General features: G+C 35.3%; 3 protein-coding genes, 3 non-coding genes and 2 pseudogenes across 14 annotated transcripts; 6 read left to right on the forward strand and 2 right to left on the reverse strand.

The window, feature by feature from the left end:
* Positions 1-22,950: 22,950 nt before the first annotated feature.
* Positions 22,951-24,275, reverse strand: LOC121217914 (uncharacterized). The gene is made up of 3 exons (XM_041094532.1): positions 24,095-24,275; positions 23,639-23,928; positions 22,951-23,169 (listed from the first exon to the last, which is right to left on the reverse strand). Exons 1-3 carry the CDS (start codon positions 24,273-24,275, stop codon positions 22,951-22,953), a joined length of 690 nt encoding a protein of 229 aa, XP_040950466.1.
* A 5,866-nt stretch (positions 24,276-30,141) lies between these two features.
* Positions 30,142-32,874, forward strand: LOC121219827 (DPH4 homolog). Of its 9 annotated transcripts, none has more exons than XM_041098313.1 (3): positions 30,142-30,312; positions 30,994-31,255; positions 31,755-32,874. In XM_041098313.1, the coding sequence occupies exon 3, from the start codon at positions 31,788-31,790 to the stop codon at positions 32,313-32,315; it is 528 nt and encodes a 175-aa protein (XP_040954247.1). In that variant the 5' UTR covers positions 30,142-30,312; positions 30,994-31,255; positions 31,755-31,787; the 3' UTR covers positions 32,316-32,874. The 9 variants fall into 9 exon arrangements, with proteins under 9 accessions (XP_040954247.1, XP_040954245.1, XP_040954257.1 ...); XM_041098311.1 differs by having other exon boundaries at positions 31,003-31,255; XM_041098323.1 differs by having other exon boundaries at positions 31,003-31,212.
* LOC121225448 (small nucleolar RNA Z199) lies at positions 30,370-30,448 on the forward strand. The gene has a single exon (XR_005923331.1). It is a non-coding gene; the product is annotated as a small nucleolar RNA Z199 (small nucleolar RNA).
* LOC121225623 (small nucleolar RNA SNORD18) lies at positions 30,514-30,593 on the forward strand. Its single transcript, XR_005923477.1, has one exon. It is a non-coding gene; the product is annotated as a small nucleolar RNA SNORD18 (small nucleolar RNA).
* LOC121225453 (small nucleolar RNA R64/Z200 family) lies at positions 30,737-30,839 on the forward strand. The gene has a single exon (XR_005923334.1). It is a non-coding gene; the product is annotated as a small nucleolar RNA R64/Z200 family (small nucleolar RNA).
* Positions 32,875-35,088: 2,214 nt separating the features above from the next.
* Positions 35,089-36,788, reverse strand: LOC107960812 (60S ribosomal protein L14-2-like; annotated as a pseudogene).
* A 290-nt stretch (positions 36,789-37,078) lies between these two features.
* Positions 37,079-38,673, forward strand: LOC107960813 (uncharacterized). The gene is made up of 4 exons (XM_041094546.1): positions 37,079-37,158; positions 37,583-37,661; positions 37,854-37,998; positions 38,155-38,673. Exons 1-4 carry the CDS (start codon positions 37,079-37,081, stop codon positions 38,589-38,591), a joined length of 741 nt encoding a protein of 246 aa, XP_040950480.1. The 3' UTR covers positions 38,592-38,673.
* A 2,594-nt stretch (positions 38,674-41,267) lies between these two features.
* Positions 41,268-46,971, forward strand: LOC107960814 (probable carboxylesterase 2; annotated as a pseudogene).
* The last annotated feature ends 25,118 nt before the right edge of the window (positions 46,972-72,089 follow it).

Below are 72,089 nucleotides of genomic sequence, written 5' to 3' on the forward strand. Positions count from 1 at the left end.
CGGTTCTGGTGAAAAAAGCTAAGATCGCTGAGGAGGTAAAGCGTACTGAGAGGCAGAACCGTGAGAAAGATCGGAACCATTTCCGGAGGGATTTTGGACCTTCGGGTGGAGCAAACAAGAATGTCAAAAGGGCGAGAGTGGAGGAGCCAGTTCGAGCCGTTCTGATGAATGTGGTTAGACCGCCAATCTGTGGGGACTGTGGTAAGGTACACCTGGGTGAGTGTAGGAAACGTTCTGGTACTTGTTTCCGATGCGGATCTGTGGAGCACAGAGTTAAGGACTGTCCACAGAGAGCTGATCAGGCTCAGGTTGCTGTACAGAGGGTTGTTCAACCCATGAGAGGTGGACCACAACCACCGAAAGGACGTGGACAAGGTAGGGACGGAAATGGGAATGGAAATGGTCGAGGTCGAGGAGCGCCTGACAGGGGAGCCAGAAATGCTGAGGCTCGACAGCCAGCGTTGGTGTATGCAGCTCATCGTCGAGAGGAGGGCGACGCACCTGATGTCATAACTGGTACGTTCTTAGTTTCTAATATGCCGTATATTGCCTTGGTGGATATTGGATCTACTCATTCTTATGTTGCGTGTGCCATATCTGGGTCTTTGGGAGTGTATTCTGAGAAGATAGTGAGTGGGGTATCTGTGCTAAGTCCCTTGGGTCAATCGGTTAGGGTAGACAAGCTGTATAAGGATGTACCCTTAGAAACTCAAGGTAGGATCTTTCCTGGCGATCTAATGGAGTTGTTGTTTGGAAAGTTTGATCTCATTCTGGGAATGGACTGGCTTGTTAAGCATAAGGCGACTCTGGATTGTGCTGATAAGTGAATGGTGCTAAGGACCACGGAAGGGGATGAGGTTATGGTGATAGGTGGCGAAGGGACTATTTGTCTAATGTAATATCGGCATTGAGGGCGGAAAAGTGGATTCGAAAAGGGTGTGAGGCCTATTTGGCATTTGTAAGTCAAATAGATGTAGAGGGGCTGACAGTGGATAAGGTTAGAACTGTAAAAGAGTTCCAAGATGTCTTTCCGGAGGAGCTTCCGGGATTGCCTCCAAATCGGGAAGTCGAATTTGGAATCGACCTGTTGCCTGGGACAGCACCAGTGTCTATTGCACCATATAGGATGGCACCGAAGGAGTTAGTGGAGTTAAAGGCGCAAATTCAGGAATTGTTGGATAGGGGCTTTATTAGGCCAAGTGTGTCTCCATGGAGAGCACCGGTGCTATTCGTGAAGAAGAAGGATGGGACGATGTGCATGTGTATTGACTATTGCCAGTTGAACAAACTGACGATTAAGAATAAGTACCCTCTGCCAAGGATTGACGACCTGTTCGACCAACTTAAAGGAGCTTCTGTATTTTCCAAGATCGATCTTCGATCTGGATATCATTAGTTAAGGGTCAAGGAGCCAGATATTCATAAGACAGCATTCAGGACTCGTTATGGTCATTATGAGTTTCTGGTTATGCAATTTGGACTAACAAACGCTCCTGCAGCGTTTATGGATCTGATGAATCGTGTGTTCCAACCATTTCTGGATCAGTTCGTGGTCGTCTTTATTGACGATATTTTGGTATATTCTGAGACCGAAGCAAAACATGATGAGCATCTCCGCACTGTGTTACAAGTGTTAAGGGAGAAAGAACTTTATGCAAAGTTTAGCAAGTGTGAGTTCTGGTTGAGGGAGGTAACCTTTTTGGGGCATGTGGTCTCTGCAGAGGGGATTAGAGTGGATCCTCGAAAGATTGAAGTGATTTTGGAATGGAAGCCACCTAGGTCGGTTTCAGAAATTCAAAGTTTCCTAGGATTGGCAGGTTACTACAGAAGGTTTATGGAAGGTTTTTCTGTGATGGCAGCACCTCTTACAAAACTCATAAGGAAAGGAGTACCGTTTGTATGGACGGAGAAGCAGCAAGAAGCTTTTGAGAGGTTGAAGAAAGTTCTGACTGAAGCACCTGTGTTAATTCAACCCGAGTCTGGGAAAGATTTTACTGTGTACAGTGATGCATCACACGTAGGTTTGGGTTGTGTGTTGATGCAAGAGGGTAAGGTGGTTGCTTATGCGTCTCGACAACTTAAGCCTCACGAAGGGAACTATCCCACTTATGATTTGGAGTTAGCAGCAGTGATCTTTGCAATTAAAATCTGGAAACATTACTTGTATGGAGAAAGGTGTATTATATACACAGATCATAAGAGTCTCAAGTATTTGCTGACTCAGAAGGAACTGAACCTTAGGCAAAGGAGATGGATCGAGTTGCTCAAGGATTATGATTATTCAATCGAATATCACCCAGGCAAGGCTAATGTGGTAGCCGATGCTCTAAGCCGTAGAGCTGTATCTGATTTGAGAGCAATGTTTGCTCGTCTAAGTCTGTTTGACGATGGAAGTCTGTTGGCTGAATTGCAAGTAAGGCCAACCTGGGTGGATTAGATTAAGGAAAAGCAGTTGAAAGATGAGTCTTTGGTCCCTCGTTTTCAACAAGTTAAGGAAGGGGAAACTTCTGAGTTTGGGATAAATGATGAAGGGGTTCTGTGTTTTCGAGATAGAATTTGTGTTCCGAAGGACTCTACTTGAGACAGTCAATTTTGAAGGAAGCTCATGGGGGACTTTGTGCCATGCATCCTGGAGGGAATAAGTTGTATCATGACTTGCGAGAACTGTATTGGTGGCCTGGACTTAAGCGAGAGGTAACGGAATTTGTGGGGAAATGTCTGACATGCCAGCAAGTGAAAGCTGAGCATCAGTTACCTTCTGGATTATTGCAGCCAGTAAAAATACCACTTTGGAAGTGGGAGAGGGTAACCATGGACTTTGTAAGTGGGCTACCCTTGACACCATCGAAGAAAGACTCGATATGGGTGATTGGGGATAGGTTGACCAAGTCGGCTCATTTTATACCTGTTCGCACAGACTTTTCTCTTCAGAAGTTAGCCGAGTTGTATGTGGCGGATATTGTGCGATTGCATGGAGTTCCGGTTTCAATTATCTCTAATCGGGATCCTAGATTCACATCTCAGTTTTGGCAAAAGCTGCATGAGGCGTTGGGAACGCGATTGAACTTTAGTACGGCTTTCCATCCCCAAATTGATGGTCAGTCGGAAAGAGTTATTCAGATTCTGGAAGACATGTTGAGGGGATGTGTTATTGATTTCCGAGGTAGTTGGGAGGATTACTTCCCTTTGGCAGAGTTTGCATACAACAATAGTTATCAGTCGAGTATTCGAATGGCACCTTATGAAGCACTGTATGGGCGAAGGTGTCGAACACCTAGTTGTTGGACTGAACTGGGGGAGCAACAAGTTCTTGGACCTGAGTTGGTGGCAGATACTGAGGAAAAGGTCAAGTTAATTAGAGATCAGCTAAAGGAAGCGTCTGATAGGCAAAAGTCGTATACAGATCTGAAGCGTAAGGAGATTGAATACTCAGTGGGTGATATGCAACAACAATACCCTCATCTGTTCGGATCAGCTAAATTTCGAGGACGAAATTTCTTTAAGGAGGGTAGAGTTGTAACGCCCCAATTTTTGGGAATTCTGAAAAAGTTGTAAAATTTAAAATTCTGTGTTCTGTTTGTTATGTGTAGGATTAATCATGTTGGTGGGCCTCTAGAAGGCCCAAGCTTAGGATAAAACTCGGCAGTTTTAATTAAATTTAATTTTATAAGAGAAAGGGGTTCTGATAAATTGGGCTTTTAGGAATTATTTGTGAAAAATGGATCACAAGGAAGCATGTGGTAAAGTGGCTAAGTGATGCCACTGGGAATGTTATAAGTGGCATGTGGAAGCTTGGGGAGGACCCAGGTTCAAGTCACAATGACAGCAAAGTAAGTGATTAATTTTTATGTACAGGAAAGGGAAGTAGTGGAACTGAAATAAAAGTCTGTCAGGAAGAGTTTACGAGGGTAAGGGGATTGAATAAGGATAGAGATAAGGGAGGAAATCTAGGAGCTGATTGGGGTGAGCTGTGTTGGCTGAATTTTGGACTCTTGAGGAGCAAGAGGTGGCCGGCCAAGGGATTCTTTAAGGGGGTAAATTTCGGCTAGGTCAAAAGCTAGGTATAAATTCGGCATTTGGGAGTGTTGTGCCGTTTTTTTTCTGACCATTCTTTTCCTTTCCTTTCTTTTCTTTTTCTCTCCATCTATCTTCCTTCTTCTTTCCCCATAGCCGAATCCTTCCATTATTCTATTCATCTCCACGTTCTTATCATTGTTCTTAAGCCTTATATACAAAAGCCGAAATCCCAAAAGCTTGATTCTTTTTGTGCCGATTTCTTATAACCAAAACCACATCTCTTCTCTTCATTATTTGTGGCCGATTCACCAGCCCTCTAAAACCTCAAGTTTTGATGACAAGACCATACAAAAACCCTCTCGTTTTACCTTTCTAAACACAAGTTGCAAAAAGCCGAAAACCCCACATTAAAAGGGACTTGGCCGAATACTGAAGTCACTAAAAGATCGACTTTTGTTATCATCTGAGGGCTTAGATCTACATCGGGATCGAGTAGGAAACTCATTGGAATCATTCACTAAGGAATCGGTGGTAAGTCTTCTCCAAAACTTAGTCTTCTTACATATTTTAGGAAAAGCCGAAATCCCTAAAAGATAGGGAGGTTGTCGATTTGGACTTGTAACCCTGAGGGGTCGTAATAACTATTTTGTTTTGGTAATAACGTGATTTAGAGGTGGTTGATCAAGGGCTTGGATAGGTGGAACGATCGGATCTTTGGAGTTAACCATAGTTCGGCAGTAAGGTAAGAGCAATAAGGGTTTTAGGCATGTTTGGCCGAATGCGGTAGGGGACTATATACTCAATCTTATATCGATATTTGGAGTAATATTAAGTGATTCAATTGTAGGCAGTTCGTGCGTGGATCTTGTCAGCAAGTCGTCACAAATCAGGTGTGTAACTGACACCCTCTCATAGGCTAGATCGGCAAAAGCCGAAAAGCCGAAATGCCGAAAAACCGGTATTTTGGGCACTTGCGAGTGTGCGAATGCTCGTAAGACATATGGGTAACTATTACTGGTAATCAAAAGTGATAAAACTACAGTACGCGCGATTTCGTGCGTTTTGATATTTTGGGCTTAATGGGCCAAAACTGGGTTAATGGGCCAACGGGCCCAATTCAGTAAGAACGCTCGGTAAGTGTTTCTGGCTAAACGTAATGGCTACGATATGCATGAAAACCTTAGAAATAGTCAGATTTACTAGAATACCCCTATGTATGCAAAATTACCATTATACCCCTATGTATGCAAAATGACCTCTATACCCCTAGGGTTAATTTTGTCTGAAAAGCATGATGAATTAAATCTATGTGATGTATGCCATGAATGTATATCTGTTGCATGGGGACATGGGTTATATTATGGAGGAAGCGTCCTGGTGGCTATGCCACAAATTATCTATTCTAGTGGCCCTGCCACATATATCTGTTCTGGTGGCACTGCCACAACATATCTGTATCTGGTGACTCTGTCACATTTTCTGTATCTGGCAGCCATGCTGCATATTTCTGTGGCGTGTAGCGGTTGGGTGGGTCGAGTAGTCTCCCCACATGGTGAAAGGATGGTATGGGGGTGCACATGGTTGGATATGGTTGGGTTTCTGCATAAGCATGATATATCTGTTCTGGTCTGTTCTGGGCCTATGGGCTTTATTCTGATATCTGTTCTGGGCTGAGGCCAACTTATTCTGTCTCTGTGGTTTGAACTGATTTAGGCTATGGTTGGGTTGAATTACACACTGAGTTTTCCAAAACTCACCCCTTATTTTCATCCTCGCAGGTAATCCTCAACCATAGTGGGCTTGGAGCTGTGAGGGATTTGGACTGGCCACAGGTTTCTATGAACCTGGTTTCTTTCTGGTGAACTGGACGTCCTTTTAATTTCATTTATGGTTTTGGGTTTTAAGTGTAATAAGGCCGCTTAATTATTTTTACGGTTTTGTTTTACTTTTATTATTTTATTTTATTATGATGAAAGAAAACTATAATAACTAAGGTAAATGGGTTAGCTTTAGGACGCGTTTTCAAAAACATTAAGGGATTCCAAAATAACACGATTACAAATAAGACTTCCGCTAAGCAAACGTTTTCAAACTTGATCATTTTCTTAAGATAGACATAACCAGACGGTTTTCTCAAAATTATTCGAGTCGTTAAGGTGTGGCAATGGTAGTGTGCATGTCTAGGATTGGATCCGAAGGGAGCTTGGTACTTAAGTAGTCCGACAGACTCACCTCCTCTTTTTCTGGTTTCCTACCTGGTGCACAGCTCCCATTCACTTTAACCTATATTAAAAATATCTTTTACATCACCAATAAGGTTTTCCAAACTAAGTAATACATAATGTTTTGTACTCATCAATGTGGCGCGCTGGATCCGGTCATAACGTCTAGGCCGGGTTTGGGGTGTTACACCAAAACTAAGTAATACCTGGAGTCTTGATCTTTTCCCTTCTTCCTCGCTCAACCCCTTTAACCTCTTCAAAAATCTTTACTTTCTCAACTAAGGTCTCAAAGATTCTCTCCTGTAGCATAGCAACTTGGACTTTTAGATCATACTATAACCCATTCTCAAAGCTCACACACTTGTCTTGCTCCTAAGCTACCTTCTTTCATGCATATTAGCTCAACCTCAAGAACTCATCCTCATACTCAGATACAATTTTGTCTCATTGCTTTAGTTTGATAAACTCTAGTCTTCGGGCCTCAACATATATCTAGCTCACATACTTATTTCGGAAGGCAATTTAAAAATAATCCTAAGTTATCCTATCAGCTTGAGTACCCTCCATAATGGATTGCCACCAGTAATAGGCCTTATCTCTTAGAAGAGACATTGCACCCTTAAGTTTCTATTATGGGGTACAGTCCAGATCATCCAAGATTCTCTCGGTAGATGCCATCCAGAATTCAACTATCGTTAGGGTCATCCCAGCAACTCCTTTAAACACCTCAGCTCTATTAGATCGAAGCCTCTTAGCAATAGACTTTAGGCCTCTAGCAACTCACTGTAAAACCCTCAATAGTGCGTAAGATATTACACCATCAACAGGTTCAGGATTTGCCTCCTCCTCAATAAATTGCTCGGGCTCATGACTTCTATTATCTATAACAGGATCATTCTTGTTAACACCAAGGTCTTGTATAGGTACCCGACCAGTAGATGAATCTTCTTGAGTTGTATGGAAACGTGTACCATGTAACACCCTCACCCGTATCCAACATTGGGACAGAGTTCGAGGCGTTAACGAACTTAAACATTCACAACAGCACATAACATATTACCAACCATGCATGGCAAACAAGCATATGCACATCACCAATATCAAACATAACATAAATAGCTAGATTTATAAGTCAGAATCATTAGCTCACTAAAGGCCAATATATTTGGCCAAATTATAATAACACATGTTATAAAACTAGGTCCCTATACATGCCACTCACTTGATAATTCTAGCATATGTGTTTATACTATCAAGGTGTTGGCTTGATAGTGTAATGTTGCCTCCAACGATCTCCAACCCTGAGCTAACCTGACAACACTAAAAGAAATGGAAAGGAGGGGATAAGCTTTACGCTTAGTAAGCTCGCATGAAATAATAAAAAGCAATTTACTAACATGCTTTCCATAGTAAAACTAACCCAATTGTACATTTACACATGTTCTGGTTAAGCTGCTTTCTTGAGTCATAGTCATTAAATCATTTATATATGGAGTTACGGAACTCCAAATTAAGATCTATAAATTTTCCCAGAAACTAGACTCATATATCTTTCCATCATAAAATTTTCAGAATTTTTGGTCTAGTCAATGAGTATTGTTTATTATTCAAAGTCTCCCCTATTTCGCTATTTGACAGCTTTGACCTTTCTTCACTAAAATTTATTTATCTCATAGTATGAGACTCAGATAATGTTTCCATTTGTTTATATTAAAACTAGACTCATAAAATATTCTAAGCATATAAATTATATCCTATAATTATTTTTCAACAAAATTTTAACAAATTTTCCAAGTCAGAATAGGGGATCTCGAATTCATTCTGACACTGTCTCACAAAAATTAGAATATCACATAATATACAACTCTTTTGCTCCCCATGTTTCTTTTACATGAAAATAGACTCATTAATATTTAATTCCATAATATATTTGAAATTTAATTCAACTTACACAATTTTTGGTCTATTTTCAAAGTCACACAACTGCTGCTGTCCAACACTATTTTACTACTAAAATTCACTCTTACATAATTTCACTTAATCCATTTTGTCTTATCGAAGTTCACTCAAATATCGAGCATATTGCTCAAAATTTTCTTGAACATATACCTGCACTTATTCATCATATAATCATGTTCACATGTATTTTTACTTAATTGATTTTCCCGTTGAACTCTTCGGAATAATAACCAATACTCAGTTGCCTGCACATATTTTCACACTTGTAGCCAAAGTTATCTAGTACGCATAGTAGCCTGCACTTAGTACCACACATGAGACCAATTATCCAGTACACGTAGTAGATTGCACTTAGTACTACACACGTGACCTAACCGTCTGATACACGTAGTAGCCTGCACTTAGTACTACACACGTGATCGAAGTTATCGGGTACGCATAGAAGCCTGCACTTAGTACTACACATGCGACCAATTATCTGGTACACGTAGTAGCCTGCACTTAGTACTACACACGTGACCTCACAATAGATCATTTGTATCGTTTCTATTCCGAAGGCTCAACCGGGAAATTCCTCGCTTTCCAACATGTTACAATTTATTCATAGTCCTTTTTCAATTTGCAATTTACAACAAATAATCATTCTATAGGCAGTCATATGATAACAAAATATAATAAAATAAAAAGAATCGATAAATTATTTACGTACAAACTTACCTCGGATCCAGAAATGGCAATTTACCATTCTAGTCCATAACCTTGTATTTTCCCGATTTAAGCTCAAATCTCGATTTCCTTGATTATTAAGCTTAGAAGCTTTGCCAAACCCTAACCATGGCTGCTCTTGGTACATTTTGCTGTAGCAAGAAGAAAGGGACACATTTGGAGTTTAAAATTTGTCTTTTAATTCATTTTACCCCTAAATGACCAAAATGCCATTTTTACTATTCTTTCAAATTTTACCAAATCAAGGCCATTTTGTCCAACAAGTTATACAATGGTTTAATTATCATTTAAGGACCTCCCATTTAAAATTTCATAACAATTTGATACCTTTAACATGTAGAACTCAACTTTTGTACTTTTTACAATTTAGTCCTTTTTACTAAATTGAGTGCCCAAACGTCGAAATTTTTGAACAAAATTTTCAAAAAGTTATTTTGTGAAATCGTAGACCATAAAAATATAATAAAAATAAAATTTTTCTCATCAGATTTGTGGTCCCAAAACCACTGTTCCGACTAAGCCTAAAATTAGGATGTTACACACCACGAGTTCGAACTCCTTGATTCTTCATAGTGATTAAGTCTTATGAAATTTTCTGATAATTATAGAGTAAGTTTTATGTCACCACTTGAATATTATCAATAAAAGTCTCACTATTTAAAAGTATATCATCTTCAATCTAAATTCCTAATCTAAAGTTTCAAGCATAAAGAGTACTTATCTTGGATCAGTATTAGGAGTCTCTGATTTTTAGAATTTTTTAATATTTTTTTAAAATTCAATAACAAAAGGCCTTTCTAAAACTTTTTTAAAAAATGCATGCAGACCTATTTAAAATACACAGCCTGAGTTTTGAATCGGGCTCTGATACCACTAAATGTAATACCCTAAATTTGGCCTAGACATTATGGCCGAATCTTGAAAGTTACATATAATGTTTACTCGATTTTTTTTGTTTCTGTAGTTGACATTTTACAGAATATGTCGATCGAATCAACTTGGAGCACACACTATCCAACCTCTGTTTAGGTAGTTTCTTAATTGATCCAGACTTGGTTATGTGGCGTGTATATAGTGTTGTATTTGTGTTTAAGTTATTTTGATTGTTCATTATATTAGTTTGGTGATGTTGAATGATTTGGTATATTTATGTGATAAATGTTGTGGCAAGTGAATAACCAACTTGAAATGTGATTTACTTGAGCCAATGGATGTATAATGGTCAAGTTCGTTTATGGTTTGTATTATGGTTTGTATGTATATAAATGGTTGTTTGGTATGGCCTAATGGTTGAATTGAATGTCATGTTAGTATGTGAATTGTATAAGGTTTCTAGGTTTGATATAATGATGATGATGATGATGATTTTGGTTGTTTGATAAGATGTTTAAAGATGTATATTATGACACTTTAGTAAGTTATGCTTGGAGCATATGTATAGCCAATTTATAATATTAAAGGATTATGTTAATATGGTAGAATTGGTATGGTTATTTAACTATGAAAATGAGATGGCAAGTGATAGGTTGAACTTGTATATTACAAGTAGTTAAATGGCATGAAATGATTCATGTTAACTAGGTTTTGTTTTGGTATCAAATGTAAGTGCAATGAATGAAATGTTTTGATGTTGAAATGGTGCCAATGAGGCACATTAGTTAGAAGTTTAAACATTGTTTTGAAGTGTGTTTTGACATCTTTGGATAGGTACATCATTGAGTATAAGCATTGATATGTGTTTGGAACATTTGAGTTAGGTAACTTGCATGTAAATTTGCTTTACACTATACACGATCTGGTATACGGCCATGTGTCTCCACACGGGTTGGTGACACGGCCATGTGACCACTGAAGAAGGTAAATTTTCATTGCACACGGTTTCAGTTAGTTACACTGCTTGATGACACGGTCGTATAACTTAGGCACACATATTCACAATTTGTCACACTGCTTGGATACACGGTAGTGTGACCCTTATTTATTGAAATTTCCATACTTTTTGTTAAGTTTACAATTAAGTCCTTACATGTTCTTGGGTTGATTTAAGGGCTTTCATAAGTCCGCTTGAGACTCAGTTTGACTATGAATGCTATGAAATTTTTGCATGTAATCTTTTAAGTTTAAATGTATTTATGAATGTTTTATGTTCCATTATCTATTGTGGCATTCTGTAGCTCGGGTCCATTGATTGGAATGGGTTTGGAGGTGTTACAATTAGATTGATTAACTCAAAAGTCAATATGGACTAGTTGATTGAGCGATTGAACTATTTGAAACAATTTCTTTTAATTTTGGGTTAAATATAAAATTGGTACTCGAACTTGTCCACTACTCCCAAATTGGTACTTATGGTTTTTTTATCCCAGATTGGTACTTGAATTTTTTTCCCATCCACTATATTGGTACCAAATCCTAACGCCGTTACTCTTTTTGTTGGCGTGGCAGCGTTAGCCATTCGTGCGCCGCCACATGGATTGCTATTTGCAGCTTTTTTTTCTTTTTCCTTTTCCTTCATTTTCTTCTTCCTTTTTTTTTCTTTTTCCTACCCTAGTCGCCCTGCTTCTACTCCACTGCTAGGTCACCATCTAGCCTCCTCTGATAAGCTCTCGTACCAACAATGACAAATTGTTTATGTGATTACTAGATTTTTATTATCTTTTAACTATTATGAAGTATAAGCCATAAAAAATCCAACCAAAATAAAATAAGAAGATAAAAATCCAATGGAGTTGCCTGCATCTACAATTTTTTTATTCTTTAGCATATTTTCATGGGAAACAAACAGAAAAAAACCCAACTACATAAAAACTAAAAAAAGAGAAAAAAAATTTGAATGCGAAAATCCAAAGAGGATGAACCCAAGCATCGGAATATAAAACAAAGATAAAATCTGAACCTAAAAGCTAAAAAGAAAGCAAAGAAAACAAAAAAAGACCCATTTTTTTCTTTCTCATATTTTCTCAGGAAACAAACAGAAAAAATCCAACTACCCAAAAACTTTATTAACTGTCATGTTTCAATAACGTGTTCTTCATTTCGGGTCTATTGGGTAATCCAGATCTTTGTAGCCAGAATTTGAACCCATTTCCTCCATGCCCGAGAATCAAACTCAATACCTTCTATGTCGAACAAAGAAGTAGCAGCAGTGGTAGCAGAAGGTGAATGAGAGGTGTCGAAACCATTTTTAAATTGAGTTGGAAATAAAACGGGGTTCGACTTTGAAAAACGAAAACAGGAGTTGCCACCAATCTTTTTAGGTGTGATTGGATCACCTTTTAAAACATTTTGTTTAAAAATCATTAGTTTCGGTCTACAGAATCAGAAAACGGGTTCGGGAGCGGTTACGTACGAGGAAGGATTAGCACCCTCGTAACGCCCAAAAATTGGTACCTAATTGATTATCAAAATGTCTTTAATGTCGGAAATTTTAAAGTTTTAAGATGCAATCCACTTTAGAATATTTTTATTAGAGTTCACTTGTATCAAATGAATCAAAATATCACATCCAGTAAGTTAGGATGCAATATTTTTAAGACATTCGAAGCTAACCTAGCCTTTTTTAAAAATTCCTATCTCGAAACAATAAAACGCCATATCCAGTAAGTTAGGACACAATGCTTTGAAATTCCAAGACAGTTGCTCGTATTTTTGAAAACCTTAAAAACTTAGAAGGGTGCTTGACTATTCGAACTCAACGAGAAAAGTTGCAACCCAGTAAGTTAGGGCACTACCTTTCTCGAAGCTTCCAAATACCAAGCATTGCCTTTTTTATTTGAAAACTTTTGAAACTCATTTTTAATTAATGCATGAAGAGCCATATATACACATTATAACATGTAAGATAGCATATTACAATAATAGATAGCTAAGGCATGCATTTAAATAGTATAATAGTAATAATATAAAGGTCCTATACTAGATATATACATAAATATAGCAAATCTTAGTTACATAACAACATACATATTGAGATATACATAGCACATATTGAAGATAAATAAGCAAAATATACGGACATACAAAGTAACAATTAATTTAAAAAAGCAATACATGATATACAATTAAACATATAAATATATATACTAAAACAAATGTGACAATATATAAATAAAATAATAATGTAGTAATATATATATATATCAAACAAAGAACACTTAATAATATTATGAACTAGCACTTAATATATAGATTACATAAAATATATTAATATATAAAAACATAATACGTGTTGAACTATAAAAAGTGAGTAATTTAAAAATATATATAATTAAAATACAATATTTAATAATGCACAACAATAATATATATGTAATAAAAACTTAAATAAATATAACGAAATGTAATATGAAATATGTATAATGATAATAATAATGTAACATATAAAATATAATAAAATAAATATAAAAGGAAATAAAAAATAAAAAAGAACAAATATACATGTATATAATAAAATATATAATAATAAAAATTTTAAAAAAATGATAATAATAGTCTAATGAAGAATATATACTATTTGTATAACTAATATTTTTTTAAATGATATAAAATAAAAAGGATTAAAATTGAATTTAATTAAGAAATTAGGGGGTTAATTTGCAAAATAATAAAAATTCTGGGCCTGATTGAAATGCGTATTAAATTCAAAGGACTCCCTGGGCAATTTAGCCCTAATCCCAAAACGACACCATTTCCACCAACTCAGTTTTAAAGCCACTGTGATGATCAAATTGAAATAAAATTAAAATATTAGGGCTGAATTTAAAAAAATAAATAAAATGAAATTATAAAGATTAAAATTGCGAGAGGACCAATTGAGCAATTAACCCACTTTATGAAAACACGCGGATCCTCCCCGGGTAATCGGGTCAACACGCGAATCCTCTGCATGATACGGTGCCGTTTTAGTGCTTATTGAATTAAGCAAAACGACACCGTTTTGGTAGGGTTATATAAACCCTGATTTTAGCTTTTAAAATCATTTTAGTCAGGTTTTTAAAAAAAAGGAAAGAAATCCTCTGAAAGAGGATCTGGGCGTCCGGCCTTGGGGTTCTGCCGAACCTCCATCCCCAGTCTTCTCACGCGCTCACGCGCCACCACACTCGGTGGTCAGAGGGTTAAAAACCCTCATTCTTTCAAGAAAATCGCAGGTAACCTCTTCCTTTTCCATAATACTATCAATTATTTGCTAAAGATCGATTTGTATATTCGTTGAATAAATAACAGAATAATAATAAAAAACTCGAATCACCTTTTTGAAAGAAAATGCTTGAACTTCTCCTTTATAAATATGTGTAAGTGTATTTTTTTTCTCAAAATCCGATCCTTTGTACAGATTTGTGAAGAGGCTTTTATAGCCCTCTATGAACTGTTTACATTTAGAAAGAAATCTTTGATTTCTTTTTCTCCTTTCTATTTTCCTTTTCTATTGTGTTTTCTTTCCTTTTTTGCAGGTAACCGCGAGGATCTCAGTGATTCGCTGGCGTGATGAATGCTGGAGCGCCAATGGTGGCACAATCCAAGGCCAGGATTGCTGCAGGAGCAACAATGTCGGCAGCGAAAGGTCGCTGGAACAGAGTCGATCCGGCCTTGATTCAGGAGCTGGACAAACGTGAGGGAGACAGGCTTCTGGATAGCGCATTGATGGCCTTGATTCGAGAGCTGGACAGACGCTCCCTGAATCTTCTAGGAGATGTTGCGGCGCTAGGAGGGAAAAGCAGAAACCCTAGGGTTTCCTGCCTCAGTGTAAAAGTTTGGGCCAATTGAGCCACTTAAGTTTTGTAATCGGGTTAGGGGTTTTAAGGGCTAATAGGTTTATTAGTGGTAAGGTGTAAATGGGTCTGTTGGGTAGTTCTGATTTTAGGCCTCTGTATATGGACTGTTTAAATAAATAAACATTTATTTATTTATTTTAAGTTTTTGGTTTTAAGACCCGGTCAAATTTGGGCTATTACAGCTACCCCTCTTTGCTCATTGCTGTGTGACGAGAATCGAGCAAAGATTTAGAAAGACTAAATTTGACCGGTCTTATCAAATCATGGTCTTCAATCTGCTTCTTGTAAACTTATGACTGTCATGTTGATATCTTCGATCTACTCTCCGCTGAACACAGAGACGCCAAATCTGCTTCTTCGATTTGTTCTTTGACAATACAGAGATGCCAAATCATCTTAGATTTGCTTCAGCGTAAGCACGTGAAAACCAAATCAGCTATATCTTCGATTTGCTCCTTGTAAGTACAAGGATACCAAACCATCTTGGATCTACTTCAGTCTAATCATCTGAAGGTTAGATCTGCTATGTGCCTACCCTCCGTCGAATATGGAGACGCCAAACTTCGATTTGTTCTCTGACAATACAGAGATGCCAAATCATCTTAGACTTGCTTCAGCGTAAGTATGTGAAAGCTAAATTAGCTATGATTTTGATTTGCTCCTTGTAAATGCAAGGATGTCAAATCATCTTGGATCTGCTTCAGCCAGATTTGCTATGCTGCGGCCTATTACCCTACTACTTAGGGGATTAAGGCGCGTCGTCTTTGATAACCTGTAAAATGATTATGCCTGATGATTAGGATGCCATGATCAAGGTGAGTCAAATGTTCCTAATTAAACATGTTATGATGCAAAATGTTGTGAATATGACCCCTATCCTAGACGTCAGCACTCATTCCTTCATTTTTCTTTTCTTTTCTCAAAGTATTATTCTTGCTCAGCCTGTAGGCCTGTACCCTTCCTCAAATGCTACGATCCACTGAGGATGTCTGTAAGATAATCTTTCCTTAGAATTGAATCGATGGTCTTGTCCATTTTCCTTTTAGACTGGAAGAAAGAAATCCCTCGAGTTCCTTCATCCCTTACTTATGTGAATTTCTCGAACAATTGTCCTGTTTTAGTTTCTTGTATTATCTAGAAATTCCAGAGTAATGCGCAAAACTTCGTTTGTGAACATATCATTATTTCAATGCAACATACTTGAAGAATAATGGAAGATAAATCTCTAAGAATAATTGGATTTGAATGAATTATCGAAAAGGATACAAAGGAAATTAATCTGAAAGCCTATCTTTGAGAAGAAAAAGAATCTAAAGATAGCAAATAGGACAAAAGTTAGATGCCCTAGATATCGCCGCTTGAGCGCTTATACATCAACTTCATGAAGGCATGTGTTTAGAAGATTCAAAGTACTCTGTCGATGTCCCAGTATGCAATGTTCTTTGTTATTTGTTGAGCAAGATTACCGGATGCTTCAAAATTTGAGTCGCCCTTTCGAATTTTCAACTCAAAACCCTTTTGGTCACAAGGCGCCCTTTGCGGGTTTTCACCTTGGCCTCCCCATTTTTCTCTTTTTTCCTCTCCTCTATTTTTTCTTTTTTTTCTTTTTTTTTTTTGATTTTCGAAACCTCAAAACGCCCTTTGTGGGTTTTCACCTTGGATTCTCTTCTCCTTTAGACAAAGTATTTTTTAACTGAGTTTGAGTTCAGTGGGTTGGGTAAACTTCTCCCATCCATTTCCGTTAAGATTAATGCACAGCTAGAGAAAGCTTTCTTCACGACATACGGTCCCTCCCAATTCGACATCCATTTCACCCTAAATTCTTTTTGAATAGGAAGGATCTTTTTCAGTACAACGTCTCCCTCGTGGAACTCTCTTGGTCGAACTTTCTTATCATAAGTTCGCATCATTCACTTCTGATACATCTGACCATGTCGAATGGCTCTTAGCCTCTTTTCCTCAATCAAGCTCAACTGGTCATCTCAGGATTGAACCCATTCAGCTTCATCTAACCTTATCTCCGTCAAAATTCGAAGAGAAAGTATTTCTACTTCAATAGGTAACACTGCTTCCATCCCATAAACTAACGAGAATGGGTTGCCCCAGTAGAGGTTCTGACAGATGTTCGATAGGCTAGGAGTGCAAACGGTAACTTCTCATGCCAATCTCTATAGGTCTCAGTCATCATCCCCACTATTTTCTTAATGTTCTTGTTGGTGGCCTCCACTGCCCCATTCATTTTTGGACGATAGGGAGAAGAATTGTGATGCTTGATCTTGAACTGGTTGCAAACCTCTGCTATCGTTTTATTGTTTAAGTTCAATGCATTGTTGGATATGATCTTCTCAGGTATTCCATACCGACAAATGATCTCCTTCTTCAAGAATCGACTCACAGCTGACTTAGTAACATTCGCATAAGAGGCGGCCTCTACCCATTTTGTAAAGTAGTCAATTACCACGAATTGGTCCAATGACATCCATGCCCCACATGGAGAAGGGCCATGGAGAAGTCATAACATGCAAAGGTGAAGGTGGTATATGGATTTTGTTCCCATAAATCTGACACTTATGGCATTTCTTGGTGTAGTTGATACAGTCCCCTTCCATAGTGGCCCAATAATAGCCAAACCTCATGATTTGCCTTGCCATCGTGAACCCATTTGCATGCGTCCCACATACACCTTCATGAACTTCTTCTAAAATTAGCTTAGCTTCCACAGCATTGACACATCTCAAAAGTACTTGGTCTTTCCTTCTCTTGTACAGGATATCCCCGTCCAAGACATAGTCGCAAGCTAACCTTCTCAAAGTTCGTTTGTCATTTTCATTGGTCTGTTCAGGGTATTTATGATCTCTCACATATAGTAATATATCCTGATACCAAGGGTTATCATCCTTTTCTTCCTTCTCAATGTTACAACAATGAGCTGGAGCCTCGTAGGCACTCATTTGAATTAGTCTCATCTCTTCCTCTTTATTCGCCTTAATCATTGAGGCCAAGGTTGCTAAAGCATCTGCCATCTGATTTTTATATTGTGGGAGATAATTGAAGGTGATGTCATTGAACTCCTCAAGTAACCCCAAAACTACCTTTCGATAATTGATCAATTTAGGGTCCCTTGTCTCCCATTCACCTCTAAGCTGATAAATTACCAACGCAGAATCTCCATATACTTCTAAGGTTTTTATACCTCGCTTTATAGCTGCTTGAAGTCTCATGATGCATGCTTCATACTCAGCCATATTATTCGTACAATCAAAGTCCAGCTTGTACGCGAATGGGTAATGATCGTCATTCGGGGATACCAAGACTGCCCCAATTCCATTTCCGACTGCATTAGAAGCCCCATCAAAATTTAGCTTCCAAGGAGAATCTTCGATCGTTGCTATACATATTAACTCCTCATTTGGAAAATCAAAGTTTAATGGCTCATAATCCTCTAGAGCCCTACTGGCCAAGAAGTCTGCTACTGCACTTCCTTTTATAGCCTTCTGACTTATGTAGACTATATCAAACTCTGAAAGCAAAATTTGCCATCTCGCCATTCTCTCATTTAGAGCCGTTGACTCCATCATGTATTTCAATGGATCAAGCTTTAAGATGAGCCAAGTGGTATGGTATAGCATGTACTGTCTTAATCTCCGAGTTGTCTAAATCAGCGCACAGCACAACTTTTCAATTGGTGGATATCTCATTTTACAGTCAGTGAATTTCTTACTGAGATAATAAATTACCTTCTCCTTTTTCCCTGACTCGTCACGCTGACCAAGCACACATCCCATAGAATTACTGAACACTGACAAGTACAGTATTAACAGTTTATCTGGGCTAGGTGGAGATAATACCGGAGCATTCAACAAATACTGCTTGACCTTTTCAAAAGCATTCTGGCACTCCTCATCCCAAGTACCTTGATTGTGTTTTCTAAGGAGGCGAAAGATAGGATCACATTTTTCAGTTAGTTGTGAAATGAACCGAGCGATGTAATTCAACCTTCCTAGGAATCCTCGAACTTCTTTTTGAGTTTGTGGTGGAGGAAATTCTTGTATTGCTCTGACTTTGTCTAAATCAACTTCTATTCCCTTTTCACTGACTACGAAACCCAATAGCTTTCCCGATCTAGCTCCGAAGGTGCACTTTGCTGGATTGAGCTTCAACTAAAACTTCCTCAACCTCAAGAATAGTCTTCTCAAAACTTTAATATGCTCTTTCTCTGTTTGGGACTTAGCAATCATGTCATCAACATATACTTTAATGTCCCTATGCATCATGTCATGAAACAAGTTCACCATGGCCCGCTAGTAGGTTGCCCCTGCATTCTTCAGTCCAAACGGCATTACTTTGTAACAAAAAGTGCCCCACAAGGTTATGAAGGTGGTTTTATCCATGTCCTCTGGATGCATCTTTATCTGATTGTACCCCGAGAAACCATCCATAAAAGAAAACAACGAATGTCCCGCCGTGTTGTCTACCAAAGTGTCGATGTGCGGCAAAGGAAAGTTGTCTTTTGGGCTAGCTTTATTCAGATCTCTGTAATCAACACACATTCGTACCTTCCTGTGCTTCTTAGGGACCAGCACAATATTAGCTACCCATTCGGAGTACTTGACCTCTTATAAGAATCCTGCATCGAACTGCTTCTTAACCTCATCTTTTATTTTTAGAACAATGTCTGGCTGCATTCTTCGCAACTTCTGTTGGACTGGCTTGCAATCCTGTCTTATCGAAAGAAAATGTACTACAATATTGGTACTCAATCCGGGCATATCTTGATATGACCATACGAAGATATCCTTGAACTCCCGAAGTAATTCAACCAGACTATGCCTTATGTCCTCGGTAATCAGTGTTCCAATTTTCAACTCTTTCCCTTCCTCTAGGGCTACATTTTCTATTGCCTCTTTCTCATACGGCATAATTCGTTTTTCCTCCTGTTTTACCATTCTTAACAGATCAGGAGACACATCACAATCTTGAGCATCTTCAAAATCCTGAGATTCTTCTTAAACACATGTTTTGCTCACAAGAGAAATCAGGAGTTGCGGTATCAGTGCTCATATCATTGATATCTAGGGACCTGTAGGGGTATGAAAGAATATACAAGAAATGAATGAATCTAAGAATGATTGTTTATGTGCTATGAATGAAAGAATGAGAATTGCAAAAGTTTAACGAAATATTGATTAAAAAGAAACCATATTCGTCCAAATAAAGTTATGTTTTATAATAATAGATGATCATAAGCCTTTTTCACAAACATAATCTTACTTCTCCTAGGCCCTAGAGTAACTGGCATGTTTTGAGAATTACTCTGAAAAATTCCTAAAGACTACAGGAAGGTCCTCCGCAGTCCAATTGTTTAGAGAGCTCCCCGGTTCGTAAGGGCGAATGCCCTCGAGGCTTCCTTGCTCCAATCCCTCGTTGTGTACAGCATTAATCTAATGACTCTCTTCTACCAGTAATCCTCCTGACTTAAAGGATTTGGATATAGATGGGAATGTCATCGGTTCCCACTCCACTTCTCCTCCGTTCAAACGCGCCTTTCTTCTCGCTTGGCGCTTCTCAATCTCTTGCCTCCGGTGCTTATGGTCTAGCTTGAAGCCCAAACCAAAGCGATCTTTCTTCTCAATCAGTTTTGGGATTTGAACCCCTCCTTGCAACTGTCTTCCTAGTCCTTTTCCTAGCAATGCTCCCTTCCCTATCATCATTTGTAGGGCCATCCTTGTGGCTCTAGACATTTTGGGTACCAGCACCTCACTTCCTTCCAAAATGAAGGTTGCATTGATGATTTCTAAAGAGCGAAAAGAACACTCAATAGCCGTTTCATTCACCTCGACATAAGGGGCCTTGCTAGTGACTACTGCTATAATGTTCTCCTCCGCATTTATGGTTATTAACCGTCCATCTGTCACTAACTTCAATTTTTGGTGCAATGAGGAGGGCACCGCTCCTGCCGAGTGTATCCATGGTCTCTCCAATAAACAATTATAGGAGGGCTTGATATCCATCACCAACAAATCAACTTCATATGTATTTGGCCCAATTTCCAAAGGGATGTCAATTCATCCCATCACTTTCCTTTCGGTTCCTCTTACCACATTGTGACATGTTTTCATATGCGAACTGTCAATGGGTAATCTGTTCAATGTGGATAATGGAAGGACGTTTCGACCCGTTATTAATGAGTACACTTGGAAGCTGTATACCTTGCACCGAGTAGTGATGTACAAGGCCTTGGTTGACCCTATGCTCCTAGGTGGAATTTCATCATCATTGAAGTAGATGAAATTGTCAGCACTGATGTTATTCACCAACCGGTCCAACTTGTTAACGGATATGTCGTGGGTGACATGTTTCATTAAGTACCTTCAACAATGCATCCCGATGCACCTCAGAACTCAGAAGTAGGGCTAATACTAATATATGCGCTGGCTGTCTACGCAACTGTTCGACCACACTATACTCGCTATGCTTAAGGAACTTTAGAAACTCCTTAACCTCCTTCTCCTTTACCGGCTCCTTGACAGGCACTTCAACCTCCTTCTTCTTCTCAACGTCAACATCCTTTGTTTTCGTGGGCTCCACTCTGATGCCCCCTCATCACAACGCTTCCCACTTCTTGTATGGGAACCTTCATTTTGTATGCCCCTAGACGCACTGGCTATACTCTCCCTCTCAAGTACTGTTACACTGCATCATAGCTCCATGGTACCCTCTTGTCATCCTTGTAAGGGAAAGGAGTGGGTTTATGGATGACGACCTTGGGCTCGGTTTGCGCCCCCACTTCATTATTCCCCGGCAAAGAAATAATAATTCTTGGTCGGCTGGTTCCTTGTCGTTCATTTTCCAGCACACATATTTGTCTTTTGCAAGAACTACCCTCAAAAATCTATAGCTCTTTGTTAACCATAAAGCCTTGCACCATGGCCTTAAACTCTTCATAATATTGGATCATATAACCCACCTCTCCATGAAATTCACAATAGTTCCCCATTCTTTCTCTACCTTTTCCAGAGGTCAACATACCTCTCTTCACCATCTCCTTCCATATTACTTTCATGGGTGTCTTCACCTTAGCAACATCTTCCTTGATTCTTCCTTCCTTAGTTTCATCAATGGCATTCACTCCTTGATTTCCATGATCTGGTAACAGATTTTCAGCATTAGGGGTACTGTCGAATTTCACAACCCCCATCTTGATAAGCCTCTCCACGGCCTTCTTGAATCCGGTGCAGTTTTCAATCGAATGCCTCGGTATTCCCGCATGATATTCGCATTTAGCATTTGCATCATACCATTTGGGGAACGGTGGCTGTAGCGGTTTCAAGTGAAATAGAGCAATAGCATTTGCATCATATAAGCTTTGATAAAACTCACGATACGCCACAGGGATAGGCGTGAATTGCATCCTTTCCGAATTCTGTCTTGTGCCCGATTCCTGTCTTTGAATACTTTGTTGCTCGACCGTGACTACTTTGGGTTGACCAACTGTGATTGCCCTCGAGTTGAAACTATTCATGTTATTCACCTCGTTGTCCTTTCTCCTTGGGGTCGATCTTTTAGCCGTTTCCCCATCAATTTTACCACCCCTTATGGCGTTCTCAATCATCTCTCCTACCATAACTATATCCGCGAAACTTTTCGTGGTGCTTCCAATCATGTGAGTGATGAATGACGCTTTCAAAGTGTTGATAAACAACATGGTAGTCTCCTTTTCTAACAGTGGTGGTTGTACTTGCATTGCCACTTACCTCCATCATTGTGCGTATTGCCTAAAACTTTCATTAGGCTTTTTCTCCATGTTTTGAAGCGTGATTCTGCCCGGTGTCATATCAGTCACATGGTTGTACTGTTGTATGAAGGCTTGTGCAAGATCTCTCCATGAACCGATTCTTGTACGACTCAACTGATTGTACCACCTAGCCGCTGCTCCTACTAAGCTGTCTTGAAAACAATGGATCAATAGTTGATCATTGTTCACAAACCCAGTCATTCTCCTACAAAACATTGTTATGTGTGCCTCTGGGCAAGTAATCCCGTTGTACTTTTCAAACTCCGGCATCTTAAATTTGTAAGGAAGCACCAAGTCTGGGACCAAACTTAAGTCTTTGGCATCAATATGATGATTGCTAGCGCCTTTCAAAACCCTAAATTCTCCTCCAACCACTTGCAATGATCCTCCAACTGTTTTGAGGATTCGGTTTCCATTCTTTCCCTCTCCATCATATCCAGATCAGGAGTGATAGGGTTGATCAGGCTATCGCCCAATTATTTCCCGACCCAGATGGGAAATTCACGAGGATTCCAGCATCAACCGACCCATGTTGAGGCCTTACAGTGACAGATGGCCTTCTAGGATGTGCCTCGGTTTGCAGTGGCACATAAGGCAGAGTAAAACCCAGAGGATGATCCTCACCTTCCTCACCAGTGATAGCCACAGGGGCTTTCCCTTTATCAGTGGCCCTTAGCAGCTGAGCCATTTCAGCCATCATATTCCTCTGAGCCTCTAGCATTTGCTCCCTCATGTCATTCTGCATTTTGGCCAACTGCTCTTGCAACTGGTCTTGTATATCCTTTTGCAATTGTTCGAACCTTTGATCCATACTCTTAGTTTTAGTGCGAGTGCTGTAAGGATGTGTGATTTCCATATTTTCTTTTCTACCTCTCTGGAAGTAAACTTTAACTAATTAGGGTCTTTCTATAACTTTGAATGCATATGATGTGATGTAATGCAAATGCATGAATGCAAAAAGGCATCGATCTCGATTCAATCTCATTTAGAAAATTTTATTTAGAAAAAGAATATCTTTATATATAAATGGATTACATATATGCCTTTGCCCTAATGCCCAAAGTTCTAACTTTATCTAATAAAAGGGCTAACTCTCGACCTTTATCAGACGCTGACTCATACATCATACTCAACGTGTCAGCTCGTACTGCTAAGTCTCGAACATATTCAGCAATCTCTCGGATCTGGGCTATAGCCTCTCCAATAATGTAATCCCTATCTCTGACTTGACCTTTAACTTGATGGAGCTCTCCTTTTATACAATTTTCCTGCACCTCGAGCTGCTCAATCTGAAGTTCACCATCATGCAATGCCACTTCCAAATCTTCAACCTTACTTCTTAGCTCCTTTAACTCGACCGTAGGATCATGGTTTCGATGCCAACGAAGGGATCTTACAAGCTCAGTTACCTTAGTCTTCAACCCTTTATTCTCTTTCTCTAATGCCAAATTCTATGACCGCATCTCTTGAAACTTCCTCTCCCAATACTCGGCTCTAGCTTTTTCCTCTTGCCACTGTTTCGAAGACCTTCCTAACCCCACTCGCTTTAAAGATACTTGTGTCTTCTTATACTCCTCTTTTAAATCATCTCGGTCTTCCTCAACCTTCCTTTTTTTCCTTCCTAACTTTTTCAACCTCCTTCTTTTGCAGGTCAACATCTAGACTTAGGTGCATCTTCTCCTCCTGAAGCTTTTCTATCTTCTTTTTGAGTTCCAAATTCTTTCCCTTATATTCTTGCTTTATGATATCAAGCTCCAAGGGTATCACTTGCAAATATTCCTCCATTGGTTGAGCTTATAGACATTATCGTTAATCCTTCTACTCCTCCACTCAACATATTCCGGGGTCGTAGCAGGATTAATGGCCACTCCCTTCAACTAACAAGTCTTGTTCCAAGCACTAGAAACCTCGCTAACCTTCCTCTTGTAATCGGCTCCTCTGTATACAAACTCACTTTGAGCCAACCCATGAGTCGCTGGTACGAACTGTCTCAATCCGTGCTGCCTCAGCACGAGCAAAGGGGCATAACCAATGGCACCCCAAATTCCCAGCAGCGAAACCCAATTAAATCTGCCGCATCGATAAAGTATCTCACTAGGAACCATCCATGGAGCTCTCCACTCAACATCCTTCGACTGAAGATTCCGAAGTAATGCTATCCAATTCTCTTCCAGCATATCCACTTTCCTAGATGAGGCTACTATATCTTTCAACGGGGAGTAGTTCTCAAAGAAAACCCGATAAACAATCCCATCAATCAATCGGAAGTGACTATAGAACCAAGCCAAAAGTAATTAAGCACACCCTATAAACCTGCCTGCACCAGCCCTCCTACATGCACCTAAGGACCTGAATGTCTCCGCCAAAATAGCAGGGACGGAAGTGACCTTTTTGCTGAGTCAATGAAAAAAGTCCATGGTTGTCTCGTCCACATATCCCAAAGCCCTAGGGAAAACCATCAGTCCATACAAACTTAAGGCAAAAATGTCTACCATCTTCGTCTCATCGGGGTGTGTCAAAATCAGATCTTTCAAAGCGTCCCACGAAATGCACTTGCACTCACCCTTTTCTTTAATTATGGCCGTGATCCACTGCTCGCTCATCCCCGTAATGGTTATTAATTTCTTCCAAAAGGTAGGGACACAAGCAGCTCGAGAATAGATCCTATCACTCTGAAACCTGGGACAACGAAGTAAGGCAGTGTACTCCTCCACGGTAGTACCAAGTCTACTTCCCCAAAAGTGAAACAACTGTATGCCGGGTTCCAAAACTGAGCAAGGGCTTGGAACAAGTACTCATCTACCTGAATATCGAGCAAGTAAGGTAAATCTTTGTAATTATCGTAGAATAACTGCTTGGTCTCATTGCACCACTAATCTCAAATTTCCTTAAGCTCTTGGAGATTATTCTGTGTGACACTAATACGAGTATAATCTAACAGCTCCGACACATATCCTATAGTTATATTGTCTCCCTTTTCTAGCTGAGTTTGCTCTGACCATCTATGAACCTCAGCGTTGCCCTCCACTCTATCAAGAAGTCTATTTTCCATAATAAAACTTCCTAACTTAGAAACTGGTCGTAAATCGATACCTTTGTGAATGCAAAATGCCATGCAAACAAAAGAAAAGAAATAGTCAGTATCACATGATATCAATAAATCTCAAAGATAATTTATAGGGGTAATATCTAAAGTATAGCTCTGACTAAGTTGGGCTCTTATAGTTTTTCTATATGAGGTTGGTTCTAAAGTTTGAGGTACCCGAACCAGCAGATTCCTCGATTCTCACCCATTATAGGCTCATTTGAAACGAGTTCAGTTCAGGGGAATATATTTCCCTATTGCTACACGGAGATGAAAATCTCACAAAACCATTGGTACGGATGTATCCCGAAAGTGATCAATTATCCTACACGAAGGCGAAAACCTCACGAAGGCATAGTTTCTCACTCCCACTTAAGGGTGCGACCACAACGGTCATGCAAATGCAATGTACATCATAATTTAGCGACACATACAATAACACATGTAATACAAAAGGATTGAATTTCTAAATTTTCTAAATTTCTGATATTAGGAGAAAAGGGGTAATCAACTATACGGCTTGGCTTTCTTGATCTCCCCAGCGGATTCGCCAAGCTGTCGAAACCATTTTTAAATCGAGTTGGAAATAAAACGGGGTTCGACTTTGAAAAATGAAAACAGGAGTCGCCACCAATATTTTTAGGTGTGATTGGATCACCTTTTAAAACATTTTGTTTAAAAATCATTAGTTTCGGTCTACAGAATCAGAAAATGGGTTCGGGAGCCGGTTACGTACGAGGAAAGGTTAGCACCCTCGTAACCCCCAAAAATTGGTACCTAATTGATTATCAAAATGTCTTTAATGTTGGAAATTTGAAAGTTTTAAGATGCAATCCCCTTTAGAATATTTTGATTAGAGTTCACTTGTATCAAATGAATCAAAATATCACATCCAGTAAGTTAGGATGCAATACTTTTAAGACATTCGAAGCTAAGCTAGCCTTTTTTTAAAAATTCCTGCCTCGAAATAATAAAACGTCATATCCAGTAAATTAGGACACAACGCTTTGAAATTCCAAGATAGTTGCTCGTATTTTGAAAACCTTAAAAACTTAGAAGGGTGCTTGACTATTCGAACTCAACGAGAAAAGTTGCAACCTAGTAAGTTAGGGCACTACCTTTCTCGAAGCTTCCAAATACCAAGCATTGCCTTTTTTATTTGAAAACTTTTGAAACTCATTTTTAATTAATGCATGAAGAGCCATATATATATATATTATAACATGTAAGATAGCATATTACAATAATAGATAGCTAAGGCATGCATTTAAATAGTATAATAGTAATAATATAAAGGTCCTATACTAGATATATACATAAATATAGCAAATCTTAGTTACATAACAACATACATATTGAGATATACATAGCATATATTGAAGATAAATAAGCAAAATATACGGACATACAAAGTAACAATTAATTTAAAAAAAGCGATACATGATATACAATTAAACATATAAATATATATACTAAAACAAATGTGACAATATATAAATAAAATAATAATAATGTAGTAATATATATATATATCAAACAAAGAACACTTAATAATATTATGAACTAGCACTTAATATATAGATGATATAAAATATAATAATATATAAAAACATAATACGTGTTGAAATATAAAAAGTGAGTAATTTAAAAAATATATATAATTAAAATACAATATTTAATAATACACAACAATAATATATATATGTAATAAAAACTTAAATAAATATAACGAAATGTAATATGAAATATGTATAATGATAATAATAATGTAACATATAAAATATAATAAAATAAATATAAAAGGAAATAAAAAATGAAAAAAAAAGAACAAATATACATGTATATAATAATAAAAATTATAAAAAAATGATAATAATAGTCTAATGAAGAATATATACTATTTTGTATAACTAATATTTTTTTAAATGATATAAAATAAAAAGGATTAAAATTGAATTTAATTAAGAAATTTGGGGGTTAATTTGCAAAATAATAAAAATTTTGGGCCTGATTGAAATGCGTATTAAATTCAAAGGACTCTCTGGGCAATTTAGCCCTAATCCCAAAATGACACCGTTTCCACCAACTCAGTTTTAAAGCCACTGTGAGGATCAAATTGAAATAAAATTAAAATATTAGGGCTGAATTTAGAAAAATAAATAAAATGAAATTATAAATATTAAAATTTCGAGAAGACCAATTGAGCAATTAACCCACTTTACGAAAACACGCGAATCCTCTCCGGGTAATCGGGTCAACACGCGAATCCTCTGCATGATACGGTGTCGTTTTAGTGCTTATTGAATTAAGCAAAACGACACCATTTTGGTAAGGTTATATAAACCCTGATTTTAGCTTTTAAAATCATTTTAGTCAGGTTTTAAAAAAAAAAGGAAAGAAATCCTCTGAAAGAAGATCTGGGCATCCGGCCTTGGGGTTCTGCCGAACCTTCGTCCCCAGTCTTCTCACGCGCTCACGCGCCACCACACTAGGTGGTCGGAGGGTTAAAAACCCTCATTCTTTCAAGAAAATCGCAGGTAACCTGTTCCTTTTCCATAATACTATCAATTCTTTGCTAAAGATCGATTTGTATATTCGTTGAATAAATAACAGAATAATAAAAAAACTCGAATCACCTTTTTGAAAGAAAATGCTTGAACTTCTCCTTTATAAATATGTGTAAGTGTATTTTTTTCTCAAAATCCGGTCCTTTGTACAGATTTGTGAAGAGGCTTTTATAGCCCTCTATGAACTGTTTACATTTAGAAAGAAATCTTTGATTTCTTTTTCTCCTATCTATTTTCCTTTTCTGCTGTGTTTTCTTTCCTTTTTTGCAGGTAACCGCGAGGATCTCGGTGATTCGCTGGTGTGATGAATGCTGGAGCGCCAATGGTGGCACAATCCAAGGCCAGGATTGCTGCAGGAGCAACAATCTCGGCAGCGAAAGGTCGCTGGAACAAAGTCGATTCGGCCTTGATTCAGGAGCTAGACAGACGTGAGGGAGACAGGCTTCTGGATAGCGCATTGATGGCCTTGATTCGGGAGCTGGACAGACGCTCCCCGAATCTTCTAGGAGATGTTGAGGCGCTAGGAGGGAAAGGCAGAAACCCTAGGGTTTCCTGCCTCAGTGTAAAAGTTTGGGCCAATTGGGCCACTTAAGTTTTGTAATCGGGTTAGGGGTTTTAGGGGCTAATAGGTTTATTAGGGGTAAGGTGTAAATGGGTCTGTTGGGTAGTTCTGATTTTGGGCCTCTGTATATGGACTGTTTAAATAAATAAACATTTATTTATTTTAAGTTTTTGGTTTTAAGGCCCGGTCAAATTTGGGCTATTACAAGAGGAACTGAAATCAACCATTGAAAGCAAACGTATTTAGTAGAGAAAATAAGATAAAAGGAAATTGAGAAGAAGAAAGGTCGTCGGGAAAAAGAAAGAAAGAAAAAAAAAGAAAATAGTTTCAAATATATTTTTTTTAATTATTTTTTATATTATGACATCATTTATGCAACGTGTCACAATCTTATTCTGCCACATGTCCTGAACTTAATGGCGTTAGACTCAAGTATCAATTTAGTTGATGGAAAAAAAATTGGGTACCAATCTGGGACAAAAAAACCATAAGTGCCAATTTGGGAGAAGTTGCAAAGTTCAAGTACCAACTTTATATTTAACCCTTTAATTTTTTAATTTTATGAAAATTTTAACTTTTATTTAATAGAATCGGATGGAACGGTCGAACCGAACATACCAGTCAAACCAATCGAATTGGTTGGACTAACATACTGGTGGCCTAACGAGTTCGACAACCAGTTCGATTCTAAAAACTAGACTGGACTTGTTCGTCAAACTAGTTACACAAGGCATAAGTGGACTTGCTTAGGTATAAATTAAAAGTAAAAGGTTTAAAAATAAAATTGTGGAAATTATGGTATAAATGAAAATTTTAAACATTTATATTGTATTAAATTAAATGCATGAAGCTTCGTCAATGTTTTTAGAATCGGACCAAACTGGCCGATTAGATTGATTGGATCAGGAATCGACTAGGGTACCAATCCAAAATAAGAGGTCATATTAGTTGACTTGTGAGCCAGCCGAATCGTCCTAATTGGCAATTGAACTGTTTTATCTATTTTTAAATAATTTTTTATTTTCAATAACTTATTCAATCGAATGGATTGGATCGATTGAATTGATTGAAATAAAAACCATTGATTTGATCGGTTTATTTTCCGATCCAATTCTAAAAATCTTGAACTTCGTTGATGATATATTATAAATTAAAATTAAAAAAGTTATCATGTTTTTCGAGATTTTAAAGGAATTTTGAAATTCAAAATTCAACTACTATGAAATTAGGCTTGGATTTGTCTAAATTTAACTTTGACTTTTATTTTTTATTCAAATAAGGAATTTATATTTTCAAATCAAAATCAAAATTTGTTTACCCAAATAATGGTTTCTAAAGAGGCCAAAAATTAATTTGAGATGAATTATTTGACGTTAAAAAAAAAAACTGCTGTGCCAAAATTTGAAAACCCAATTAAGCCAACGACTACCTGGGAAGGCCCATAGAGGCATGGACAAAAAGGGTACCATTTCTATCTAGGGTTTATCGAAGCCCCCTCAATTAGATCTATAAATAATTGCCCAAACCTGAAACCCTTGCCATCCTATATTTTCTCTATTCTCCTCGTTAAGGGTTGTCTGGCATTCTCAATCTCTTTCCAAATGTACTGTAAGTTAATTTGTTTTTTTTTTCTGAAATTTTGATTTGTAAAATTCGTTTTTTATCGATCAGTTGATGAGAAAAATAAAACTGCAACAATATGATTGGATTTATTCCATGATACTTGTATTTAAGTCTGATGATCTTTCTTCTCTTACATATTTTTCTTGAAATTTCTTCAAAGTTAATTTTTTTTTCTTCAAATATTTTGAGATATGATGAGGTTTTATTTGGTCCGTGTTTCTGATTAAACAGTGACCGATAAATTTTTTTAACCAAAATCTGATCTCAATAATTCATTTTTTTTATTTGTAGACATTTTATTGGCAGAAATCTTAATTGTAGACATTTTATTGGCAGAAATCTTAATTAACTCTTAATTTTTTATTATTTTAATATTTTTGTGGATTAATTGCTTTTCAGAAACAAAGTTCTTCTGCTATGATGAATTATGAAAAAATTTCACTTGTCAGACTTCAGAGATTTTTTTAAAAAGAAAATCCATGAGAAGAAAATTCATATTTTCTGAGCGGAAGTTTTATTTATTCTTAAAATATTCCTTACAGGCTGCAACCTTGTGAATATGAATGATAAAATACCGTTTAGTACTAACAGTACTAGCAATAGTAAGAAAACAAATTATACTGAACATGGATATACTATATTAATGAAAACCATAATTTGACCCAGTGTCAAAAGTTTTTGCAGATTTGGGGGCTTTGGTTTCGAAGTAACTGAACATGGATATTTCAGTTTTCACGAGCCTCCCAAACTCATCCAAAGCAAAAGCATAAAACGGAAACTTACGACATCCACAGTTCTTTTTGTATCTCCTTGTCCTTGCGCTCTGCTGCCAATCCGCTCAAGAGAGAGGAGGAAGATTCATGTTATTCTCAGCGACTCTTTTATGTGTGTGTAGGGATTATCAAATCGTGCAAGTCGTTTAGATCAAGTTAGTTTGGTTTGATTTCTTCTAAAATTGGGGGCGCTTTTCTTGTTTCTGACCGCTAATTTATGGTTTAATTAAGTATTTGATTATTTTGACTTCATAATTCGTTAATTTATCTCATTTTAGTTATCAGATTTGTTGGTTCAATTTTTTATCTTCTGGTTTTTGTATTGTTTCTTGAGTCATGCTCATTTTGATGCAAAAGCTTCTGCTTCTTAGGGTTTCTTTTCCTTAGTTCATTCATAATTTAAGTCATACTATGCTTACCATTCTTCTTGAAAATCAGACACAAGTTTTAGTTTTCAATAATGCTTGTAATTTTAATCCTTCTGATATCTGTCATTTGATTGTCAATCTCTGAATTTGGGGAAGTCATTTTTAAGTATGAACTACTATGACCTAACCATTTAACCTTCAAATACTGCCTGCAATGCCCTTCATAGGGGAAGACGTAAATTATAGTTTCTACTAACCTGTGAAATCTATTTTTTTGTATTTGCAGTGATATTAGTCTTTTGAACAGTGCTGGTGAACCATGATTCTCGGAAGTAACTCTGTCCGAGAAACCCACTATGATGTTCTCTTTGTTAAGGAAGACGCGAGTTATGAAGAAATTCGTGCGAGTTATCGTACAGCTATCCTTAATTCTCATCCTGATAAGTTGAATTCTGACCATGAGACTGGAGAAAGATTTTTGAGAGTACAGAAGGCATGGGAAATCCTTAGTGACCCCAAGTCACGGACTGCCTATGATAGCGAGCTGCGAGATTTAAGACAGGATGTAGTGGCCTCAGAAGATATTAGCTTAGATGATATGATAGTTGAAGATGCCGGAGAGGTCATGGAGCTCTATTACCAGTGCCGGTGTGGTGATAACTTCTCAGTTGATTCTTTGGAGTTGAATCAAATGGGGTACACTTTAATGAGGGATGGGACTGGGATATTTGTAAGGACTCCTGATGCTTTACCAGCATCAATCGTTCTTCCTTGTGGCTCTTGTTCATTGCTTGTTCGGCTGATGATAAATCCAGATATTAAAGTTCCAATTGATGGGTATTTATGATTGGTCTTTCATTTTTGCTTTCGATGTTGAAACATAGCTGATGAAGGTCTTTATACTTGGAATGTTTGTCTCTCCAAATATCCCCTGATTTTCACCATGACTGGGTTACATTTGCTATATTGGTGACAAAGAAAACTATGTATAACACAATTCGAAAGACTGTTGTGAGGAGGTTTCAAGCTTGCAGTTGATTAACTTCTTTTTCATACATCTGTTGTGTTTGAGATGAGGTTTGTGCTTTAAGCTGTTCAAGGTGGAGTGATACAACTCGAAAAGAATGTCTTGCTCGAGTTAAGTAACTTATAGTTCGTCGAGCTTGAATCAAGAGTCTGTCAAAGTTGTGGTTTTTGGATCTGCTTGGTTATAGTCTTAATCTTTGGAGAGTTATAACTTAGTACTATGTATCAGATATGAATGATCCGCCAACAAAGTTGATGTTAACTTTGAGATGGTTGGGTTTATGTTCATATTTAGACTTTGTAAAGTTATTTTTTGTTTATTCTTTAAGATAATTATGTTTAGAAAGATGCAATAAATATTGAATATTGGGTTCTAACAATGGAAGGCAGTGGAAATGATTGCTCTTGTTTATTTAATTTCATTTATATCATTCATGTATGTGATGTTTGCTTCTAAATTAGGTGGCGCCAACTCTATCGTGTTGCCTTTTCCATTTAGAAATGATTCTCTCGTTCTCGGAGGGATAAATTGAATAATGTTGGACACGAGCACATGATGCAAAGAAAAAGAAAATATACATAAATATATGAACAAATCAATATTTATATAATATAGTTTTAATCTATCAAGTATTAGTATAAATATAAAACATAATTATGACACAGGTAGAATGAACAAGGCAATGCCCCATTGCTCTTTCCATGTTATCAGAATCCTTGAACAAAAGCTATTGTTTTATTGTGGTCTATCATCATGGTTAGCTATTGCTATAATATCCTACTTGTGATGATTTCGCGTAAACAAGCCTTTTCACCTCTCCGTCATCAGTATCCTTTGCACACATGGTTCCATTAATAAATTCATTATCCTTTCCCAACAGCTTCCATTAACAAATTCATGAAGTTGCTGTAATTTTTGGTTGCCTCGTGACAAATCTAAATTAACCTGGTTCTAAACATTTCACCCATCACCAAGATTCCATTTAAATTGCCCACAGCTCTTTCCCTTAGTACAGTTAATGTGGGTTGGCCATTATCATGAGTGTCATGCACCTATTACAACGGCTCAGAGTGCCATTTACTGTCATTCAATATTGAAGCATATAAATAGAACTGTGGTTGGATCTGGTTGTTCACGACATACTGCTCTTCACTCTCAATATAATCGTTTACCCAGTTTTATTCAGGTAAGTTGGATTTCTATTCCATGATTTGACTTGCAGTTTAAAGCTACTTGTTTCTAGATTGTCTAACGTCAAAGAATTAACGTTATCTTTCATGTCATATTTGTCCAATCCTCGTCGTCCTTGTTCGGTAACATGTCTCAGTTTTCAACGTGACTTTAGCTTGAAGTGGGAACTTGTGAATTACTCTAAAGGAACTATCTAGGGAAAGATGAACAGGAATATCATTCAACTCCATAGGGACTTCATAGTTTTAGCGTTGATGAGCATTAGATAGCAATCTGAAGCTGAAAGTGGGGTTTTGAGTGTCGGTAGTTAATCTGTCGCTATCATGCTTACCCCTTTCTAACTTCGTCTTTACCCCAAACGATAGAGTGCCTGTACTTAGTTGTGAGGGACCTATCAAAACTAGCAGGTCAATTTCAACATCAAAATACTAAGAGTGCGTTTGGTTCGCTGTATTGGATTAGAGGTGTATTGGATTAGAGGTGTATTGGAATAGAGGTGTAATAGCAAATCAACTGTTTGGTTGAATGTAATGGAATAGAGGCGTAATAGTAATCTTGTGTTTGGTTGAATGGAATAGAGGTGTAATAGCATAATGGAAAAAACTAAAATGACTAGAATACCCTTAGCATAAATTTATTTTGGTAAATGATTATTGTTTTAATAAGATTATTAATATCAATAATAAATAATTTAATCATATTTAAACATAATTATTATTAAATATATTATAATTAAAAGATATAATTTAATAAAATTCTTAATAATCAATATTCTTATATGAATTTACTCAAATCATAATATATGATACTATAAAATATAAATTAACATAATTATTATTAAATATATTATAATTAAAATATATAATTTAATAAAATTCTTAATAATCAATATTCTTATATGAATTTACTCAAATCATAATTTAATAAAATTCTTAATAATTAATATTTTTATATAAATTTACTCAAATCATAATATATGATACTATAAAAGATAATTTGAAATAATTAATATTAAAATTAACATGTAACTGTTTGTTACTCATTCTTTGTTTCTTATTCTTTTTGTTTTGATCATGTATCAATCATTTAAACCAAATGCTTGGTTGTATTGGACAGTGTTTTATTACTTTATAAATGCATGATTTTATATACACAAATACATATGTATAGGAAAATTATCTGAATGAATGGTTAATATTTATTCAGCAAAACTTAGTATATACACACATAAATTAAGGTAAGATAATTAACTCGATATCTAGCTTGAGCAGCTCGAGTTTGTCTAAACAATACATCAAAACTTTTTATTTTGAAGCTTATAAACTTAAACAACTTAAGTGTCTTATTTTTCATTATGCTATAAAGGGAATATAAATAAATACCAGAATTTTGATAAGAAAAATTGCAGCAAGCAAAGCAATATCCTGCTATTAAACTCACTATAAAATATGTAATATAGCAAACAAAGATCTCTCAACTGATCTTTAATCTTTTTAATCATTTGTAAATAAAAGAAAAATTACAAAAAAGAACAACCTGCAGAATGTTTGATGACAAAAACTAACAAAAATCCATGATTCAATATCAAATTCAAGATGCATTCTCCTTTTTTAGCTTAGCAAGTTCTTTCTTGATGACTCCAGACCTCTGCAAAACCGTATTACAGCTCGTCAAGCTTCGATTGATGTTTTGAGGAAGTGCTTTCAAGAAAAGAACTCTGGTATAAAACGGGTAGACACAATAGGGGGTGTATCGGAAACTGACCTTGATCTTAGCCAACATAAGCTTGAACCTATCAAAGTCGTTGAGAGATGCTCTTCTCTTCTGGACAATCAACTTTCTACCCCACGAGCTACTTTCCCATTTGTTCTTAACATCTGCAAGTTAACATAAGAGTGATAAGAAAGAAAACATATCTTCAAGAAACAACATTACAAATGCTGGTGAAAGCTATCGTTGTCCTTACCAGCCTTCTCCATAGCTTCGATCAACCCATTTGTTCTTGGGAACACGTGGAATGTCAATTGTGATATCTGTCAATGTAAGCCTCTTGAAGTTCATTTGGCCTCTTACCATATCCGGGGCATCAACAAGTGCCTGCCACATTAAAAATACAGTCACTTCTTACACGCACATCTCCAAATAACACCTATAGGACTTCAACTAGACTAGTTGGCTGATAAAGGAACATTGATAATTGAGCAGACCATAATCCAAAGACTAAAACCAGTAAGATGGGTTAGTAGAAAAATTATGCAGCCAAAATCTAATGGTCACATTAAAGACATGTTTAAACCCTTCATATGACATGTGATAAAGGAAAGGGCTTTCTTACATGACCACAGGTAAGTTTGCAGGCAATTGCATGACTTGCTTCATGCAAGAATACTGTAATGAGCCTAAAAGGTAGCAACAGCACTGTTCTCCATAGCTACAACAATCAGGGGGAAACACTAGGTCAATCCATTTAAGCAAATAGAGGCAACCAGTTCAAATTCCAAAGAATGCTGTATCTTTTAACAGAAATTCAACTGCAGTGAATCCTCCTAGAAAACTCCTAAAACCTTGGCATCCTCATCCTTATGAACAACTTATGAAAATTGTTGTAAATGCCATAGCATTTATGAGTTCCTTATGAACAGATTTACAACAAGTATTACAAAAGTAAATCACAAATGCTCCCAGAAAAGAACCCAATTTCCTTCAACGTGCAAACCAAGAAACTATTTAAACTGTTAATCTATTTCGTAATTCAAATTACCATCAATTCGATGGTTTCTCCAAAACAAGAAACTTATTAAATTTTAAACTAAAACTAACAATCATGGCTTAGTCAACTAAACCGTAGATATATCATCCTTCAAACAAACATAACCAGGGAGCTCTTACCAAAATTACCCCATTGTTTTTACCGTGTTTATATTGTTTCCTTACAACAACCAAAAGCATAGCAGAGAAAAAGATGATCTTCGTTATAAACAAGAGAAAAAAAAATTCAAGAAAGAAGCTTACAACAAGAATGACAACAGTGAAGACAGCAATTGTAACTAGAAAGGTAACTTGGCCATTATTGCAGCAACTGTTTAGCTCCCAGTTCACCATTTTTCTGCCTTTATTTCAAAATCTAAAAAGAACCCTTTTTTTTTCCAGGGGTCTTTTGTTTGGGATTTGAGAAAGTTAGATGAAAAAACAATATATGTTCCAATATCCAAATCATTGAACTTCAAATAAATAGAAAAAAATATCTCAAAAAGTTTATAATAAAGGCTTCCTAAATTACCAAGCATCAAAAACCCAGAAATTTTCATCCTTTTCATTCACAGACCAAATAAAGAACTATGAAAACACACTAAAAGGGAAAAAAAATCTCGATAAGAAGAACACACCCACAAATGGTACGCCAGAGGATGTTAGAGGAGCAGAACACACTGGATGTTAGAGGAGAAGACGGTGAGGAGAGTGGAGAAGAAAGGTAGAAGGAAGAAACAGAACGTGGATTTTGGGTAAAACAGAAGCGTGAATCGGGAGGGTAAAACAGGGACCAAAATTGAAGCAGCACCTAATTTGAGCTCAAGGAAGGGATTAGAAAACGGTAGATTTTGGGGATTAGATCAGTAGTGTATTAGACCTGTAATAACAATACACTGAACCAAACAAAGTATTAGAGAGGGATTAAGCGGGACCCACCGATTAGGGGTGTATTGGCTATGCCAATACACCCAACCAAACATGGTGTAAAGAATGAATTCATGACACTCGAATTGGGTATGATGTTTTTTTTATTTAGGATTTTGTTTAAGGTAACATTTTGATTAGTTAATTTAAAATGAAACTTTTATTTAAGTGATTGTACTGTTAATTTTATTTTAACAAATGTTGGATATATTCTGCTAAAGAATTCTAAGTAATGATTCAACGAGTAGTGCAGTAGGATTAATAGCCATCGACGAGTTGAATAACATTCCTAATATTCAAGTTCATTTTACTGTCACTGACTCAAATAAAAAATGAAAACTTTTAAATAATTTACCAGTGTAATTTGACTTTTCTTTTAAGTATTTTGAGGATTCTTAAAATCTCGCTGTCGGAAATGGTTAGAGCAGCATAAAAATAAACCATTGACAGTTAACGTTCTTTATAAGTAAATCTCATGTCTCAGTTTGACAGTTCCAGACATCTGCTTTCTCCAACATGAGTGTATTTTATCAGGAAGAGCAACCCCGTCAATCCAAGAGATGCAAGTTCCTAGCTACAGTTCTGAAGGAAGCATTTTCCAATTGCCGTACATTCAATGGACGGCGGACTGATTCAGGTCTAGAGGAAGAATTTTCAACAAGCGACATCAATGATGTATCCCAAGTACTAAACTTATTAACTAGCAGTAGCTGCAAAAGATGCTCTTCTTTTTTTTTTTTTTTTGTCCCTACTCTTCTACCTGCATCTTAACTGTTTGCGATGTTCTATACAGAAGTTGTTTCCGAAATTCGAAGTCGAGCAATGGAGAAGATGAAGCACAGCCCGAGTCTAGTAGCAGAAAGCTTTTCATGGGTATTATCTCCATCAAAGCAGGCCAAAGGACGAGACAAAGATGAAAGAGAAGAAGAAACAGATGAATTCTTTTCTATTGGGAGTTGTTTCTCCTTGTGTCCGAGTGCTGCTAGTAGGGAAGCATTTCTATCGGCTAACACGGATTTTTCCCGTTCTTCGAGCATAAACAAGATCGATTTCCCGGAGATATGGAAATTCGATTTCCGAGATTTTAGCAGGCGATCAATCATTCACGAACTGTGTCATTGTGAAGGGTGGCCATTTGGGTTATGCAAGAAGATTGTGTTACTCCCGCCTCTGCCTAAATCCCCTTCTGAGTCTTGGTCTTGGCGTAAAGGCACCAAATTGAGATGCTAAGTCGCCATATTGTCTAATTATACTTGACATTGTTGAGCACTGTTGAATCCAATGAAAGCAGCCATATAACAATCAGAATTTACACAGTTTAACCAACAATGAGTGCTGTTGTCCAACACTATAAATGCAGCACAGAGATGCATCCGCTGATTCCTGACGATGGATTGAAAATGGTTACTGCAGACTGTATGATCTAAACAGGTTAATTTTTGGGCGGTGGAATAACCTAGGATGTTAACCACGGATCAGGCAAGAATGAACAAATAGCATAGTGCAGATTCTCACATCTTATTCACAGTATGGAAAAGTTACCTCACTTCTAATTATCTAGTGTCACATTGAACCATGAATCACATGAATTTCTAAATGGATCACAACATCTCATCTTTGTTCCCAACTCTGTCTCTACCTTCTTTAGCAAATAGGTTTCATCAGGACCAAATGCATCAAAGTAAGTGTTGGGAGATCGGATTGTTTTCTTCCCAATGTAACTTCTATACAGAATACCTTATACCAAATTGAAGTAACCCAAACACAATGAATAAATCCGATAAATAACTAGTGAATATATTAAAATAAATCTTCTACATCTTTGTAGTCCCACGTTAGGAGCATATATGTTGTTTGTGTTGGAATCTTACATTAGAAAAGTTTGAGTTGTGGGAATCTTAGCTCCATTATATATCTAGTTTTAAACCTGAGCTATATGCATGCAATATTCGATTCGATAAAAATGTTCACATATATATATAAAGATTACATTCAATATTTAAATTTGCATGGTATTATTTTAAAGTAAGTTATTTTTAAATTTATTTTGATTTAATTTCGAGTTTTAATTGAATAAAAGACTCTTAAATTATACATTTTGTTTGATTCTACTAGTGTTTATGCAGCCCATTCCCAACCAGAAAATTCACTGGAGATCTTTGGAAGGACTTGGTAACAGGCAAGCAGAAAAGAAACCTGTAACACAATTTGTTATGGACTCATCCAAGCAAACATGAATGGTCAAATTTGCATTTTCTTTTACAACAGTTCCTGGGTTTAGTTCTGCTCTGTGTTTTTTGACATCCAAAGCTTTATAAATTAACCATCTGCCATTACTGAAGATTTTGCTGGGAAATTCTTGCATATCTATTTAGTTTGGATCGGCAGTGAAGTTAAAAACAGCAGTGGCGGTAAGATTAGTTATTGTAGCGGTGAGATTGAATATTGAAGTAATGAGATTAGAAACAATGGTAGCTAGGATGTGTATTTGGATTCAAATACAACTATAACGGTGAGGTGTGAAGAAAAAATAAGTATTAAGAACATTAAATTAAAAATGATATATAATATAATTCTTTAAAATTATTTTACTTTTACAAAATTATTAAAAATATGCAAATTTATAAATTCATTTAATAAAAAATATTTATTTTTAATTAATTAATATTAATTTTATAATGGTAATATATATATAACTACTATTTTTTTTAAAAAAAATTAGCAATATAAACATACATCAGATAAAAGGTTAAAATTGTAAAAAACCAAGTTGACTGGGGTTGCTTTTTTTTCATTGGAGCTTTATGCTCCAGTAGAAAATTGGAGCTTCGGTGAGGTGAGGCTTTCCAAACGGCCTCACCATTGGTGTTCTAAACATTCAAAAACTCCAGTAAAAAAGTATTATTCCTTAATATTCCATCACATTGGTGTTAATTGGTGATCCAAAGGAAGCCTAATCACTATATTGTAGAATTGGGACCGGGACCGAAGGAGAGGCACGGTGGGGCGCGAATATACTTTTTTAATATTAATTAATTATTTTAATTAATACTAATATTAATATAATTTTTATTTAATTAAAATTTAATGAAATGATGATGTGGTACTTCTTGATTGACTCAATTTTTTTTAAATGGTGTATCAATCAACTTTAGTTACGAAATAAAATTTAGGTACTTAATTTCACATAATTACATAACTCAAAATAGTACAAATTATCTACGGTGTATTGCTCTTTCTACTTAATAAAATTTTAGTGATTGTAAAAGTTTAATTTAGGATAATAATTTAGAGTTAATTTAATTTAGATTAATTTTTACTATTAAATAAAATATTAATTAAAAAATCTAAGCAAAAAGGACAAATAATAATAAATATTGAAGCAGTAAAACAATAACGGTTGATTTTTGTGGCATATTATGGCAAAAAGGGGCAGGAAATGGGAAGACCAGGGCAGGCGATTTTTATTCCTCAAATTTATTCAATTAAACCTAATTTTGATCATAAATAATTTTAAATCTCATGTTTAAAATTTATCTTATATAAATTTATTATAATTTAATTGTAAATTTACTCTAATTTACATCTAAATATATTTTGATTATCTATACATCCATTGTAATATTTAATTAAAAGTAAATAGATTTTTGTTTTGTTAAATTTAGAGTGTTTAATATTGTGATTCATCTTCTTATCATGGATGTTTTTTAAATAAATAAAAAGCTTGTCATGAAATATAAAAATAAACATGAACAAGATGAGCAAGTAAATAATTTATAACTAAAAGCAGTGGTTGAGGCCATTTTGTCCATTGTTCAAAGCAGATAAGGGAAGTATATCCGTTGTGCTTCTGCCATTTTTTCTATAAGTACAAACGCAAGGAGCAAATTTCCCTTCTTTCTTCTTATGGATTCCAGTAAGCCGGAAGTGGTTACTGAGTTCCTAGGCATTATCAGAGTGTATAAAGATGGCCATGTTGAAAGACTCATTGAAGCTGAGTTTGTTCTGCCATCCACTCACCCCGAAACCGATGTTTCATCCAAGGATATAATCATAATCCTTGAACCCAACGTTTCAGCTCGTCTCTTCATTCCAAAACCGACCCACCCTAACCAAAAGCTACCTCTCCTTGTCTATTTCCATGGCGGAGCCTTTTGTGTTTCATCACCATTTACTCCAAGTACAGAAATTACCTCAACGCTTTGGTTGCTGAAGCTAACGTGATTGCGGTTTCAGTGAACTATAGAAAAACTTCTGAACACCCTATCCCTACAGCATATGAAGATTCTTGGGCTTCTCTTCAATGGGTGTGTCAAGATCACACGAGTAAAAGAATCCAACTCATAATTCTTTTCATACTCATTACTGTGAAAATACATGCATTTAATAGAGATAGATGTTAACTAACTTGACAGTTGATAACAACCTTAGCTAACTAACTAACTACTGACTTCTTATCTCTAACATGCCCCGATCTTGTTCCTTCCTCTGCCATCACTAACACTCCACTGGTTGACACTCGAAGTTGACTTTGAAACTTGTTGAAAAAATTTGCTGCTAACGGTTTAGTCAGTATGTCTGCAACCTGTTCCTGACTTGGTACATGACCCACCTGAAACAGACCTTGAGCAACTTTCTCCCTTACAAAGAAGAGATCCAATTCAACGTGTTTAAATTTTGAGTGCAACACTGGATTTCCTGCTACTGCCATAGCTGCTGAACTATCACACCACACAAGAGCTTTGCCGCAAAGAGAAACTCCTAGTTCAGTTAACAATGACTGGATCCATATCATCTCAGCAATAACATAGGCGAGGCTTCTGTATTCAGCCTCAGCAGTCGATCGGGAGACGACCTGCTGCTTTCTGGAGCTCCAAGAGATTGGACTCCCTCCAAGAAAGATGCAGCAATCGGATATGGACCGGTGATCATTAATGTTAGACCCCCAGCTGGCATCAAAAAATCCTTCAAGTAAGAGCTTCGAGTTCCTTGTAAAATGTAACCCATGATCCAAGGTCCCATGCAAATAACGCAAGATTCTCTTGACTGCTTTGAAGTGCACATCCAAAGGGTTGTGCATAAACTGGCACACTTTGTTGACCGTAAAAGCAATATCAGGTCTGGTAATAACCACGTACTGCAACGCCCCAACAATGCTCTTGTACAAAGAAGCATTTTCAACAGGTTGTCCTTCAGTGGCTGACAATTGACATGTCGTGATCATAAGTGTAGGTGTAGCTTTAGACCCCTCCATAGAAACCCTTCGCAATAGATCCAGTATATACTTTCGTTGGCTAAGAAAAATACCAGTGGTGGTGTACTGGACTTCGATACCAAGAAAGTAGTTAAGTTGGCCAAGATCTTTCAAAGAAAATTGATCATCAACCTTCTGTACGAACTTATCTATAGCTTGATTGTTGTTTCCAGTAACTATAATATCATCGACATAGACTAAAACATACATGAGCTGGGAGCCCGATTTAGAAACAAATAGAAAAGTGTCAGCTTTAGAGGCAACAAACCCTGTATCAACTAAGAACTCATTGAGCTTATGAAACCAAGCCCGAGGGGCTTGCTTGAGGCCATATAGTGCTTTCCTTAAACGACACACCAGCGGTTGACCATTGTCCCCAGGTTGCTCAAACCCTAGTGGCTGCACCATATATATTTCTTCTTGTAAATCACATCCAGGAAGGCATTGTTGATGTCGACCTGACGAAGAGACCACCCCATTGAGACTGCAAGAGCTAGCACCACAAGGACCGTTGTTGGCTTGACAACAGGGCTAAAAGTGTCCCGAAAGTCAACACCAGCCTCTTGGAGATAACCCTTGACCACTAACCGACCTTTGTACCGAGCGACAGACTCATCAACATTTCGTTTAATCTTAAAGATCCACTTACAACCCACCGCTTTCCTGCCAGCAGGTAGAGGCATAAGATCCCAAGTGTGATTCGCGAGTAAAGCAGTATACTCAGTGTGAGCAGCTACTGTCCAGGCAGGGCTTTAAAATGCTTCAACGATGGAAGTAGGCTTATGAGCAATAAGAACTGAAGTGAATAATCGTGGCTTAAAAATCCCACTTTTGGACCTAGTTTGCATCGGATGTGTATTAGTACGAGGCTGAACGTGCCCAGTAGAAGAGGAAGAGCAAGGTTCAGAGCTAGGCGAGCAAAGGCGACTAGAAGCAGATTATTGTACTGAAGAGTCCACTCGAGTCTATGGTTGAGCAACACCGTCCGCATGTGCTGAATGTGCTGAGAGACCACGTTCCTCAGGGGCCGAGAGAGCAAGCTCCTCATGTGTCAAAGGACTATGTTCCAGAGACGAGGAACTTGGAGGCACTAAAGAAGAACCTTGAATCACCACGGGAAGGGGAGACCGATGAGGAACCCCTCGAGTTGACTGTTCAGAGGAGAACGCAGTTTGATAGGGAAAAAGAGCCTCATCAAATGTAACATGCCTGGAGATAAACACCTGACCATGCTTGTCAAGACACTGATACCCTTTGTGGTTGGGTCTCAAGCCAAGAAAAGTACAGAGACTGGACCAAAATTGTAGTTTGTTGGGATGATAAGGCCTCAACTAGGGGTAACAAGCATAGCCAAAAACTTTAACATGCGAGTAGGTCGGTTTGAATTTGTATAGCATTTCATAGGGACATCGCTGCTGTAGAATAGATATTGGTAATCTATTTATCAGGTGAACAGGATACGCAAAAGCATACGACCAAAATTTCAAAGGTAAACCTGCTTGAGCAAGAAGAGTCAGTCCTATGTCAACGGTCTAACGATGATTCTGTTCAACAGCCCCATTTAGCTCAGAAGTTTGAGGGCAAGTGACCCTATGTTGAATGCCAAGACGGGCAAGTTCCCTAGACAACGAACGATATTCTCCTCCCCAGTCAGATTGAAACATTTTAATGAAACCACCAAATTGAACTTGGACCATCTGTTTGAACTGCAGAAAACATTGAAACACATCTGCCTTTGACCACAGAAAGTAAACCCAGGTGTATCGACTATACATATCTACAAAGGAAACATAGTAGACAAAACCATTTGATTGAACATGAGAAGGACCCCAAACATCGGATTCTACTAATTCAAAAGGTGCTGAGTACACTGTGCTAGAAGCTTTAAAAGACAGCTTATGGGCTTTGCCAAACTGACAAGCTGAGTAAACATTCAACATATTTTTTCTACTAAACGGAATATTACAATCTCGCAAAACAACCCCAAGCACATTAGGACAGGGGTGCCCAAGTTTTTTGTGCCACAGATCAGTGGAAGAGGAAACTCGAGCTGCACCCAAGAATGTCGAGGTGGGTTGTGAAGGCATACCAGATGAGGAAGGAGACGAGTTGGACACGTCGAACCTGTAAAGACCATCACGCATGTGGCCCACTAGGAGTGTTTCCTTTGTCTTTATATCCTTCACATAACACAAGAACGGGTGAAATTCAAAATACACCGCATTATCTCTGGCAAACTGACCAACAGAAAATAAATTTTTACAAACAGTAGGAACATGGAGAACGTTTTGAAGACGCAGCAGCCTAGAACCAGCCAATAGACTGACTAATCCTACATTAGCAATAGAGATAGGATCACCATTTTCCATGGACACATGACTCGTACCTGCATAGGGAGCAACATTCGTAAGGGCTGTTATATCTGGTGTGATATGGTTTGTAGCTCCAGAATCAGGATACCATCATTGATCAGAATATGGAGGAAATGAAGGTTGAGAAGAAGGCTACCAACAGGAGTTGCATTTACCAGAACAAGATCGTGTAGAGGAGCCATCCTGATCTTGAAACTGATGGCAATTAATAGACACTTGCTGGTTGGAGTCGACCCCTGAAAAAGTCTCATCAAAACAATGATAACAGGTCTGAACTAAGTGACCGATCTTGCCACAGAGTTGACACTGAGGCTTAGAGCGAGACCAGCCACGACTACTCACACGGCCCCTTCCACGAGACCAACCACGACCATGACCCCGATGACCAGGCTTATACTCCTGTTGGTAGTGATTTGAAGTCCCAGTATGTGTTGAATTTCCATCAGTGGCTTGTTTGAGATGAGAAGCCAGATTTGCTTGGAACGGTGTCTCTGTTAGAAGAGCTAGTTGTCGTGACTCGCAGTCAATTAACATATCAGTTAAGAGTTCAAGTGATACTGGTGTCGCCGAGGCAAAAATTCGAATAAATTCATATTCCATCGAGAGGCCAGCTAAAATTATACTAACCTGTTCTTGTTCAGATATCGGACTGCCAGCAGCAATCAGGCTATCACACAACATTTTCACCTTGGCCAAGTAGTCTTTTACTGAAAGATTTGCCTTCTTGACAAAATACAAGGTATGACGCATACCAGAAATTTTAACAGTAGACTTCACACCAAAACATCGTTCAATGACTGTCCAAACTTCAAAACTGGTCTTGGCCATCGTGAGATGTACCAAGATTTCATCAGTTACAGTAGAAAGTAACCAAGAGGCTAGAAATTTGTCTTGCTTTTTATAGAGAAGAAACGACGGATTAGGAACAGACTGTCCATCAGGTCCAGGAATAAGAGGAGAGGGAACAGAAATGGTACTAAGAACATATCCTTCATGCTCATACCCCTCAAGAATGAGTAAATTTTGATGTTTCCACAGCAAGTAGTTTTGTTCACTAAGCTTGACCGTATCATGTTTCGAGAAATATTGAACATTCAACAAAGGTTGAGAAGTCTGACCTTGCGAAGCAGTATTCGACGAGTGATGAGGTGTGGCACTAGAATGTAGGGTTTTAGTCTCCATGAATGAAGCAAGAAAACACAGTTGGAAGAAAGAAAAATGATTATGCCAAGAACTCACTAGCTCTTGATACCATGTCAAGATCATACGAGTAAAAGAATCCAACTCATAATTCTTTTCATACTCATTACTGTGAAAATACATGCATTTAATAGAGATAGATGTTAACTAACTTGACAGTTGATAACAACCTTAGCTAACTAACTAACTACTGACTTATTATCTCTAACAGGGTGGTTTCTCATTTTAACAGCCAAGGGCCTGAAGCTTGGCTAAATGACCATGCCGACTTTGAAAGAGTGCTCCTAGGTGGAGAAAGTGCTGGTGCCAACATTGCTCACAACTTAGCCATCGTTGCCTGAGACCCTGAGTTCAGGCTAAACGTGCTGCTACTTGGGATAGCTTTGGTGCACCCATATTTCTGGGGGTCTGAACCCATTGGCTCAGAGGCATTGAATCCGGATGGAAAGGCTGTTGTGGATAGATTATGGCCATTCCTCTGCCCAGCAAACCAAGACAACAATGATCCAAGGGTTAACCCTGTAAGCACTGATGGACCAAGCTTAGTGGGGCTTGGGTGCAGGAGGGTGTTGGTGTGTGTGGCTGAGAAAGATGTGTTAAGAGATAGAAGGTGGCGTTATTATGAGCTTTGGGGCCAAGTGGGTGGATGGGCGTAGTGGAAATTATGGAGACGGATGGAGAAGGTCATGGGTTTCATTTGAATGATTTGGATTGTGAGAAAGCTAAGGATTTGATCACTAGGCTGGCTGTCTTTTACAACAGGGATATGCCCTCTAACTTTTAATGTCTATTATTAGATTCTTTGTTCCAATAATTTGTTTTGGTTCCCATGTTGTTAATTTACTTCTATTATCAGTTCCACTTTATTTGCTATAAGTTTTTTTTATGCGATATTTCAAATATTTAAATTCAATCTAATAATAGTTAAAAGGTATAGAACTTATTATAAAATAGCACCACCAAAATGTAAAAAGTAAATTAGAATATAAGTAATTAATCTTTAATTAATGTTTTTTTATCCTTCATGTTCGCTTTACGGTTTATGTTTAAGTTTATGATTGCCTCTTCCAACAATGTCAACTCCAACATTTGAGTATGTATTCTCTCTTTGAGAGTATAATGTTCCTCACAATTACATCCAACACTTGTTAGTTAATACTCTTCTTATCAATATTACTATTTTCATTCAATTAATCGAAGACCTATTAATATTACCATTTTCTTTCTAATTATCTTTACAAATCAAGTCATGGTTACTTACATTTTAATTCACACAATAATTTTAACCATTATTACACTAATTATCCAAACTCCAAATCTTGATATTAAAGGAAAATTAGCAAATTCAAGGGCACTTACAACTTGTACATATGAACTAAAACTCAAAACTAAGCCTGTTATGGTGCTCATCATTACTGACCCGTTACCGAATATTTGACTGGGATCGAGTTCACTTGCATGATGATGCGAGCAATGGCATTTATAGTTCGCTTACATGGATTCGCATCATCATACAAGCGAACTCGTACTGAAGAAACATGTGTTAATCTTAGAATAGAATACGTGTTAGCATGCATGGGGGGCTACCTAGGATGTCACATCTAGGAACCGTATCATATAAAAATGAAAATTAGCATCCCTTAGAGAGAGACACACAAAAATACTCAACAATTTGGTGTGATGAGCGTGGACAGACTTCTGACCATAAAAATTAGAAAACCAAGATGACTCACTCGAACAAGGATTTCCCTAACAACTTCCCATCTAGCCAAGTAGAAGGTTCTGACATCGACAATCGACCCCGAGGGATGGATGTTTTTCTTGGCTAGTTTGCTGATTGGCCAAAAAACTTAAGCAACTTAGGCCAGGGAGGTTCTTTTAATTCCTTTTATCTTAATGCCGCTTCTAGTTAAGGGCCACTCTTTCCCTCTGATTAAAGAGCGTCACCGCATGTAGTTATTTGGTTTACAAGAACAAGGTTAATAAAAGACCAAATGACTCAACAAAGTACCAAGTTTGAACAGTAGCAATTGTTTCACCAGGAACTGCTAAGACAGAACGAGGAATTAAGAAGAAAAATGCAGTTTGACCATTTTGATCTTCAAGACAATGTCGCGCCTCTCAAGGAGGAGGATGTAGGAGCATATGCAAAGCCATGGCAAAATGAGATGGATGCTTTGCGTAGAGATGTTCAATCATTGTACCCTAATATATAAGAAATGGACTGATTGTTTTGTTCTAACAACCCTTTGTCACCAGAGGTTGCAGTTGTAAACCTACCGTCTAAGTTCAAACTGTTGAAAGAGATATTTGAAAGTAGAAGGGACCCCAGAGCACATCTCATGTAATATAATGATTATATGAATGTCTTAGGGGCCTCGGATAAGTGCAAGGCTTTCTTAACGACTCTTAGAAGAAGTGCGAAAGATTTGTATTTATTTTTACCATAAGGTTCCATTTAGAGCTTCCCACAGTTGGATTAGATGTTTTTAGGTAGATTTCGTGTTCACAGGAAAATAATGAGCACTCCAATGGGCTTAATGTCAGTAAAGTAAGGGGATGAAAAATCTTTATAGGATTATGTAAAACAATTTCATGTAGCCATATTGAACACGAAGAATTTAGAGGACCAATGTGCTATTGGTGCCTTCATTATAAGGGTTAAAAATGAGCACATGCAGTGCTCATTTACTGATAATAGACCCTAGAGTTTTGCAGACTTATATGAGAGGGATTTGTTGAGTCAGAGGAAATCAAGAGAGCAACTCGCAATACCTTTCAGAGGGATGATAGGCAATTTAGAGGTCTCTAGAATGTGCGTGACCAGCAGAGTCCTTCTTCTCAGAGTCTATAGGTCCAAGGTGGGGGACAACAGAGAAATTATTTACAAAATGAATCACCGTGGACATTTTAGAAGCCTCAAGTTGAGCACACAATAAGGTATGTTCCCTATGGAAAATTTGAAGCTTACACTCATTTAAATGTTTCGTGTACCTATGTTCTTAATCAGGTCAAAAATTTGGGAATTTTGTCTAGTCCACCACCTATGCGACCCAGTCAGTCGTTGACATGTAACTTTCACAACAGCAATGGACACAAGACAAAGTATTGTTTCTCTTTGAAGGATGTTACAGAAGAGACTGTTAGAAATGGTGAACTAAAATATTTTCTAACACAAAAGGCTTCGCCTTCATGGCAGAGTTTGTGAGGTGAAGATATAGGTAAACAGAAGGTTAGAGGTATGGTACATGTAATAATTGGTACATATGAAGAATGGGCGACATTGAACACAAAAAGGAAGGCTTATCTTAGGAGCATGATGTCGATTAGTTCACTGAAGAGGGTACATCAGCAAGAAAGATGGAGGGTAGAATTTAATGAGAAATATTAGGATTCAATGTGTGATGAGGAAGGTAACAACCCCATGGTCGTGAAAACAACCATTGTTGGATTCGAGGTTAAAATGATTTTGGATGATAGTGGAAATGTTGTAGAGGTTTTAACGTGAGACACATACTAGAAGTTGGGGCTGAAGGAACAGGCTTTGAAGAAGACGAGCCATTTATATGGCTTTGCTGATCATCCAATTGAAGTAAAAATATGTATTACTCTACTTGTCACCCTTGGGGATGGCGAGCACACTACTATAGAATACATTTAATTCTTTGTGGTAGACCATCCTATAACTTACAATGCTATTTTTGGGCATCCTATTATGAGAATGGCTAGAATTATGATTGTCACCTTTTGAATGAACCTACCAAAATGAGGGTAGGATTCAGGAAATCTGACACGATTTAGGTATCTCAAACCATATTTGAATGAGAGGGAAGTCGCTCGGTGTTTTGGTAATAGGTGTGTGTTTATTTACAAGTGAATTGGGGTAAATCATGTCTTGGAATAGGGCCATACAGCCAGCCACACAGGTGTGTGAACCACTCATGTGGACTACACAACCCTCTCACACAGTCATGTTCCCGCTAAAATCCTAGGAGTTCGATTCTCACACAGCTTAAGACTCTTTACACGACCTACCACATAGTCGTGTCTTCCCCTCACCTCGATTTTACATTTTTCATACGGCCCAGCCTTATGGCCATGTACCCCTTCCACACGGTCCGATCACACTTCTGTGTGTCCCCTGTTTCTCAAATTTTACAATTTTACCCAAAATTTTATGTTTTGTGCAAATTAGCCCCTGAATGGTTCTTGATCTATTTCAGTGTTTTATTTTATTCAATTGAGTCCCTGATAATATGAATAATGTTGAAATTCATGACCTAATTGACTGTATTGATATTATATTTATATGATTGCATGAATTATGATTAAGCTTGTTTAATGTATCTATATTAGTGAATTGTTCGTACAACATGCCTTATGATACCGTTAAATTGGATCCTTGAAAACCACATGTTTTAGCTGCTATATCTATTAGTTGAGAATATATTTATTGACCGCCATTCTGGATATGTTATAAGCATAATACACATTTATGTTTTGTTATGTTATAAGCATGCTGAATCTTATTACATGGGATGAGACATTTTGAAAGGATGAATTCTAGTAGAACTTAATATGCAATTCTGGTGGTTCATCCACATATTATCTAGTAGCTTTTATCTATAATTAAGTTGTGTATTCACAACCATCTGGCAGCGTATTAACCTGTAGCACTGGTGGTTCACTCGCTCATTATCTGGCAGCTTTCATATGCATTTATGTTGTGTATTCACAACCATTTGGTAGCGTATTAACTTGCAACTTTGTGATTTATCCACAATGTGGTGTGTAGGGATGGATGAGTTCTAGAGAGCTCTTATGGTGTGTGCAAACAAATCTAAGATATTTGAGATGATGTATATGTATGTATATATGTATACGTGTATGATGCTAATCTGTTAATCCATTATTCCGAATCTATCATTGCAAACTACTATATTTGATGTGATTTTATATGCTAATCGGTTGCACTGATTCTCTTGTGATAGAATTCACACTGAGCTTCATAGCTCACTCCCTTTTATATTCCATCTTTTTAGATAACCTACAGTTTAGGACGCTATATTCCATCTTTTTAGATAAACCACTAGGTTAGGATGCGGACACGATATTTGGAGGGACTCGAATTTGTTTTATTAAAATATTTTAGATTTATTATTTGACATTTTTATTATTATTCATAAACAATATTATTTCATTTCGAACTATGGCATAGGACTTAAAGTTTATATTACTTTCCTATTGCATGATATTTAATTAAGTTTGAAGATATTAAAATGTTAAGTGGTTAGGCATGAACCCTGGTTTTTATTAAAAACATTGGACAGTATCATTTTTCGCTGCTAGACTTTAATTATAATTTTGATGCATAATTAATCGGTATTTAACTAAGTTTTCTACTAAATCATACAAAAGCTTTAAGATGATCAATTTTCAAAACTCTATTAGCTTTTTGGGTCGCTTTGGTGGCTAATGTAATCTTCCGAATTTAGGCCCAATGTCTAAGCTGGGTTGGGGAGGTTACAACTTTGATACCATTAAAAGTATCACCCTGATACTCGACCCGGTCGCCAGGTTCGAGTTACAAGGTGTCACATTCATTTCCGGAGCAACTACAATCAATAATATTCAATCCAAAACCATTATACATTTAAATACAAGTAAATCAAGCGTATTAAACAATACATAATCATTTCGAAGTCTTATACAAATTTACGAAAGCTCTTTTGCTAAACCAAGGTTGAAATGGTTCAAATTGTAAAGATTACAAAATTTATGATTTGATATCATGACTTTGGGGTTTCCTTGTCGCTACATGACTCTCTGAATTAGGTTCATCAAGACCTCGAGGCTACGTCGTTGTAATGAGGACCCTAAGTTGTTTCTTAACGCAATGTGATGTACTGTTACGTCAAAAATCAACTTGTTTCAAGCTTGAGTGACCTAAAATCACACATACATATTCTCATACAACACAATCAACAATATGCCAATTGAAATCAAACCAAACTATGCCAAAATGATACTTCAGAATAACATCAACTACCAAATTCTAACTTCAACTATTTTGAATACAAAAATCCAACCAAAATACTAAGTACATGTGACATTCAATTCAAAAGGTACATTACAAATTTTGCTAAGTTGGAGAATCGATTCTTGGATGTTGGAACGACTTCTCGAATTCTTGAGATTCACCTATACCTACACAGAGAAAACAAATCGTATGCTGAACAATAAGACTTAGTTGTACATTTACAATTTAAAGTGTATAAAACATAAGTATTAGCATTAAACTTCAAACTAAAACATGCAATTTGCACATAACATCTAGCCAATACATAAACTAATTATCAACTTTTGCAATATCAAACAAAGCACATAACCATTATTGTATCAATGCCAACATAACATATCCAATTTACTACAAGTATGACCAATTCCGATCTACCTATCAATAGTCAACCATTCTTTACATACTGATTCAATATATTATCCATGAATCAAAGTCTAAAAAATATTGACTATATAATTTATAGAATGAAAAAAATTCAAGTAACTAATTTCATAGACATATAATAATAAATTTATTATTTTATCACAAGGGGATTTTAAATGCTAAATATGTAGTTAATTCAAAATTAAAAAGTTGAAGATGGTATAAATCATAAGGAAAAGAATAAAAATTTGTAGTAAATATTTAGAAACATTTTTTTATAAGAAATGATTTGGGTCTAAAATTTTATTGTTTAATAGTAATTAATAATTGATTTTCCCCAAAAATTTCATTTTATTATTTATTAATTTAAATTTTTAAATAAATTATATTATTAATTTATTTTTTATAAAAAACTATAAATATGATATTAGAATTATCGAATAAATTCAATTTAAAATATATTATTAATTAAATATATATTGATAAATCCTTATACTTTGGGTGAAAGGAGACTCATGCCCGAGACATCAGCTCACAACTATGCTTCAATCCTTGTATGATGGATAGGAGTGAACAAAATTCAATTTGACTCGAAAAAAAAATTTAAATTTCGAGTTAAACAAATTGAGTTATTTAAGTCAACTCGAATTTTTTTGAATATCGAGTTTAATTTTCAAATTCGAGTAATACGAATAATTTGAATAAATCGAATACAAAGTTATAATATTTTATATTTTTACCCCAAATCCCCAAACCTTTTTTCTTTCCCCCCAAAATTTTACTCCCCCAACCCTCAAAACTTTTTATTCCCCCCCCCAAACTTTCACTTTTCACCCTTTACCCTCAAATAAAAATCATTCAAAAAAATCTCTAAACTTAAATAGTAATAATTTTATTTATATATACTATTTATATTATTAAATTAAATTTCACATTTTGTACTATTTATATTATTGAATTTTTTAATCATATTATATCTTTATAATTTTTTTGTTAAAATTGAATTATTGATAATGCTATAAAATATTCGTGTTAAAATTTTATGTTGGTATCAATTTCACATTTTATCTTTAAGATAACTTTTATTAAAAAATCACATTTTTTATATTTAATAATTTTTAAATTTCAAAATACATAGTGACAAAAATCAAAAAATAATTGAAGCAACTGAGCAAACAAAGAAGCTAACCCGTATATAAAAGATTAATAAATAAATTATGAGGAAATGAAAGTTAATAACAAATTTGATTACGGTGGACAAATTTGATTACCATGGGTGACAGTGGTTATAAGGATCTAAAGTCATTTTTTTAATTTAACTCAAACAAATATATTCGATTAGATTCGATTCAATTCGATTTGAATTCTATCTCACTCGACTCAATTCGAGAAAATTTCAAATCGAGTTAGGATGATAAAATAGAATTCGTCAACTCGATTAACTTTAAATTTTTCATTCGATTCGATCGAACGCTCACCCCTAATGATGAACACTTGGATGTTAAGCCTTTATTATAGACCACAAATTCATATCATAATTAAAAGCAAATTAATTTAAAAATATATTTTTTATTTAATATTGAAATAAAGTACTTTCATCGTTTAAACAAATTGTAATAATTTCAGGAGTTTTTAATATATTAACCTAAAAATATTCATAACTATTTAATATATGTATACTTATAGTGTATATATTCAAAATATGAAAAGAATATTAGAAGATTATAAAAGGGGTGAAATAATATTCTAAAACTGCAAGAACGGTGTAAGGTATACTTAGGTCTTATTTAGAGTGAATAAATATAAAATGGGTTGTGTACCTGGAATTTATGACATCTTGGAATATATTTAATTTGTATCAACTTCTTTTCTTACCAGTTTTTGTCAAATTCTCTGAAAAACTTTGTGACATCTTTCAAATGATGTAATTACTTGGATTATCTAATTAAAATATTTATTAAATTTTAAGATTTGCAATCTTATTATTTTCTCACCACAAAAAATAAAAATAAAAAATAAAAAATCCCTAAGTTACTCTATTGGAAAAATTTTTGAATTGATAAAATTGTTTATTATATAACTAAACAGACATTAAAAATAATATTAAAAATTTAAATAATATCTAATGTAATAATATATTAAAATAAAATTTAATAAACTTGTGGAGTCTAAAACTCCACTGGTACGATACCAAATAATTTCCTTAAAATAATTACATTGTATATATAAAATTCTTAAAAATACATAATTTTTAAATTAATTTCCTTTTCATTTTCTCAAAAAATAAATTCATTTTCTCTTCAAGGTTCAAGAGCTGGTAAAACTATTTAACATTTTCAATCATATATAGGATATCTGAGTCCACAAAAATTGAATCCATGAAATAATATAAAATCAAACAAAAAATTAATTTTAAATAAAATTTATTCATATTAAAAATAAATAAATAAAAATTAATAAAAGTAGCTAAATAATAATTTAACAAATTAAACATAACAATTTCACAAAAATTTAAATATACCTAACAACTTACGCATAAGAATTCTAAACAAATTAAAAGTTCCATTACAATCCAAAATAATTTAATTACTTAACCCATGCTAATTGTATATATTATATCTACCATAAAGTTAATTACATGTTTAGGGTTTAAGGTTATTATCATTAATATAAAAATGCACATTATAATATCACAATTGTATATAAGGTTATATACAATTAATAATATACTTATAAACTACCATAATGTTAGTTACATGTTTTCCATTTAAGCTTATCTATCATTAATATAAAAATGTACATTATAATAACATAGTTGTATATAGGGATACGTATCATTAATAATCTACTTTAATTATATAATGTTAATTGTATATATTATAATGTGCCATAAAATTAGTTATAAGTTCAAGGTTTAGGTTGCATATCACGAATAAAAGAATGCACATTATAATATCATAATTATATAATAATTATAATATATTTGTAATTTACTTATATATAACAATAGATATATTATAGGTAGTTAAATGTGTATGTATACTCTTCTTCTTCTTCTTCTTTGAGTATATTGGCACACTCAACTTAGATGTGTTCATTCCTTTGGCACTCATGGCACTAAATGTCTTTCTTTTTCTCCTTAAGGCATTCATCATTGATAAAAACACCAATATGTTTGCTTTTGTTGAAGTTGTGACCCATTCAAACACTTTGTCCTTTCTTATTACCCTCTTGAATGCCATATTAAAATTTTTGCTGGGAAGAGCTAACTACTCGTATAGATCCTCAATGGTAGTTTCTTCTATAGTTGCAACTAATGATGCAACTTGTAGAGCAATTTCTTTTCTACCTTGCTCTTACTCTACTTGGTGTCTCCAAGATTCATCTCAAATATTTACAAGGATTCAATAATTTCATAGAATCCCATTGTGTCAATATCTTTGGCCTCTTTTATAACAGTCACCTTGATTGCAAAATGTTCAGGAAAGACCTCACAACCTTCCTAACCAACTTGGCATTTTAATACTCCCCACCAAGGCAAAAGCTTGGCTAGACATAACATAGAGTTTTGTGTAGAAGTCAGACAAGTATTCATCATCAAGCTTCTAAGAGTTTCAAATCTAGTTGTTAACATTTTGAGTTTAGAGTATTTGACAGTAGTGGTACCTTCATAAGTTGCCCTTAAAATTGTAGAGCTTTTTGAGTAGTTGTGAATCTGGATAGAAAGACTCCACACCATTGAATATGGCATTCAGTGATTTCAAATTTGCATTGGGTAGCTTATCTTTGTTAGTGGTTCATGTAATGATACAAGTACGGATGGGGTAAATTTTATTAAATTTCATTCACCAAAGTTGTCAATTTTCAAGTTTGCAAAATCAATTGACTTGCATGACTTTTTGGATGGGATTCAAACATTTCTGGGTCGATATGTCTCATATACTTCAAAGATCTATCTCTTAGCTTCGAAATGCACTTTGAATCACTTGATGTTGAGTTTGGGAGCTCAAGTTATGACTGTTTTAATAAAGACTATGCAAGTAGAATTTTTGGATAGGATTATTACGGGAAATTATGAGTTTCGGGCTCTAATTAGAGTTTAAATCATATTAGATTTGAGTTTAAGGTCTAATTTTGATTATATTGAGCCCAATATTGTATCCATTAGGTTTTATTATTTAATTATTTCTAATTTTAGGATATTTTTAAGTATTTAAAGTTGTTTAGGAGTTTTATGTTTCTTAGTTAACAAGAAAGTTTAGTTTTACTAAAACCACTTCATGTTTAGATTAATTAAAGTTTTATTATACTTGAAAGTTTTATCTGGATATAATTAGTTAGTCTACATAAAGGCCTTTTCATTATTCATTAAAGGAAAATTGATTCATTCATTAATAAAATTTTCAACTCTTGGAGTTAATTTCTTTTGTGCAAGACTATTCTTGTAATTTTTAGAAGCGGTTTTTCTTCTTGATTTTCTTCAAGGAGTCATGGGATTTCATGTCGGAAAAAATCTAGTTCGAAAATAGTTTCCTTGTACAGCGGAAAATAAGAAATTTTGAAAATCGAGCTAGTTTGTGATATTTATAGCAATAAACCCTTTACCGGAATCGCACTTGTGTTTTCGACTAGACAGATCCTTGTCATTACTAGCTTTCAACCAAACGACCTTCTTCGCTATTCTCGTACCACGAACGATTTTGAGTGTGGGCTCGAATGATTCAAATCAAACATAGAACCAAAAATAGTTTTCTTTACTTTTAGTGTGAAAGCAAAACTTCTATTAATAGAAACTGGCAAAATTGTTATTCCAGAAAATAGAACTAATACTTAGAGAATAAACTCTCACTATATTCAGACAGAACAACAATATTTCAAAGTTTTATATTTGACCCTACTGATGTCATCTATTTTTAAGGAGAAGAGATAAAACCCTTATTGAATTGTAGGAAAACGAACTCCTAGTCTAACTAGGAGTAGGTAGGGCGGCAACCCTAATTAAACAAACTAAGATTTTTCTTCCCTCTCTTTAAACATGAGGGGCTTTTAGGCCTCTCTCATATCGGGTTCAATTACAAGTACTTCCTAGACTTTTAACTTAGTACTTTATAATTCGATCCAACCCAATATTTATTTTTCTATTTCCAAAAATAAACATATTAAATTAATTTATTTTCCCAATTAAATAATTTTCTCAACCAAATTCTAATTCTGTTAAAATCATGACAACTTTATCGTAAAAAATCTATGAGAAAATATATTTAATTTTTCTACATTGAACGAATTCACTATGACCAAATGATTTATTTTCATTTTCGAACTTCATGTATTTCAAAAACCATAAACTCATTTCCAAGTCATTTTCATTTTGGAGAAAACCACATTCGTTTCCAAATGTTTCTTATTTCTCTATTTTACCATTTCTATCCATTTATGTTAATTTAATTCAACATGCAATTCATTTCTGGTTTTAACGAGCTAGCAGAGGGACTGATTGGACATATGTGATTAAGGCTCAAATGATTTATAATTAAGTTCTAGCTTTCATCTATTAATTATAAACTCATTTAATTACGAAGTCATTCTACTATAGAATCGTGACTGAGCTCTCCCCAATGGCATATCATTACAAAAGCAACTCGATCAGTGCTCATCTAATGACCTTGTCATAAGTGTATTACCCTTATAAGATATCCTTAATCTCTTTGGGATAAATTCGTTTTCCTAATATGATTCTATTTTATCTCATGGTAATCATTACATCTTCCTTCATGAAAAGTTAATTAATATCAAATAGTAACCAAGTCATTCATCACAAAGACAAATTACTTGTGGCATGTAATGCCAATTTGGAGGATATCATTTACCCATTTCTTAGGCTATGAATTCTACTATTGTGAATGATGCGACATACAGTAAAAGTTGTATACTTAATGCACCAGCTTTCGGTTCATTATCTATTTGAACTTAGACTTTTATTTACATCAAAGTATACGAGTCACATGTAATGCCCTCCACCCGACTGGATCAACCGGATCTGAGTATTGGGTGTTACGCTTAAGGAAAAACGTACTTAGGCTCTTTCTATACTTTCCTATGTAACTATTCTTACAATGTCTAATAAAAAAAATTTCTTTTACTGTTTTACTGAATAACCTCGTGTATATTATTGGGATTTACTTATGTACAAAATGTGTTTGTCTTTACATTCTTAATAATACAACTATCGTTTTTGCCTTATTGTTGCCAAGTATACAAATAGAGCACTACAACTTATGTGGAGCCTTGATTTCGCCTTATAACTTTATGTGTCACTTTTATTTTTATAGCCTTTCTTGGCATAAACTATGACTTCTCATCTCATTCTTTGAGTAGGCTTCTCTCTCATAAACTTCTCTTCTTTATATGCACATCAGCACAAACCGTTGCTTAGCATCGTCCCTCTGTACAAAATTCTTTGCAATCTAAAATAGGAAATAACTTATGTAAGTTCTTAAGAACTTGGTAAATCTCTATTACATGTTTAATTACTCTGTAGCATGCTAAACATTTTGCGTATGTTCTTTTTGGCCTATGTCCATCTTTGGCGGTATTTTACTTTACCATTCTTTATGGTGCAGTTCATACGAAATCGACCAAGACTTTCTTAAGAGCGTAATACATGCATCATTCATTACTTCTACATCCTCTTATCCATATCGGGTTCTTACTCTTTTCGTGTTCGCCACATATTTCATTCTGGCCCCTTTCACCTTACTGACCATTTATCCCTTTTCTTTTGTACAGAATTCGCCTCATTCTTAACATTTGGAAACTTTCTAACTTAATTCATTAATACCTTATTTTCCCTAGATTATCATTTTGTCTTTCTTGACACTTGCCATGTTTCTAATACCATATCTTTACTTTTTTTTCAGAGAGTCATTTACTCAGACTTCGCCGTGTTGGTATTTCGTTCACAAAGTTCTCCATAAAGATTTCCTTTACCCGCTCTTCAGTTGGCATAGATAACCACAAAAGTCTTCCTTGCATAATAGATAGATAGCCACAAAGGTATCCAAACATATACACAAAATAGCCATAGAGGCGTCCATACAGGTAGATAGCCACAAAGACATCCACATAACATCAGATAGCCACAAAGGTGTCCAGATACATACAGAAGACTTCACCACAAAGGCACTTTTAATAGAATCAACCACGAAGGCTCACAAGTAACAGAGAACAACCACAAAGGCTTCCACGTGTAATAAGTTCTACCGTTAGGGCTCACATACATTAGAAAACAGCAACAATGCTTCCACATATAAAAGGATCAGCTACAAAGGCATCAGGTTTAACATACTTTGCCATGAAGGCATGTTCAGAGAGTTGGCCACTAAGGCTCCATATAATAGATATCGACGTAAAGGCTTAAATATAATAGAGAACAGTCACTGAGGCTTCCATTTATCAGAGAACAGCCACAAAGGCTTCCACATTATGGTATTTTTGACGATAGAGATTTGCCTAAACTCAACGTCTTGAGGTTTGCCCCTCATTTTCTAGTACTTGCCCAACCACCCTTTATTTTTATCCCCACATGATGCCATAGTCCTAGAATAGGTCTTACACTATGTGGTCTTTATTTCCCCATATGATGTCATAGTCACCATGACTAGGTCTAACACTATATGGTCTTCACCTCCCCATATGGTGCAATAGTCCCAGACTAAGTCTTACACTATATGGTCTTCTTGCCATGGCAATAGACTTCCATATCAGAATTTGTGTTTATTGTCCCTACGGACTCACGCACAAGCATACTCTTTATGCAGGCTCATACTTAACAGACTTACTCTTTCAAACTTCTGTACACTGATGCATTAAATTTTCAAACATATAACTCATGCAATTAAACTTCATGCAGAGACTTGTTTATGACAGAATCATACTTTCTGACACATTCATGCGTGTAAATACTTTCTTCATAACAGAGCCACATCATCTTCAAGCATCACATTTGCATATCTTACGTTTTCTTTTTACAGATTAGCCTTTCAAAAAGATAAGACTATCATGCAACATGCAAGTAAGAGTCAATTTAGAGTCTCCCCTGTTAGCTCAAATGTAGCTTAAACTTCAAATCTGGGCTTCTATCGAGTAGATCAGAAGCCCCTAACGATAAAAATAAAAAACTCATCAAGATTTGTCTACTTAACTCATTCACTTTTAGACACCAGAATCACTAAGCAAAGCTTTACCATACTTGCTTCATCAAGTTAAACAAATATGCTTTTTAGTAGTATAACATGTAAGGTCAGGAAACTTACCTTACAAGGGGCATCTCAAAAATGATTCTTTTATTCCTGGCTCATCCTTATATAGAAAGAGAATACTTCTTGAGAAAGTAACGAACAATCCTCAACACTTACCCGATCAATTAAATACTTTTCTTTGTTCTAGTGGATATTCAAAATGTGTATTAATCCATGTGACCACTAGTTAAATGTATGACAACTATAAAAACTTGCATACGAAAACATATACAAGACTCACCCTTGGGTCTCAGCTTGTCTGTTATCATTAGTCATTTCATCAGATCATATTTGATGGTGTAACAATTCACTCTTTGACTCATCATGCCTTCTTCGAGGCGACTCCATACCCCTCACCCGTGTCCAACGTAGGGACAGGGTTCGAGGCGTTAATGGACTTAAACATTCACAACAACACATAACATATAACCAACCATGCGTGGCAAACAAGCATATACACATCATCAATATCAAACATAACATAAATAGCTAGATTTATAAGTCAGAATCATTAGCTCACTAAAGACCAATATATTTGGCCAAATTATAATAACACATGTTATAAAACTAGGTCCCTATACATGCCACTCACTTGATAATTCTAGCATATGTGTTTATACTGTCAAGGTGTTGGCTTGATAGTGTAATGCTGCCTCCGACAATCTCCAACCCTGAGCTAACCTGACAACACTAAAAGAAATGGAAAGGAGGGGGTAAGCTTTATGCTTAGTAAGCTCACATGAAATAATAATAAGAAATTTACTAACATGCTTTCCATAGTAAAACTAACCCAATTGTACATTTACACAAGTTCTGGTTAAGCTGCTTTCTTGATTCATAGTCACTAAATCATTTATATCTGGAGTTACGGAACTCCAAATTAAGATCCGTAAATTTTCCCAGAAACTAGACTCATATATATTTCCAACATTAAATTTTCAGAATTTTTGGACCAGCCAATAAGTACAGTTTATTATTCAAAATCTCCCCTATTTCGTTGTTTGACAGATTCAACCTTTCTTCACTAAAATTTATTTATCTCATAGTACGAGACTCGGATAAAGTTTTTGTTTGTTTATATTAAAATTAGACTCATAAAATATTCTAAACATATAAATTATAACCCATAATTATTTTTCTACAATTTTTAACAATTTTTCCAAGTCAGAACAGGGGATCTCAAATTCATTCTGACACTGTCTCACAAAAATTAGAATATCACATAATATACAACTTTTTTGCTCCCCCTGTTTCCTTTATATGAAAATAGACTCATTAAGCTTTAATTCTATAATTTACTTGAAATTTAATTAAAATTACAAAATTTTTGGTAAATTTTCAAAGTCACACAGCTGCTGCTGTCCAACATTATTTTGCTACTAAAATTCACTCTTACATAATTTCACTTAATCCATTTTGTCTTATCGAAGTTCACTCAAATATCGAGCATACTGCTCAAAATTTTCTTAAACATATACCTGCACTTATTCATCATATAATCATGTTCACATGTATTTTTACTTAATCGATTTTCCCGTTGAACTCTTCGGAATAATAACTGATACTCAGTTGCCTGCACATATTTTCACACTTGTAGCCAAAGCTATCTGGTACGCATAGTAGCCTGCACTTAGTACTACACATGCGACCAATTATCCGGTACACGTAGTAGCCTGCACTTAGTACTACACACGTGATCGAAGTTATCGGGTACGCATAGTAGCCTGCACTTAGTACTACACATGCGACCAATTATCCGGTACACGTAGTAGCCTGTACTTAGTACTACACACGTGACCTCACAATAGATCATTCGTATCATTTCTATTCCGAAGGCTCAACCGGGAAATTCCTTACTTTCCAACATGTTACAATTTATTCATAGTCCTTTTTCAATTTGCAATTTACAACAAATAATCATTCTATAGGCAGCCACGTTTCATATGATAACAAAATATAATAAAATAAAAAGAATTGATAAATTATTTATGTACAAACTTACCTCGGATCCGGAAATGGTAATTTACCATTCTAGTCTATAACCTTGTATTTTCCCGATTTAAGCCCAAATCTCGATTTCCTTGATCTATAATATCACATTTAGCCTACTAATTAGTCACACTATTCATATGGGTCTAAAAATCATAGTTTTTACAAATTTTCATTTTGACCTCTAAACTTTTGCACATTTTCACTTTTGCCCCAAGGTTCAGAAATTAAATTTCTTCCTATTTTCTTATGTTTTATGACATGCTGATCACTTTTCCCTTCTATGGCAACATCAAATTCTCACTCTAACATGTACTTATGAACATTAGATATTTTTACCGATTATACCGTTTTACTCGTTTTCACGTAAAATCGCTTAGCAAAAGTTGTTTAACACAATTTCAAGCTTCATATTCTACCATTAGACATCAAAATACATGCATATCATTCATGGGTAAATTTTTAAACATAAATCCTAACTCAAAATAATGGTAGAAATGAGCAGATCATGTTACTAGGATTTCAAAAATACATAGAACATTAAAAGTGGAGCTCGGAATCACTTACTATTAAGCTTGGAAGCTTGGCCAAACCCTAACCATGGCTGCTCTTGATACATTCTGCCGTAGCAAGAAGAAAAGGGACACATTTAGGGTTTAAAATTTGTCTTTTAATTCATTTTACCCCTAAATGACCAAAATGCCCTTTTTACTATTCTTTCAAAAATTACCCAACCAAGGCCATTTTTGTCCAAAAAGTTATACAATGGTTTAATTATCATTTAAGGACCTCCCATTTAAAATTTCATGACAATTAGACACCTTTAACATATAAAACTCAACTTTTGCACTTTTTACAATTTAGTCCTTTTTACTAAATTTTAGTGCCCAAACATCGAAATTTTCGAACGAAATTTTCATAAAATCATTCCGTGAAATCGTAGACCATAAAAATATAATAAAAATGAAACTTTTCTCATCGAATTTGTGGTCCCAAAATCACTATTCTGACTAAGCCCAAAATCAGGATGTTACGCAAGGTTCACCTATACACCCAACGTCACCCTACCTTTAACTTTCCTAGAGGAGCTTTCCTACCTTTCCTTGGTTCTACTCTCCTGAGGAAAGAGATAAGATATCTTTCTTATCTTAAACACTTTGACTTGATCCCTGACTTCATTGGGACTCAACAAACGTCACATCATTTAATTGGTGTTCTTATCCAAATCTTCACAATTCTAAGAATACTAATCAAATGTTTATTGGGAAATGTGTCCATATTGTAGTAAACATGTATTTATCTTGGATTGAATCGGTAGAAATTGATCCAATTCAGGGTGTCGACCAGTGGCCAAAAAATGATTAGCGGTGGTGGGTCTTCGATGGTTGAGCAATGGAAGAATTACACTCCTACTAGGACTCTACTAGGGAATTTGATTTTAAATTAACTATTCCAAAAATAATATTATTTTAATAGATTTAATATTAAATTTAATTTAATACTTATCTTAATAGGATTTTATTAATTTAATATTAAAGTGATTATCTTAATATTAAATTTAATTATTATTTATCTTGTATATAAATATTCTATTAATTTAATATTAAAGTAATTAAGTTAAATCATAGTTGAACTCTCTAAACTTTCTCTGTAAAAAGAGAACATTGGATCATTATTTTACACACACTTGAATTCAAGAGAAAGTTGTAGAGAGAAAATTCTCTGAAGAAATTATTTTAGAAAATTTCTAGAGATATTTTTCTTATTTACAACTTGACCCAGAAGTTTAGAGAAATTGTGAAATTACCCCATTGGTAATTTTGTGAATTTTTTTTTATTCGAAGCGAGCCCACACTCGGCAGACGTAAGCTTGAGGATAATGAAGAAGACTACTCGATTGAAGAGTTCATCCTAGATGAATCGAAAAGTTACAATTTTGATTAAATGTTTATTACTTTAGATATCATAATCAAGTTTTAGTTTTAGGAAAAAAATTTGAAACTCTAGTTTTTCCCCAAATTTATTTTCCGCTACGTTTTCCAAACATGATTTTCCAATAGTGCTTTCTTTTGGTTCTTAACTATTTAGTCCACATTCAGTTAATCCCTAACCATCTTTCCTCATATCTGAACTGACTCAAGGCCAACGTTACTAGGTGCACTTCTTGCTGACATAAGCTTTCCATCATAAGGTTCTACTAGAGGCTCCTAAGGCGAATCCTTCCTTATCAGGCTCACTACATACTTACCCAATGTTCACCAATACCTCAAGATGTCACGGGTGTACACAGACAGTTTTGATTCTCACACTTTTATGCTTCTATACTCATCGAATCTCACTTGTTCTTAGGATGGTATTCACATACTAAGACTTCGTTGGGTAGGATTTTACATAACGCATACATTATCCATCATCCACTTAGGATTAAGGCATGCTACACTATGAATGTCACAAGTGAATAAATCCATAAATAGATTCATGATCTATATTACTTGGGTCATGTTCAATGTACTATCACTCTAGTCAGTCACATTTATGTCTCTATCTTCTGAGAGTCATCATCTCTGAGGCCCAAGACAAAGCATCTACCCAATTGGACTTGATAGACGACATATTAGTCTTCCAATCGGTTTGTTTATTCCCGGTTAGATTAAGGACATGTTTAGGTTCGTCTACTAAGACAAGTTTCCTTTCCATATTACGATCCGACCACGTAATATCGCTTAGTATTGTTTAAACATTAGATTACTAGTAAGTCAATATTTGCTTCTAATTTGCTTTGTATGCAAAAACCATATGAGGACATTATACAAAATACATTAATGTAATCCATGAATTGTTTTATTAACTAATCTATTTAAAAAATTACAAGTTTACAAATGAATATACTACACTTAGGGCACCAGATCCAACAATCCATTCTTCATCCTTCAATTTGCCAACGATTAGTTATTGGAGAGTTGATTAGCCGCTAATTGATTTTGTTGGGGTTTATATCTCAAAAAGGTTCAATTGGACAACTATCTTTTATCCAAATCCATTGATTTATTCGATCCATCTTCCAAATTTTAATTTTTGTTTTCATTATTTATTTTTTAAATCTTTATTTTTTTATTATTGAATTTCTTCTTTTAGTTGTTTTTGTTTCCTTTGTTTCTAAATTTTTTTTTGTTCCTTCTTTCAAGTCAAATTGAATTTTTTTTAGTCAAACAACCTGAATTCGATCTTGGTCCCCTTATCATTTGGTATCATATTTGGGCATTTTTGAGTTGTTTCCTTGTGCTAAAGAAATTGTTTTTACTAATTTTTCTTAAACAACCTGTAAAAATTGTTTTACCTTGAAAATTTTTGAAAAAAATATTGATTTCAATGGGTAAACGAATTCAAATCAATCTAAAATTTTGTATATTATTTCTTAACACTTTGGTACATTGGAAAAATATTTCCCAAAAAAAAAGAAAAGGAAAAAAAAATAAAGGAAAGACGAAAAAGAGAAAAAAATAAATAAATATTTTTGGGTTGAATTTCATGCCCAAAATTATCAGGTATGATATTTATGATATAAAGAGGCTCCGATTTAATTTTTAGGTTTTCATCACATCGAGAGCACCTTGAATGAAAAATTCAAGTTGTATTTCATTGTTTCGGGTTTTTTGTTGGATAGTTTATTTTCTTTGATTCTAGCCATAATTTTTCATTTTTTTAGCTTTTCTTATTCTATTACACATTTTAACACATTTTCACTTCTTGTGTTAATAAGTATGAAAAGTGTTGCCTCTCCTTTCTTAGTGTAACTTACTTCCTTAGGAGTTGAGTTCTTTGACTTCTTAGAGCCTTAGGGTTAGCTTTGTTAGAGATTTGATCCCACATCTTTTTCGAATGTTATCGAGTTTAATTACTTTTTAAAAATTACAATCGAGAAACTATTAACTTCTTTTCTTTTCCTCTTAGAGTTGTTTATTTTTATTGTGAATGCATAACGATAATGTTTAATTTTCTTTTATCAACTTTTCTTGTTCGAGTGTTTTTTATTTTAGCTTCTAATAATGGTACACACATGTAGTCAGGATGAGGAGCATGATACATCCTTGGTTACCATTGACAAACTTATAGTAATGTTTGACAAACTTCAAAAAAAATTGATTGAGGTGAAAGAAGGTATGGGAAATAAGTTTTACACAATGCAAGCTTGTGTCCTTCATAGAGAGGCAATTCAACAAATTTTTAGCCAAAATTTGGCTCAATTGGATGTTAACGATGATGATGATGATGATGAGCACCCTCTTTCCCTTAATGATAAAACTGATGATCATGATGATGGTTATGAGCTGCAATAGTCTTTTAGATGTATTAAATGTGGCTCGTGTACTTGTGATACAACTTTTAGTACTAGTGCTCATGGCTAATTTTTTGCGGCTAAACCAAAATTCAGTGTTCCACCATTTAAGGGCAAGCATGATCCTGACGTATATTATGATTGGGAGAATAAAATGGTGTGCACACATAGTATGGAAGAGGATAATGATAAACATTTGGCAAAGCATAGATGTTGTACTTGTAAAAAAACTGAGACGAACATGTTGTCCCCAATGCCACCCAATCTTCTATTGTTCATGGGTTTATCAGGAATGACAGTGGTACAAAAGACATAGCAAGCTCTACAAGCTTAAACGACTTCTGGAAAAAAATAAAAAGAAAAGTTTGGTTATAAGAGGAATCGCCAAGGCTCTAAATGCCAACAAGCAAAGGAGAGTATGATTTATCACTTGCTTATTGTAAAATATCATTGGTGTGGTTCAAAAGTTCATAAGGGTTTCCAATATTGGATTCATTATCCACTCAGTGATAAAATTTGCGAAGAACGTATGTATGACACTAAGCCTATTGAGGAGTCTTATTTTAGTGCTACCATTGACTGTGATTATATGAATGAGCAAGAAACTTCGGGTGACGCCAATTGTGAAGATAGCAAGTGTGATTTTGTGCCTATTGTTGAGTCTAGATCTAACATTGCACCTTGTTCCAAAGTTGATGTCAAATAACTTGATAGTAATAGTGAGAACTGTGATGATAGCGATAGTGCACTTTGTAAATCAGAAAAAGTTGATAGTGCCAATTGTTTCCTAGGGTCTATGAAATTGGATGAGTTAGACCTTTATTGTCCTTCTAAATAGTTTTACTTTGATGAATTCAATGTTCAAAATTTTTGTGAGAGGTTAAGGGGAAGTGAGGATGATTCTTGTAAAAAGCTTGAAAGAAAAGAGACCTTGAGCGATAAAAGTCAATTTGATGGTCCAACTTTGATGAATGAAAATTCCTATGAGGTAAAATTAGAAAGTTCAATTCACATTGAAAAATAGAAGAGAGAAAGAAGCTATACAACGAAGAAGAGTGATTATGTTTTCACTAACCTTAACTTGAATTTGTCTAGTGGACTTGTTCCGTTCTTTTAGGAATTTGTTGATCCTTGTAGAGAAGATCTAGTAAACCATTCCACCTATGATAAAGATTCTTTATTGTTTGGACAAGGATAAGATTTGAGGATGGATCTTTTTGAGGAAATGGGAAATGATACATGTACGGATGGGATGAAATTTATTAAATTCTATTTACTGAAGCTACCAATTTTCAAGTTTGGAAAATCAATCGACTTGCAATGACTTTTTAGATGGGATCTAGGAATTTTTGGGTTGAGATTTTTGTTAGGAAATATGTCAATATTATAGTAAACATGAAACTTTTTTTCTATTTATTTGAACGATGAATAAATAAATAAATTTAATTTCACATTTCACTATTATGTCTTTTTTATTTCTGTCTTTTATATTCTGCATGCATAGTGAAATTGTGACAAGCCAATATTAGCTCATTGATTGTCTAAGTTCAAATTGAAGATAAATGGCATTGTAAGAATGTTTACATTGGGAGAAAGACAACTTACTTCAATAGATAATCTAAATGAGTTTGTAATCTTGTAAAAGAATCAAAGTGAGCATTTGATTCAAATACTGATAAGGATTATTATGTCACCTGCAATTCCAATTAAGGAGATGGCTAGTCTTGGCTATTGGTGTAGCCAACTCTACGGGTAGAGACATAGATGCATTCATTGGTAGAATGATACATTGGACTAGACCTAAGATGAATTAATTCTGAATCCGTTTTTGAATTAATTCACTTGTGACGTTCATAGTGTGATTTACCTAAATCCTAAGTTAGTTACTGACCATGTGTAGGCAACTCATGTGCTTTGATATAAGTGGAGGCTTATGCTCTAAAGATGATCAAACCCATAGCCAGTATGTTGGGTACATGACTTGTGTATTGCATAGCTTTACTAGTAACAGTGGAGTTCATAGCTCAATTAAATAATTAATGATATCCTCTCATTGACATTGTATGGTTTAATAAATATGAAATGTCACCACGGGTTTCTCGTTCTCGAACGAGCAATTTATCATTTGTTGACAGTGATCATATTAATCATTAAGAAGACACAATGGTGACAATGAGATAAAATAAGATTGTATTGAATGAACAGATTTAACTCAAATGAATCAAAGATATCATATAAGGGTAACGCACAAATAACGAGGTCATTGGACAACATAGTTGGATGAATTGTTTTTGTAAAGAGTATACAAAAAATAGTTTTCAGTCTTGGTACTTCTTGTGGACTGACTCCATGATTAAGTAATTGTGAATTATCAGAACGATGCTTCTGAATAAAATTGCAATTACTAAAGCCTAACTGTATATGTCCGATTGGTCCCTCTGCTAGCTCAACAAAAGCTCGACCAGACTGTATTTAAATCAGAAGGAAAATCTACAACTTTGAAAATAATTTAATTGTGTCGATTTATTCGATATGGAAATAAATTAGGTGGTTGTGAGAATTGTTCAACTAGAGAATTTGATTAAAGAATTTTCTTGAAAAATTAATTTGGAAAATCTAAGTGATTTTTGGGAAAATTAATTTTGATCAAGTAAAATTAAATTAATCAAATTAATTAAAATTAATATAATATTTTTAGAAATTAATTTTCAAGTCAAATAATTGGCACAATGGGTAATTAAATTTGAAAATTGGACCTAAGATTGTAAATTGGGCCTGGGAGCCCAAAATCGAAACCAAGACCCAAAAACTGGTCGAACCGAGTCGACGGTCCAACCGTTGGCTAGACCAGAATGATCGAATTGCCACTAACCCAGATTGAACTGACAGCAGTCGAACTGGCTCAGGGTGCCATAAGGATGTCGCACTTGCATCACTAGACACAGCGGTGCTAATAGCATCTCGGTGGTCGACAGCAGTTGGCCTTTGGTGGTTGAGTAGTGGAAGAGTTACATTCCTATTGGGACTCTATTAGAGAATTTGATTTCAGATTAACTATTCCAAAAATAATATTATTTTAATAGTTTAATATTAAATTAAATTTAATACTTATCTTAATAGTATTTTATTAATTTAATATTAAAGTGATTATCTTAATATTAAATTAATTTAATGTTTATCTTGTAGTTAAATATTTTATTATTTTAATAAGATTTAATATTAAATTTAATCTAATATTTATCTTGATAAATATTATATTAATTTAATATTTAAGTGATTAAGTTTAATTATAGCTGAACTCTCTAAACTCTCATTATATAAAAAGAGTCTTAGGTCATTATTTTACACACACTTGAATTCAAGAGAAAGTTGTAGAGAGAATATTCTTTGAAGAGATCATTTCAGAAAATTTCTATAGATATTTTTCTGATTTACAACTTGCCCAAAAATTTTGAGAAATTGCAAAATTACCCTATTGGTAATTTTTGTGAAAATTTTTCTGATTCGAAGGAGGCCACACTCAGTAGACGTGAGCTTGAGGATAGCGGAGAAGACTACTCGATCGAAGTGCTCATCCTAGACAAATCGAAAAGGTACAATTTTGATTAAGTGTTTATTACTTTAGATATCACACCTAAAATCTTATTTTAGAAAAAAATTTAAAATTCTATTTTCCCTATATTTATTTTCTGTTGCATTTTCAAATTCGTTTTTCCAACAATTGGTACAATGAGCCAGGTTGTGTTCTATCTATAAGTATAAACATATAATCAAAATAAAATTTTCTTCTTCTTGAATGATTTGATTACATAGAAAATAGCATTCTTTGGATCTTATGCATGTTTTGAGTTATATATGATAATGAATGTGATATCATATATTTGTTATATAATTTTTTATGAGGTTGTGGTTCTTAGGAAATAGACCACAGACTATCATCACCACATAGGGCCTTTTTTTTAATTCATAGGACTCTTGTGAGCCATGACGAGAAAAAGATGTGATGTCGGTTGAAAACCCAAGGACTACCTTGTGGTGAAAAATTGTGTAATATTATTTTCTAGTAATAGAATCATGGAAACCTTGGCTGAAAATTTTATTTAAATTATCTATCTCATTATGTAACACCCTAGAATATGGGGTTGGAAGTTTTGAGATTTGTAGGTAGGGTCAGTGGCTAGATCGAACAATTGGGTTTGTCGTTGTGTTTTAATGTCAGAATGGGCCTACTAGTTTGGTGGTTGGTTGTGTGTTAGTTTAGCTTGGGGTCTTGAGTTTGGGTCCTCATGTGCGCTTTGAGGAATTTGTTTTATTTTTGTTGCTTTTAATTTTTGAGTATTTTTTTTTATTTTTTCTATTTTATTTTTATTTTAATTTGGTTATAAGAAATTTGATAAGAAATAAAACTAGAAAGAAAACACCACCTTTTTTAAAAAAATTTTCTTCTTATTCGTTCTCCTCTCCCTCTCTTCTCACGTTAGATTTTCTTTTCTTTTTCTTGAATCTTCCTACTTCGTCGTGTTGTTCCTGCACCATATTCGTCTTCAATCATTATGGTTCATCGGTGGGGTTAGGTGCTTATCTCACAAATCAGGTGTGTGATTCATAACTCTTTTAATTTATTTGTGAATTGAGGACTCGATTTGGTGGTTTTTTGATTTCATGTGTGTTGGGAATCTTTCCCTTTATTGTCGAATTTTCGGCCTGTTCTATGGAATTTAACATTGTTTGTGTGTTGGGAAACATACCTTTGGAAAAGTCGATTAATGTGGTGATGGCTGGAAATTGGGTGTGATATTGATATGCTTTGTTGTTAAGGTTTAGGGTTCGTTTTGACA

The sequence above is a fragment of the Gossypium hirsutum genome, chromosome A03, assembly GCF_007990345.1.
Source record: "Gossypium hirsutum isolate 1008001.06 chromosome A03, Gossypium_hirsutum_v2.1, whole genome shotgun sequence".
NCBI lineage: Eukaryota > Viridiplantae > Streptophyta > Magnoliopsida > Malvales > Malvaceae > Gossypium > Gossypium hirsutum.

What these genes read in the sequence shown, in the direction of transcription:
- LOC121217914 (XM_041094532.1), bottom strand. Translation starts at nt 24,275, where the DNA reads ATGGAGGAATATTTGCAAGTGATACCCTTGGAGCTTGATATCATAAAG. An exon ending in TAGGAAGGAAAAAAAGGAAG is followed by an intron (nt 23,929 to 24,094) that starts GTTGAGGAAGAC and finishes ATTTGGCATTAG; the next exon opens with AGAAAGAGAATAAAGGGTTG. An exon ending in AATATGTTCGAGACTTAGCA is followed by an intron (nt 23,170 to 23,638) that starts GTACGAGCTGAC and finishes GAAATGGCTCAG; the next exon opens with CTGCTAAGGGCCACTGATAA.
- LOC121219827 (XM_041098313.1), top strand. Translation starts at nt 31,788, where the DNA reads ATGATTCTCGGAAGTAACTCTGTCCGAGAAACCCACTATGATGTTCTC.
- LOC107960813 (XM_041094546.1), top strand. Translation starts at nt 37,079, where the DNA reads ATGGTACGCCAGAGGATGTTAGAGGAGCAGAACACACTGGATGTTAGA. An exon ending in GAGGAGAGTGGAGAAGAAAG is followed by an intron (nt 37,159 to 37,582) that starts GTAGAAGGAAGA and finishes ATTCTGCTAAAG; the next exon opens with AATTCTAAGTAATGATTCAA. An exon ending in ATAACATTCCTAATATTCAA is followed by an intron (nt 37,662 to 37,853) that starts GTTCATTTTACT and finishes TCAGTTTGACAG; the next exon opens with TTCCAGACATCTGCTTTCTC.